Source organism: Megascapheus bottae, chromosome 2 (assembly GCF_031878675.1).
Source record: "Megascapheus bottae isolate mThoBot1 chromosome 2, mThoBot2.hap1, whole genome shotgun sequence".
In the NCBI taxonomy this organism is placed as follows: Eukaryota; Metazoa; Chordata; class Mammalia; order Rodentia; family Geomyidae; genus Megascapheus; species Megascapheus bottae.
In genome coordinates, this window is record NC_143510.1 from 71,396,672 (window position 1) to 71,468,760 (window position 72,089).

A 72,089-nucleotide genomic window follows, 5' to 3' on the forward strand; every position below is an offset into this window, starting at 1 on the left:
CAATAATTATGGGGTTATAAAATTTACCATCTTATATTCAACCTCATAACTGATTCAGGCATAGTTATCATCAGCTCACATTACAACCATCCAGTAAAAAATCTCCTGGAAACATGATGTCTAATAGGCCACAAACATCTCCAGATATTCCACAAGACTAAGAAAGGGAAAGAGTATCATGAGAGTGGCCAGGAAATCTTTCATCGAGTAGTTAAGGTTAGTATCACCAGTATTAGGATAAAGTATATATATATATATATATATATATATATATAAAACCATTGATAGTTTACAATGAAAAGTCATACCACCATCTACTAGTGCATGATTTACCTAAATGTGTAACCTGAAATAACAAGGAAAATGTATTTAGACAAATTATAAAGTATCACATAACAATTTGCTTAGACAGAAGAAATATAAAGGATATAAAATATTAGTTGATGTGGGCAATGCTAGATCAAAGGACCTAAAGAGACAAGTGTGAAGTATTTACATTAATTTTTATTGATAGTTTATCAGATGAAAATGACAGAAAAATAATATAGTGCTTAGATATTTGCAAAATTATCTCTTTCCTACATTCCTTATTACTCCCTTTCTTTCCCTTAATCTCTTTCCCCTCCCTTTCTTTCTTCCCTCCCTCCCTCCCTCCCTCTTTTTCTTCCCTTCCCTACCCTTCCCTTCTCCTTCCTTCCTTCCTTCCTTCCTTCCTTCCTTCCTTCCTTCCTTCCTTCCTTCCTTTCTGCCTGCCTCTCTCTCCATCTCTGTTTTCCAAGGCCCTCTGCCTGCTAAAAATACTTGAGCGATACCCCAACCCTTTTGTTTTTATTTTCTTATTTAGTGAGTAAATCCTTACTAACTTAGCCTTGCTCTTGTAAATCTCCTTCCTCTACCACCAGAGTAGCTGGATTTATAAGGATGAGACACTGTGCTCAGTATGTTTGTTTGTGTTCTATTTTACTGCTATAATTTAGATATAAAACTTCCTCTCATAGGCTCCTGTATTGAGTTCTTGATCATCAATTTTGGGAAATCTTTAGGAAAGTTTCAGAAACTTTAGCAGGTGGGGCCTAGCTGGAGGAAACACAGCAAGTCAGTCTGGCATGTAGTTGGGGGTTGTGTCTTGTCCTAGCTCTGCTCTGTCTCCCTGATTCCTGCCTGCCATGAGAAAAGTAGCCTCTTGCTGTTATGTCATCACTAAGATTTTATGGTTCACAAGAGGTCAATTATCATGGAACCAGGGTCCATGGCCTAAAACCTCTGAACCAGTAAGCCAGTGCTGGTGAATGAATACATTTGTGTAAGAGGGTGATCATTGTATTAATGATAAATATCACGAGTATGGTGATGATACTGTACTTATATGTAGAATATCCTTGTTTTTAGGATACTATGGGTAAGGTACCATGTTGTTTAAGTAAAATATTTAGGGATAAAATATCATTGTACTTGTAATTTACTTTCATGTTTTTCTGAAGTTGACAAATCTATGTTTATATATTTATGACTAAATCTTATCTTTTATTTGTGATGATATTTATATCTCCAGTGCCTCAAACTCAGAATTCTCTCACGTTAGCCTGCTGAGTGCTTGGATCACAAAGATATACCCCCAGGGGCCGGGAGTTTGGCCTAGTGGTAGAGTGCTTGCACAAAGACCCTGGTTCAACTCATTAGTACCATATACATAGAAAAAAGCTGGAAGTGATGCTGAGGCTCAAGTGGTAGAGCTCTAACCTTGAGAAAGTCCAAGGACAGCTCTCTGGCCCTGAGCTCAAGCTCAGGGCTGGCAATATATATATATATATATACACCACCACATGGAGCTAGATTTTACACACCCTTTATGTCAAGTTCAGAAAAATAAGATACTCTATTGTGTGTATATTCATATTTTTCTCTCTCTATTGAAAGATAGATATAGATAGATAGATAGATAGATAGATAGATAGATAGATAGACAAATAGTTAGATAGATAGATGTATAGGTACATATGTATATACAGTCCGTGAAACTGGAAGACTAGAAAATACTTCCCATATTAACTAATATGTATAATACAGCCTATATATGAAGTTTACATGCAGATGTTTTATACATATTCTATTTTTCAACATATGCGAGTTTCTGTTCCAGTAATTTCAGCTTTCGCTATTATAACTATTAGTGTGTGTGTGTGGTATGTGTGTGTGTGTGTGTGTGTGTGTGTGTGTGTGTGCACGCGCGCGCCACTCCTGGAGTTTGAATTGAGGACCTGGGCACTGTCTTTAAGCTTTTATTCTCATGGTTATTTCTCTAACAATTGAGCCACAACTCTATTTTTGTCCTTTTGGTGGTTAATTGGAACTGAGTCTCGTGGACATTTCTGCCTGCACTGGCTTTGACCTGGGATCTTCAGATCGTAGCCTTCTGAGTAGGTAGGGTTATGAGATTATAGGATTATTAGTGGCCCACTGATGTCTGGATTTGGCTATATTTTTAAACTAAGACTTCATAAACATGAACATAAACATACATTCCTATTAGAGTGAAAATGGAGAAAACATTTTATTTGAATGCTTCAATACTTTTATATTATTTTCAATTTTTATTTTTTGATATTGTGATTAGAAAGATGATGCATAGAGGGGTTAGTGTTACATAAATCAGGCAATGAGTACATACTTTCAATTTTCTTTGAGTGGATTTCTCTTTACTTTCATGATTCTTAGCCTCTGTCTACATTTGGCAATGAAGGTCTCATTCATTAGGAGAGGGAATTCTGAAAGCTTTTACCTTGTTGCTCTTGGTAGTGTAACTGTTTCCTTTGCATTAATTAGATTCCCCAAAACTGCCTGACATTCCATCTTACTTTAACAGAGAGAGCATTGAGGAAGTATATAGGAGAGGAAAGACATCTATAAACAAGGAAACACTTAACTGCAACAAAGAATAGGCACAATGTTTGGCTATAATAAATTGAAATTACGTTAATTTGGGTGGGGAAGTTTTGCTGACTCTATAAAGATATTCTGATTTATAGGAGTACCTGGGTCAAATTCCAGTGCAATATTCTCCATATATAGAAATTAAAATTAAAATTAAATGCAAATATTCTTTATGAAAGAGAAAGCTCTAGGTTTCTACTCACTATTAAAATTATTTTTATGTGTGATAAGATTGTTCTGTTTTGCATATGTGTTTACCATAGATTGTCATGATAAAATATCCACTATTATATTATCTGATTTGTAGATAAAATATACTCTAATTGGTATAATTTAATAATATGATTGTTTTCAACATCAACTGAGTGCCCATGTGGTGCTGAAAAACATGATACATAATAAATGAAATGATTCTACTAGTATACAGAGTGGAAAAGAGGAATACTTAGAATTCTACAACTGAGATTCCCTTTTCCTACTACCATACAGATGGAAGGACAACCCTCCCATTCCACCTTTTCCTGTATGGCTCCTGCAAGATCTTCTTTTTTGAAGCTGATGGGAAAGAGCTGTCTGAGAATGGAAGCCAGTTCCTTTACATTGGAGCAAGTAAAAGAAGTGAGATGCGCTGATTACTATGACTTCTATGCCTTCTCTCCAGCAGAACTCTGTTATTTTCAGACATTTTATGGGAATCTGTAATTATGTGTCTTTTAATGACATGTTTAGATAGAAATGCATTTCAAACTTTTCTTGATGGCAGCTTTGCTCTTACAGTTCTCAGAGGCCATCTTCCTCCTCTGCGTGAATGCGGGCTATGGAAAGTCCAAGTATTGCTGTGAGAAGTATGGCTGACTCTTCGGCTGCTCATAGTTCCCTTACCTAAGCATGTCAAATCTGCTTAGAAAAAGAATTTGCAAATGAATAACAAAGATATGCAATACTTACAAAATGGCGGTTCAGGCTGAGAATGTGGCTTAGTGGTAGAGTGCTTGCCTTTCATGTAGGAAGCCCAGGATTCGATTCCTCAGTAGCACATAAACAGAAAAAGCCAGAAGTGGCACTGTGGCTCAGGTGGTAGAGTGCTAGCCTTGAGCAAAAGTGGCTCAATGACAGTGTTCAGGCTCTGAGTTCAAGCCCCAGGACTGGCAAAAAAAAAATAAAGAATAAAAATAGGTCAAAAGCTATGTACACAGAATGAGGCTAAACGAAATGAACTCCGGAATATGGAAACAAACTGTTTATCTTTTTGATTCTTGTTCTTAATTTACTTTTTTCCCCTTTATAGTTTATCTCATGTTGTTACTGCATCTGACTATGGTATCTGGTATATTGTATATATGTTTATTTGTGTATTTGAAATAGGGAAGGGAACGATAAACACAAGATGATTGGGAGGGGATGGGGGAGAGAAAGTGGGAGAAAAACATGAGAAGGGCCATCAATGTTCAAGAAGTAAGGTACCCACTACCTGATAAATGTAACTGTATGTTACCCCAGTAATAAAATACAATTTCAGAAAAATAAGGATGCATCATTGCAGATTCTCTGTAAAAAGAAATATATAAATACATACAGCAGTCCTTTTTAAGGGTACCAAGGTTTGTGGAGTAATACACCTTCTATCTGGTGAATATAATGTAACCCTTCTATTAATTACAATAAAATATATGAAAAAAGAAAAGAAAGAAATTTTCTAATTAATTTTCTTTAATTCGTGGATTATTGTTATGATAATTTCAACATGATCTTCCCCTTATGAAGAGATATTTATGTTATGTAATCATACTTACATGACATTGAAACATTTTTTACATCGAAACTTTTTTCATAAATTTATTGGTCATTTATTTCTAGATTCATGTTTGTATCATTTGTCCAGATTTTTAAACCAGTATATAACGTTTTTACTCTTTTTCTCACCTCAGTTTAAATCATTATTAGGCATTGAGTTGCTCACTGAACAACTTTTTCTGGATATTCTTTAGATCTCTTAATTTCATGATACTTAATATAACTCTGTTCTCCGCTCACATGTGTCTTTTCTCTAATAATTCATAATTTTGTGAATTTTGTACTCATTTAGTCATCAGTTGTATAGGAGGGAAGTCTTGGGACCTTTTGGGAATGTTTTTATCTCTCATTTTGCAAAGATAATTTATGATCATCCTTCATATTTGACTATTAAATCTCTTCCCATTATATAGCTGTAGTCTGACCCTGGGCCATTTATCTTCTACCTAGATCACCTTTCTGGATTAATACATGACTTTTGTTCCTCAAAGAGAGGACCTCTTTTGGCCCCAGTTTTCTTCCTCAAGATGAAGTGCACCTCCTGACTAACAGTACTTGGTGTTTCATAATTTATGTAAATTTTACCTGCCAGCTTTAACTCCAACCTACCTTGAACACTTCTCAGATTAGTTATATATTTTTCTACTTTAATGTACATTTATATGCATTTGTACACTTTATGAATATATGTGCTTTATATACCTTATGCATATGTATTTATCTTTATATATGGGTATGCAAACATACTTTTCATTTGTATGTATGCATAATCTGAATATATGTGCATATACAAAATGTATACATATACAAATGTTTCTCAAAGACATACAAATATGCTACTGATCCAAAGTCTTCATATTTATTTTTCTCTATATCTAAGCACTTCCCTCAGATATTTTGTATGGCATGGATTGCTTGTACATTCTCCAGACACCTTTTCAAACTCCAGTTAATTAAAGAGGCCTTCCGTGATCATTCTTATTAAGTGCAAATTCTCCCATGAAACTTCTATCCTGTTCTCTGTCATATTTTACCTCATGACACTCGGTGAGGCTTCTCCCCACAGAACACATGGCATATATACATATATAGCTACACATATGTATATATACATATATGTGTATATAATTATATCTGTATATAGTTATATGTATAGTTATTGTTTCACAGTTGTTTTCTATCATAAATTTTAAGTTGCTTTGGGACTGAGAGCTTCTTTTTTTTTTTTTTTTGCCAGTCCTGGGCTTGAGCTCAGGGCCTGAACACTGTCCTTGGACTTTCTCAAGGCTAGAGCTCTACCACCTGAGCCTCAGCACCACTTCTGGCTTTTTTCTATGTATGTGGTACCGAGGAATCGAACCCAGGTCTTCATGCATGCTAGGCAAGCACTTTAACCACTAGGCCAAACTCCCGGCCCTGGGAGCTTCTTTTATTATTTCATCTCCTGTTCCAACAGCTCAATATCTTGGAATGAGTGTATGAACTGAACTATATTATTCTGTGCATTGGAATATTTCTCCCACTTCCATGTCTGAATAACTCATTTTTCTTTTTTTATTGTAATTAATAGAAGGATTACATTATATTCACCAGGTAGAAGGTGCATTATTTCACAAACATTGCTACCCTTTCTCATGTTTTGGTCTCAGGTTTCCCTCCCCCTACCCCCACCTCTCATCTTGTTTTCCCCCCTTTCCCTATCCTATTTCAAATAATCAAATAAACCTATATACAATAACCAAATAAACATATATACAATGAATAACTCATTTTTCTAGTCAGACAAAAATCTACTTTTTAAATAAGATATTATTTTTTTCTGGTTTTGTTTTGTTTGAAATATGGTTTCACTATGTAGGCCAGATGGCTCTAGAACTCACAGTTCTCACTGAAACTCTCAAATGAGAGAATTGCAAATATGGACCACAACCCCTGGCTTAAGATGCAGTTATTTTATTAAATTTAAATGCCTCCATCTATAAAGCTAATATTGTACCTTTCAAATAACTATTTCAGTGTGGCCTCCTTAAAGTCTTTTGTGTGGTATGATTTATCAGTAACTCGACTATAGAATAATAGAGGAGATGGATTTTAAGGTACTAAACTATATTCAACTAATTGAGTGGAGTATTTAACAGGCTACAAGTAAAAGTACTAAGCAAAAAGTGAAATCATTTTTTCCTTACTGAGAATATCTAAAGCATTTTTTCTTGTGTGTAGGTTTACTTACAGTTTAAGGATATGCTATATGTTCACAGAGATGCACATAGGTGTTGGGCATCTGGACTCACTATAATTTGACCAATGTGAGGTCATAGCATCTCTGTACAGAATTGACCTTCCTCAAAAGATTCCCAGTGCAAATGAAACAATTATACACTGTCCTTTTTAGTTCTAAGTGAAAACTTTTAGAATTTAAACAAATTAATTGGGAACCTTTCTCCTAAATAGTCAAATTGTTCAGGAAAGTACCTTTCTGAAACACTTTAAATAACATAATTGTGGGACAATTACATTGAACACACTAAACAATTTTCTACGGAGCAGAAACCGTTCTTATGGGAGGTGAAGGAATCACTGAGCTACATAACACACTGGAATAACAATGAAGAAACCTAGTAACATAAACGTCCTTTCTTTTTTGCCAAGTGAACAACTCAACTTTACCACTGCTAATGTTACTGAAAATTGTACTTTATTATGTCTTTGTCTCTATAGTCATAAAAACAGACTCTGAATGAATGGAGTCATACATAAATGACTTCCTCTATTCTTTGGCTGGAAAGTTAGACCTCATTTTGATGGGTCTCTTCCCAGATTCCATTTTTTTGAGTTTTGTTGTTTGTTTTTAGCTTCGTCTATGATTCCTGATATTTTAGATTCATACATAGCTTATAAAATGAGGCATCCACCAGGCATGGTGGCTCACACCTGTAATTCTAGCTACTGAGGAGGCCGAGATCTGAGGATCAAGGTTCAAAAGCGAGCCCAGGGCAATAAAGACTGTGAGACTCTTATCTCCAATTAACACTAGAAAAGCTGAAGTGGGCTCAGGAACAGTGCCCAGGCCGAGTTCAAGCCCCACGACCGACCAAAAAAAAAATGAGGTATCCATTTTAGTCCATGAGCTTGTTTAGTATGACAATGATCCTCTGTGTTTCTCATTGTTTCTATTGGTGAGACTTGACACGAATTCTCTGCCTTTAAAGTAGGTTATGCTTTTCTCACTTGTCTGAGTTTGAAGACTTGCCTTCCTAGATATCGTATCATAAAATATTTAATTGTGAAGATAGCCACGTTTTCACATCTACATCCCAGTGACAGGTGGGATTTGAATTCCACTGTTTGCTAAAACTTGCACATTTGTGGCTCTCTCTCCTGTCAGATTGAAGAGAAGAAATGTTGTCAGAATTGATTCTTGTTTGGTCTTTCTTTTGCCATTCTTTCTGACAAGTAGATGGAGTGACTGAAACTAGGTCACTTAATTTTGAAAGTTTCTAACCCAATCTACAAAATCAGTTTAAATATTTCAGTTTAAAATAATTATATAGGGTCAGGAGTTTGGCCTAGTGGTAGCGTGCTTGCCTAGCATGCACGAAGAACTGGGTTCGATTCCTTGGCACCACATACCTAGATAAAAGCTGGAAGTGGTCCTGTGGCTCAAGGATAGAGCTCTAGCCTTGAGAAAAGTCCAAGGACAGTGCTCAGGCCCTGAGTTCAAGCCCCCAAACTGGCAAATAAAATAAAATAATTCATAGAGTTAAAATGTAATTATATTATAGCTTTAATCAGATTTGTGCTCTTATCATTGATTTTTTTTGTGGGTCATGGGTCTTGAAGTTTGCTTGAGCTCTTCAGTTCAAGGCTACCACCCTACTCCTGGGCCTTGGCATTGTCCCAGAACTCTTTACCTCAAGGCTACCACCCTAACCTCGAGCCAAGCCCCACTTCCCATTTTCCAGAGGTTAACTGGAGATAAGAGTCTCAGGTTATTTTGTGCCTGGACTGGCTTTGAACCTTGATCCTTAGATCTCAGCCCCCTGAGTAGCTAGGCTTACAGGAATGAGCCACTGTGCCCAGCTTGTGCTATTATCGTTGAATGAAATGAACTTTTGACCAAAAAGAAATTGTAATTGCAATAGAATTGTAATTACTATAAAACTATCAATAATAATAATTTAGGTGATCTATGAGCATTTACCTGCTATGCAATTACAAGTATTATATGTATGTATTTATACATTTATTTAGTTTGAAGTTGAATTTAACAACTACAATAAAATATTGTTTATATATATTTTATGAAAACTCAGATCTGTAGAGTATATAACATTTTCATGCTCATACATGTAATTAATAGTAAAACAAATCTGAAATTTCAGCTATAATTACACACTTGACTTTGTGATATTTAGTAATAAAATGTAACTTTTGCCAAATTTCAGCTATATCTGAAATAACCACATCATAGTTGCTTATTGAAAACAGACATGAAAACATTAGATAGCCCTGCCAAAAATGAGGAACTGATATGATTGAAGCCATGAACTCACTGAAATTGTAAAATGACACTGAAGTCTTTTAGAAATATAAAAAAAATTAAGCCTTTAAAAACATATGTATGAATCTTCTAACTGCATTAGAATCACATATATGCCATTAGAGATTGCATTTGATAATCAGAACAATTTCAGTGTGTTGATGAGCTGTGTGGAATTCGATTAGAGTACTTTGTAAATATTTGTTGAATACACTTATAGCTAGTAGGTAGTTATCTTTCTGTCCTGATAATGATTTTGACTCAACACCTAGGATATATCCTGTTGAAATATCCCTTAGTATCAGCATAGTAAGTACTGATTTAGTTGTATTATGTCTAAAAGAACAATAATTTTAGTCAAATCTTAAATAAATGAATAAAATCTTTTACTAGTTGAGTGTAGTTTCAATATTAAATAACACAGGTCTACAATATATAAATAGTCAAAGCAAAAGATGGGTACCAAGACATTTGAAAGGGTATCAATGTATGTGAATTAATGGACCTTCTATCTGGCAAATATCATGTAACCCTTTTATTAATTACAATAAAAATATAAAAAAAGATTATTTTAGGATTTCAAGGGATGTGAAGGAAAGGAAGAAGGAGGAAGGAAGGAAGGAAGGAAGGAAGGAAGGAAGGAAGGAAGGAAGGAAGGAAGGAGAGAAATGGAAGGAAGCAAGGAAGGAAGGAAGGAAGGAAGGAAGGAAGGAAGGAAGGAAGGAAGGAAGGAAGGAGAGAAAGGAAAAAGTGGAAAAAGAACTGCACAGGGAGAGGAGTTTATCTCACAGGTCTATTAGTGATTAGGAACAGGTTTTGGAAGTCCAGAGATCTCAAATATGGGTCAATATCCAAGGCACTTCTAGAGGCTTGGATCTCCCATAATAATCTCTGCTTTCCCCCAAGTAGGCCCTTGTTTCCACCAGTCCTCAACTCACCACAGACAAGCTCCCTTCTGTGTTGGCTTCTCCACTCCCTGGTATGTCACTCCTAACCTTACCCCCCTGATCTCTGGGCCAGTTCTCTTTCCTCTTAGGGTGACTTAGGGCTTTTCTTTTCAGGCATGTTCAGTACCTTACCTATAGCTTTTTGCAGCCACCTCTTGGTGGTACATGTTCAGGATGTTTAGTATTATTCTTCACCCTCTTTGTGACAGTCACTTCCTCAAATTGTGACAATGGAAGTCTCTAGATATGGCTGAATATGGGGAATTCAGGGGAGACAGCTACATTGGTTTCAAGCATTGATTGAAACACTTAGCAACTTTGCCCTATGTCTCCTCCATTTCACAGGTAAACTTACCTGCTGAGATAAAGAACCCCTTCCCATGGCAGCTTACCCAGGCAGTGTCTTAAATGCATTAGAGGTAAATATTATCCTGGCTATAAGCCTTAAGGGATATGAAATAAACTAAATTAGAGACAAGATTTGCTTTCATTCTGTTACTATGTCTAGGAATTTATTTTTTTTAACTTAGAGGAATCTTGTGGAAATAGTATCCAAGATAGTGACGAATTTATTGTTTATTTAAGGTTAAATAGTTCCTTCATTTTTATGGCTACTTACAATTGCCTACATCCAAGTAAAATAAAATCAACTCATTTTAATTTAACATATAATGTTAAAGGGATTTAATTTTTGCAGAAAGAAATTCTACCCTTATTTTCTGCTTCTATCAGTATATGTGGAGGAGAGAGAGAGAGAGAGAGAGAGAGAGAGAGAGAGAGAGAGAGAGAGAGAGAGAGAGAGAGAGAGAGAGGGGGGGGGGAGAGAGAGATTCTATTTTCATGACAATTTGTATTCCAGAATGTCAACGTTGTAAGGCTTTTCAGATGGCTAAATGATTTTTAAATGTCAGTTAAATACACAATGCAAATAATGGCCATATACATTACCTTCCTCCCAATTTCCTCATTTATTATTATATTGATGATGGCTATGGTTTCATGAATGCAAACTTATTTCAAATGCATTACATTGAACATTTTAAATATGTGAAGTTGATTTATTTCTCGTTATACCTCAATAAACATAAAGAACTTTGTCTAGCAAGTAAATTAAACTCTAATTACATGTTCTTCATTTAATTACAAAAATAGTTATTCTGGTAAGATGATTGTTTGGTTTGTTTATGATTTAATTAAATTTTGTTGATTTTAATTAAGTGGTTCTCTTGGCATTTGTTGGAGTTTTAATAATGATTATACTAGATAAATACAAACCATTATGATAGCTTCTTAAAAGGATGCATTTTTAGTATACCCATGTATTCAATATTCATTTCTAACTTCTTTCACTCAGTGTGTCATTCTTCATTGGAAAGATTTCTGATTTAATATTTTTCATTTCAAATCTCTGGATGCTATTATTTCATCATTTTGCACTGAACAGGCCTACATGGCAGAACTATGACTTACTTTGCTATCATTCACTACAGCTAGAACAATGAATTCTGTAACTTTCACATTTGTGTATCTTTTCTCTATTCAGAAATAACTCACACATTAAATGAATCCTTTCTCATACTTAATAGTGTGATATCAAGTTAAGTACATTATTGTTTCCTGTCTATGGAACATTAGCTGCTCCAAAACAGTTATAGTTTAGCTGTTTCTGCACAGAGGGTGTGTCAAGTTTTTCAGTTTCCTCTGAGTCAGACTGATTCTTCTGGCTTTGAGGTTTGTTTCCTTCTGTTTCTACATCAGTTTCTGAGTGGGATACATTTCATCCATCTCTACAGCCTAATGACAAGTGCTTCTATTTTATTTCTTTCCCCAGACACAAAATAATCTTTCTGTTTTAATGCTTAAAAACTAGTAATCATCCATTTTAATACCTTAAAAATAGATTATGGCTTACTGAAGAAAATCTCATCTATAATGCTAAAGCTACAATTGCATCATATACTCAATATTTTAATTGGTGCCAATGTAAAATACTCACTCTATAAAGATACTTCTTTATGTACTATGTGAAGTTATTTCTTTTCTCCTTTATTTCCCTTATGGTTAATCTCATGTGGTCACTGTATCTGACTTTGTTACCTGGTATATTGCATATATGTTTATTTGTTTATCTGAAATAGTGAAGGGAAGGGGAAAACAAGATGATTGGGAGGGGGTGGGGGAGAAAAGGGAGTACAAAAACATATGAAGGGGTATCAAGAATTGAGAAGAAATGCACATATTACCTAATGAATATAACCATAACCCCTCTATGCATTACCCAGACAATAAAATTCAATAAAAAATAAAATTAAAATTAAAAGCAATTATAAAATATGAACAAGTTATTGCTAACATTTTGAAAGTACATATGATTGTGTTACTATTACCTAATGTGGTTTTGGTAATCAAATTTGGCTATGTGTCCCAATGCCTGTTTTGTTTGTGGGACCTGGGGAAAGAATTGATTTCTAATGACTGAGAGTAGAGACTAGAGTCAGAATATTTCTGTCTTGTTTAGTGTAAGTAGATTTTTACTCAGGACATGCCTTTCAACAATTATTCTAATCGATTAAGGAGCTTATTGCATTCCATTTCATTTCCACAATTAAGACTTTACTTCATATTTAATACTTTCTTCATTAGCTTCCAATGTCATTCACTTATTTTCCATAAAGCTGTCTGTCAAATTCTTACCTGGAGTTTAAAAATATCTTATGATGCCATCCAATCTTGTTAATTCCTCTGATATACATTCAGTTATAAATGATGTCTAGTGGTTAAATGGGAAAGCCATCACATTTCTCACAGCAGATTCGTATCTGCTATTTTCTGGAAGCTGCCTGTGCTATATGGCACATAACAAGTTCTATTTTAGCTATTTCTTCTCTTTCTACTTTAATTGCCTTTTAAATTAAAGCTTTAGCTTTGGAAGAGTAAGGCGTTTTAGAGATCACATAACTTAATCCTTTGATGAGGGTTTGAAAACCAAAGTGAGCTCATCAGTGCTCAGAGTTGAGATTGAGTATGCATTTAGAAACTTTACATCACATGATATGTGTTTCACCAATACAATGTAGTCTTATAGTTTTGTGCTGTTATAGAATTACACACTGATTTATTCTATTATTTTACAGTTGTCATTATATAAGTCTCATTTCCCACTTCGGCAGAGATTTCTATTAAGTCAGGATCATGCATGAATATCCTCCAAACTTCTTACCAGGTCGAAGTCATAGAACTGATGTATGTGTACTCTTTTTTGCATATAGATATGTATCCATATACACACACATACCTATGTAAGTGTACGTGTACATATCTTCAAGTCTATGTACACACACACTCACATAGCCAAATAATAATGATGTTTAGGTCAACTCTGATCACCTTTATTATGATGGTCCCACAGGATTAAAACTAAAGACTAGTTATAGAATAAATAATATTATCTAGGTCATGTAAGTACATTCTGTGGTGTTTTGTTTCTCAGTGAAAAAATCTCCACTAATAGTCATCAGCTCAGTCATTAGTCATTTCTCAGGATGTAGCCCCATTAGTAACACATTACGCTGTGTGTTGTGTGTTTATGTGTGCAGGTTCACTATGAAGAGCACTCCATTAACAACATTGTAGACTTAGTGGAGGCTCTGTTAGAAAATCCATTGAGGTTTTATTAGTGGTTCATTTTAAGTATATATTACATAACAAAAAATATTGACAACTACTATGTTTCCCTTTTCCATCAACTCTAAATTATCATCATCTCAGGTCATCACTTCCCTATTTTTGCTTTCCACTGAAGTAGGAAAGGCAGCTCTCTGTAGATAACAAATACTTTCACATTTCCTCTACCAAAATCCATGTCTATAGTGGATTCTGATGTCCAGAATCAAATGCAACAAAATCTTTTACATGTGTTTTGGGAGGCTTGCTTTCTTTTTCCTGTAGTCATTCCATAATTCCTCCACGGAACTATGAGAAGTAGTAGCTGTGTTTGCTGGATCAAGTAGGACTTCAGAGAAGAATGGATAGAATTGTTTTATTTCCTTTCAAATAGTGTTACTGGTAAATTTCTAAGACAGGCAATGTGCACACAATGTTGGGGTGGACATCTTAGGAAGCAGCTTCTGTTAAGACAGTAGTGGGTAAGCCACATGACTGAGTCATAAAATACACTAGGAGAAGTGAGAACAAGGGTGCCTTACAGTGAATTGCCCTTTCACAAGACAGCAATCCCTCTGCAATGTCAAGTTAGTAATCTAAACTATACTTTACCATTAAAACTACTCATGCTTAAAATAAGTTGTCTTAGTCATTACTTAAATCATAAAAAAACCACTAAATAAACTATCTGACATCTTTGTAAAATGGGGATTTAATTATAAACTTGGATCTTGGCAATGCTGCTTGAAATGAAACTTAAAACTGTGGCCATAAATGCGCATACTCAATAAAACATAACCTTTTCCCACTTAGTAGTGACACTTCCCTCTCTTAAGGGGTTTCCTTTTCTTAAGCTGTTTGGCATGCTGGGTCCATGCTGTAGGAGTCTTATGTTCTTCTTCAAATGTGAAGACAGTATTTACAGGATGTATAACTTACAACTTATGGTTAACCAGAATTTTAATTTGGGAAAATAAAGTGTTAAGTATCAGCATGACACATGCCTTATAGGTAAGTCTGTTTTATTCCTTTTTCAAGAAAACCAGAATGTCTACTACCTTTAGCAAAAAAATAAATTTTAAAAAGAATCTTGCTTATTTGCGATGAAAAGCTAAAATCCCTTTAGGTTGAAGAACATTATGAACTGGGAAATAGACTGGATTTGGGAAGGGCTCCTGCCTCTGCAGAGATGATCTGAACCCACTGTAGTGTCCAGCAGCCTCCGTGATGCAGGCTCACTTTCTAGGAAATTCCCATCCTAGCAAAACATAAAGGTGATGTCTACACAATGCAGTTTATCTGAGGGTTTCTAATGAAAAGAGTGCTTTCCAAAACATGTATGATTTTGCTGAATAGGTTTATTTTTGCCAGTCCTGAGGCTTGAAGTGAGCCTGAGAATTTCTTTGAGCACTTTTGCTAAAGGCCACTTCAGTAACAGCACCACCTCCAGCTTTTTCTGTGTATGTGGTACAAAAGAATTGAACCCAGGGCTTTGTGCATGCTTCGTACATCACTCTATGACTAGGCCAATAGATTCATTTTTTTTCCCACACAGATTCTCAGTGGAGGTGAATAACTAAATACATTCCTTCCTTATATTCATTCAGGCTTTCATGGGGGTATATTTTTTCTCTTCAACAAGTGTTTCTGAGGTAAGCCTGTGTGCCACCATTCTTACTAGTGGCGAAGCTTGCGTCAAAGGAAAGTGTGGTGGATTTCAATGGACCAATCAAGTAACACATATTGGTTATGCTTATCTTCCATGGGATAGAAATCAATCACATGGCTACACCTAAGTAACAAGGAAGCTGGGAAAGACCGACTGAGTTCTCTTTAAGAAAAGACTCACAATGTTCGCATCAATAGCTAATTGTTCCTGACACATCCATTCAAATTCTCTCAGTCGTCTTTCATACAGAAAGGAGTCTTTCCTTTACAGCTTAGGAAAGCTGTTTTTGTTTGGAAAAGATACCCAACTCAGCAACTCTCTGACTTTCACTTCCATAGAGGATAACTGATTTCTGTCATTGAAATTGGTGTCATTGCTTAACACTTACACAAACACACACCACACACCCTCACATTTATATTCAAGCACATCATTTACAGTAAAGAGTTTGATACTTGTAAGCCTTATTTCTTGTGCTTCTAACCATCCATGTCTATTTTCTTAAGTCTCTTTTCTCTCTAATCCATTGATGATACTATTGCAAGTGTGAAACACCAGCAATGACATTTGGGGCCTCACATGCACCCCAAAATATTTTTACTTTCTTTCTTTGTGGAAAAATCATCTTGAGAAACAAGCAACCATGTCCCTGGGAATGACATTGTAGAAAACTCACCACCCTCAGAAGATCCCACACAAACTCTGTGTCACACTATTCAAAACTCCTGAACGTGGAAGTGAAAATCAACATGGCTTCTCTGGCAGTACTTTATGCCAAGCTGCTTTTGCCAATCCCACTTCCTTTGCTCTTCTCAATTAACTTTTCAAGAAGTTATAGCTGGGCCAGGAGTTTGGCCTAGTGGTTAAAGTGCTTGCCTAGCATGCATGAAGACCCGGGTTCGATTCCTCGGTACCACATACATAGATAAAAGCCAGAAGTGGTGCTGAGGCTCAAGTGGTAGAGCTGTAGCCTTGAGAAAGTCCAAGGACAGTGCTCAGGCCCTGAGCTCAAGCCCAGGACTGGAAAAAAAAAAAGAAGTTATAGCTGAATGTTAAAGTTAACAATATAAAAGAGGGTAGTTCTAGAAGAAGCAGTCATCTTCTGTTCCACTGATGATGACAGTCATGGAGAACTTGGAAAAACTCCTTCTTCCAGTTGTTAGCAGAGGCTCCTGTGGGGATCTTTGCTCCTCTTCTTGCTGCAAATCTCACTATGAATCCCAATTGCAAACCTCACTATGAATCCCAATTGCAAATCTCACTATGAATCCTAAACAGAGTTCTCAGTCTACATCACCTCAGAAGAACCCTTGACTTCTTAAGTGTTTTTCTAGTAGCTGCTTTTCTAGCAGTAACTGTGACCACCTCTTTTAAAGATGGGTCTCCATAAGGATGGCCCATGGCTCCAATTTTCTTGAGAAGAAAGTGCTTCCTAGGGTGCTGAAAACCAGGGAAATCCAAGGAAGAGTGAGATTTAGTGTCCTCTTACAATCCTTGAGTACTGTCTAGGAGTTAGATATCAGTATCCATTTCACCCTCAGGAAGGCAGTGAGATTCATTGAATATACCCTTAGCTCAGCAGGTATTATTTGACTTATGGCCTCCCCTCACCTACATTAGTAAAAGAGTGCTTCTTAAAATACAAGCCTCTGACTTCCACTGAAATCACAGTTGAGTGGGCCTGGAAAATCACATTTCCAGTAAGTACTTTATGGTATAATTTAGGTGCCCCCAAATTAGGGCTCTCCTTCTTTAAGTAGTCTATTTATAGAGAAGTAACAGACAGCCTCTTTTTCCCCCACCTGTCTGGATCAAATTTAAGTAACTACAGAGCTCAGAAAAAGCCTAACTCTTCCTTTCCAATGTATAAAACATTTTTTAAAAATCCAAGCACTTTTATAAATAAAGCTCCAGTTGTGGTTATATGTGAAGGGTTTCTGAACACTACCTTATTCAGGAACGTTTAGCTTATTAATGTGACTCTAAACATGCTTGTCTCAAGGTCTCCCTTCCGCCTGCTTAGGGCAATCAAGTGTCCAAACTCCCATCGCACTCTTTGTCTCTTTCATTGCCTCTAGCACCCACGTAGCATGTATAAGACTCTTTAATTCAGTCAAGAATATACCCCCGTTGAATCTTTTAAGGAAAAATTTCACTCTATTATCTATCAGTCATCATAATAAGATATTTCATTTTCTGGACAATGTACTCCTTTCATGTTGATTTTCCTTTTTTTTTTTTTTTTTATCCTAGGAAAAATAACAATCTATTGCAATCCTATATCACTTGTTACCACTAGATGGCAGCCCTAGGTTAGCTTTGCTTGCAGTTTATTTCAATACAGAATTTCTGCCTTGAAGCAAGAACCTTTTTTGAAGTACAATTTATGTTTTATGATTTACTTGGCTCATTGTAATGAATGTCATGCCTTGCATTATTTCAGAAGTTAAATTTGTGCTGTAGTATTGCATCTAATTATCTGGGAATAACAGTGGACATATTTGGAAGCTTAATATGATGTAGACAAACATTTAAAAAGCACCTGCTTCCATTTAATGACAAAATTGTTACTACTGTAGCCTGCTTCAGCTTCTCCCAATTCAATAGAGCATTGGATCAAATCAACTGAGCAATATTTGCACTCTTTAATATCTGAACACTCCATTACTTTAAAAAAATATTGAGTGTGTTATACTTTTAACATTACTACCCAGCTTTATCCTTCCTTCCTTAGATATTCCAAGGGAAATTCTGCTAACCCCAAATATATCTCCAGTAAAGACAAAGATAGTTGAGTAAAGGTGGCTTGGGGACAGACAAAGCTCAACTTTGCAAATTAGTGAATAATGTTCAGTTTTCTATGGAATCATGTTTAAATTTCTTCTCTGTGCTTCATAAAAGTACCATAAAAATGCAATGAAACCTCATTTTATTTCATGGAAGGTCCTTCATGGAATTAGGCTGCTCTTTTATAAAATATTAGAAACACCAATGTGGAGAAAAACCTGAAGAAAATATGACAATACGAGGCACAAAACCGAAGGAATAGAGCATTTTTCTAAGAGAAAATTAGAGAAAATATTTCAAAAGGACAATTACATTAAAACCTGATTCCATGCTCCAAGACTTTATTTTTATTTCCCTGGGTTAAATAACACCTGCAAGTGTTGCTTTCCTCAAAGAGACCAGTGAAACATTTATTCTTATGCAAGTCTTATGTTTACTACTTTTTAAAATATGAGTGAATTTAAAAGGAATAAAGACACTTGAGGGGTTTTTTTTTGGCTAATGCCAACATCACTGGAGTTTGTACTACGTTTTTACAATATTATGTCATAATTCACTTTAACTATATTTCACAATTTGAAATGACATCTATAGCTAAGTGCGTTTATATTGTTCATCTTAGCTACTTGGGAGGCTGGGATTTGCAGGACAGAAAATCAAGGTCAGACTAGGCAAAAAACTCTGAAAGATTACATCTCAAATATGACAGAATAAAGCAATGACAAAGGCATGGTTCAACTGGTAGAGAGCTGGTAATCCTGCCATAGTGAGCCAAAATGAGTTCAAACCTGAGTTCAAATCCCAGGACCACCATAAAATGGTATATAAAATCAACAACTATTCAAAAGAAGCAGAAATATACAGTCTTATGAAATCATAAAAATAAATTTATTGGCAAACATACCTGTGTTAAAATCATACATATCAATATTTAATTTTTGCTTGACAATGATAATTAACTCTGCCCAAAGTATAATTAACACTTGTGAAAGAGAAAACTCCCATTGACCAGTTAATAATTTTTGGAATGTCTTAAATTTCCACTTTCTTTTAGATATACTAAGTGTCAGTATGGTCGTGGTACTTACCTTTCATAGGGTAATAAACAGTACTAAGTTCTATTTCTAGACATTTTATTCAAAATGTAGGAGTATTTACATGATAATTACTCATAGAGGAAAATTTTAAATGCTTTCTTATTATACCATTTAGATAAGAGATAGGTGTAAAATCCCTGCAGTGAATAAAACTCATTTAGAAAGATAAATAAGCAACTCACCAAAGTAAGAAAAAAGAATACTTTTGGCTGGTTTATATAAAGTAACTTTGTCAATGCTGGAAAAGGAACTGTTATTTGTCATGTGCAAAGAATTCAAGAATTGGACACAGCGGTCTGCTGATGTCTTACGGATCACAGTACAAAATAATTCCTAGTTAAATTCCAAGGACATTTCCTTGAGCTTCAAAACACCCTTTATGAAATCTATTATTAAGTGTCACACTGTACTGACTTGACTTACCAGGAATGAAACCTGAGTTATAATAGTTGAACATTGCTTTGTTACCTGGAACTAATGATTCATTCCATCTGAACAGCTAGCAATTTAAGACCACAAAAAGAAACTAAAGGTGATCATGGCCTTTATATTGGCACACACAGCAGATACCTGTTTTCTTCATTCCTGAAGCAGACCACAAATTGAGATGTGACACAAGTCTTCAGATACTGGAAGTTTTTAACTGGTGAGTTTTAAATATCAAATTTAATTTTATCCTTAATTGAATTTGAAAGAATTTAATCCTGAATAACACAAGGGAAACCTAGTTGAAAATATTGCTTTTGTTTTTGTTTTTTTATTTATTTTTTATTTTATTTTTTTGCCAGTCCTGGGCTTGAGCTCAGGGCCTGAGCACTGTCCTTGGACTTTCTCAAGGCTAGAACTCTACCACTTGAGCCTCAGCACCACTTCTGGCTTTTTTCTATGTATGTGGTACCGAGGAATCCAACCCGGGTCTTCGTGCATGCTAGGCAAGCACTTTAACCACTAGGCCAAACTCCCAGTCCTGTTTTTGTTTTTTTAATAAATAACAGCATTGGTCTCACTTTTTGTTTTATTCTTTGTTCTAGTATAACTTCAATAAAACCTAGGAATTCAGAGAAAACATGCATGATAACAGCAAAACTAATAAAAAATGTTCCTTCAGTTCACATGCAAGTAATCCATCAGTGCTGTGTGAATTCCAAAGCTCAAGTCTTTAAAAACCATACAGCTTCTCTTCCTGCATCGAAACATCTTCTGCTAGAGTACTGACTCATCATGACGTTCAACAACCCACAGGCAGGTGAAATGGTTCATAGTTGTTTGTCCAACATCTGCATCTGCATCTGTATCTGAGCTTTCTTCCATTCATCGCCACAAAGCCTTCTTCCCCAAGCTTATTCCAACCCAGCTTTCAGCTGTGACCACATAGGAAGGAAGAAACTCCAGACTAGTTGTGGCCAAATTCTCTCACATAAAACCACGGGATGATAATACAATCGAGCTTTGGTATAATTTTCCAAAAGATAGAAATCGGAGTGCAACATTTGCTCATAGAGAGATAACCCAATTTGTTGTGTTTGAATCATTCTTTTTATCCAGAAGATCATAAATCATCTAAAAGTTATTCTCATTTGTGTTCATATGCCAATGTGCCTTTAGACTTACAGGATGTAAGTCTAAAGTGTATCACTTAACTTTGCAGTGGCACACAACAAAGAAGTAGCAGGTATTTTTTCCCTGGTATTCTGCAATCTCATTAATTCAACTGGTGTGCATGTCATAAAGTTATTTCCAGCTTGGAGAATGAGAATGGCATGGAAGAATTAAGGGACACAGGATTTAGGATAATTGAGTAGATCTAATATTTTTAGATTACGTAATAGTACTTTCTGGAAAGCACAATGTTAATTCACACATTAAACAAATGTGATGTCTCTTCAGATTTTAAGTATTCATCAGTTTTCCCTTATCTTTTACATTGATTTCTGTGCTCTACACATGTACATAGTTATTAGAAATAAATTTAAAACTATGAGTGAATAATTTGAATATTGAACAAATCACTGTGTGTGTGTGTGTGTGTGTGTTCCAGTGCTGGTATTTGAACTTAGGACCTGAGCAATGTCCCTAAGCACAGAGTTATTGCTCAGAATTAGTGCTCTACCACTTGAGACACCACATCATTTCCAGATTTTGGGTGGTTGGTTGGAGAAAAGAGTTTCATAGATTTTCCTGCCCAAGGTGGCTTCAAGCTACAATCATCACATCTCAGACTCTTAAATAGCTAGGATTATAGATGGAAGCCACCAGCTTCCAGCTGTAATCACTTTATAAAACAGATAAAATATTGTTAACGAATAGAAAATAGAATTTGACTTTCTAACTAGATCCCTGAATGAATATAGGTATTTAAAATGGGTATGACTTACTTCATTAAGCATATTTTATCCTCAAATCTTTCCATTTCTTTACAAATGGTACAATATTATTCTTTATAGTAAATGAGTAAAATTTATTGTGTGTATACCACATTTTTTGATCCATTTTAATTGCATCACTAGATGGCGCATTTTGCTAAATAGTTATCTGTCTCCACCCAAAGATCTTCCAGAGGGAAAAACAAATTTCCCTCATATATTCCTTTAAACATAAGCAAAATCGAACAAAAATGAAAAACTGAACTTCACTACATCACTAAAATGTGCCAGAAAAATTTCTAAAATATTATTAACCAATCTGAAAGTGGGACTAAAGATTATATTTAAACACAGGAATTTTAGAAAATATCACCCTTTGAATGAAAAATGTAAAGATAGCCTTAGAAATGTATTTTTTCAACAGAACATTGCTCTCTCCTCTCTCTCTCTCTCTCTCTCTCTCTCTCTCTCTCTCTCTCTCTCTCTCTCTCTCTCTCTCTCTCTCTCTCTCTCTCTCTCTCTCTCTCTTCTCTCTCTCTCTCTGTAAGATTTGACCTCAAGCCACTGAACTTGCTAAGTAGATGTTCTATACTTCAGACATACTTTCAACACTTTCAGCACTTGTTATTTAAACACACACACACACACATCACACACATATACATATATATGTATATTACATATATATAGCTGGGCACTGGTGGCTCATATCTGAAACCCTAGGTACTCAGGAGGCTGAGATCAGAGGATCACAGTTCAAAACCAGCCGAGGAAAGAAAAGTTCATGAGACTTTTATCTCCAACTTACTACCACAAAACCAGAAATGATGCTTTACAGTGAAGAGCTCAGGGATAGCGCCCAGGCCTAGAGTTCAAACTCCAAGATCAATAAAACATACATGCATATTTTTAGTTGCAAAAAGGACTTGCTATTCACTAAAATAGTTCCTAAATACAAATGTATCTCTCAACATTCTCACCCACCTGTCCCAGTTCATCCTTTCCTTTAATTTTAGGTGATGTATTAATATTTTTTGCCATTTAACAAAGCAGTTTTTTGTTCAATGCCACTTAATCTGCATTATCACGTCAATATCTTCACCCCTCTTCTACCCATTTCCTGGTCCATATTTTGTTGGACCTTGACTTAAACTTTTTAAAGAATTACAGTATTTGTCCTCTCAGTAGAATCTATTACATTTCATTTTATTTATTGCTTATCACCCAGTATGTTTACTTGTAGATTTATAGACACAAATGAGGAAAATCATGCAACCTGTGTTTCTCTGGGTCTGGCTTACTTCAGTTCATAATTGTTTTCAAGTCTTGTCATTTCTTTATGAATGGCAAGATGTAATTCTTTCTGATGGGTGAATAGATACACACATGTTTATACAGTAGAGCATAAACAAGTCATACATCAACATTGCAGTTCTATATACCATAGAAAAGATATGAAATCTACCCAGATGCCCTGCAATGGACGAACGTATCAAAAGACTGTGTTAGGGCCGGGAGTTTGGCTTAGTGGTAGAATGTTGCCTAGCATTCACAAAGACCCAGGTTCGATTCCTCAGTACCTCATGCATAGAAAAAAGCTAGGATGGTTATATGGCTCAAATGGTAGAGCCCCAGCCTTGAGAAAGCCTAAGGACAGTGCTCAGGCCCTGAGTTCACGCCCCAGGACTGGCAAAAAAGACAGTGTTAGTATGTACACAATGAAATTCTATATATTATATATCATTTTTTAGATAATTTTTTTCTTTTGTTTATTTCAAGGGCTGATTTGGATCACAGTTTGTCTTCTTACACCTCCTATAGCTAGAATTACAGCCATTAACTCACTCTCTTCCCAGGCCCAGAACATGGGTTTCTAATAAAAGTGAAAACAAGATATTGTGAATATTGAGATGCATGCTTTTTATTATATTAGTATATGAACATTTTCTAAATATTGATGAGTTAAAATGATATATTGTTAAAAAAAATTCTCATCCCTTCTTAGGGGAGCCATTTGCTTGAAAGATTTTATTACAGCCTTTCAGCTTGAGAATTTATTTTTATTTGTCAAAATGTGTCTCTAGAAGACATCAGATATATGGGTCTTAATTTTTGATAGAACTAGTCAATGCATGTTGTTTAATTAGAAAATTAAGTCCATTAATATTGAGAATTAGGAACTCAGAAGGAAATATTTGATAACTTCTGCCATTTTATCCACCTTCTGTGTGGCTGTGCTTCATCTTTTCTTGCTATATTTATCTGGTTCTCTGGTAAGGGGCCTTTTTTCTTTCAATATTGTGTTCTTGTTGGTTTTCTACATATAATACTTACCTTCTGTAGCATTGATTTGGTAGAGATATATTGTTTCATTTTTTCTTTGTTATGCAAAGTTTTATTTCCTCTTTGGTTATGAAGGAGAGCTTTGCTGGATATAATACTTTTGGTTGACAATTGTCTTTAAGATATAGCATACATCATCTTAGGCTTGTCTTGCTTTCGATGATCTTGGCTGAAAAACCTGTGGTTATTCTAACTTGATTTCTCTTCTCTCAGACAGCTTGAAGGATTCTTTCTTTGATCTCTGTTGCTCTTGTACAGATGACTGTGTGTTGGCTGGAGACTCTTTTGGGTTTAGTATGTTTGGAATTCTAAAAGCTTCTTGTATATGAATGAGCTTATCATTTTGGATGTTTGGAAGTTCTCTGCTAGAATTTTGTTAAATATAGGCTATTTCTTATCGCTTTCGTTGCCTTCTCATCTCCTTCCTTCCTCAATATCTATCAGTCTTAAATTAGGTCTTCTAGACTGAGCGCTGAAGTCCTTGCAAATAAATACTGTTCACTGTAGCCTGAACACTACGAGTATGGATTAGTCTGATGAAGCACAGGCATCTAGCTAAAGATGGGTAAATTAGTAGTAAAATGCCTCTTTGTGGAGATGATATTTAAACTGAGACTCTAAGGAGAATTCACCTATTCAGAAATACCCTTGCGTTTGTAGGAAACATTCTCCATATCTGCTCTGAATGCAGTAATGAGCTGAGCCAGGCCTTCACCATGTGTACTAGGAGACACTGTGCTCTGCACTGGACTTAGGCCTTAGGCAGGGGACTTCATATAATGTGTTTCCAAATTCCTCCATGATAATGGAAAGTCTAAAGAATAGGGACCAGGAACTGAGAGGAAGAACAAATAACATGTGAATACAATAAACACTCTTGTGAAAAAGCATGGTGAATCTCCATTTTTTTTTAAAGTGATAAGCAAAAAAAGAAGAAGAAAAAGAAGGATTTCAAGAGAGTAAAACAGAGTAGATACTAGTAGCCAATGGAAGGCAAAGGAGAACACAAAGGAATGTAAACATGGTTCAAAGTACTTCAAAGACATGCATGAAAACAGAACAATGAAACACGTTGAAATTGTTTACAAAGGAGAGAGAAACTGTTGAGTGGTTAAAAAGTTTGATTGGGGTACCTGCTAGGCATGTATGAAAAATATCAAAACAAATTCCATGTAATGTATGTTATTAAAATACCTTTAAAAAGAAAGTTAACCAGAAACTTTCCATATTACCTATGTATTTTTTCTCAAAATGGTGCATTGGCTGTCTATTTGGTACTACTTTTAATTTTAAGAATAAATCATTTATCTGAAAGTTCATAACCATGACACCTCCAGATAATTTGATATTGATACATATTGTTACTGGTGCAAAATATAATGAGATTATATTAGATGGAAGAAAATCTACTGTTGCAAAGCCATCATGCTAATAGCTGGCTGACAGCTCAAAGTACTTATTAAAACCTCTCTTCAGCTAAGGTATCAATTTAATAGTGAACAAAGCAGACATCTGAAATATGAAATGCTATTTCCTTGCCTTTTCAACGTGATTTGAAACCATCGAAATTACATTGAATCTCAGAATTAAAACACATTATGCAAATGTGTTTAATGGAGACTGAATGTACAGAGGGAAGTGAACAGGAAACAGATGAATGACAATAACAAAAAAATCATTTATAATGAAAAGCTATTCTAACCCAGAAGCAGTGAACTACAGCTGTATACAAACTGGGAAATGCCATTGTTTAATTCCATCAGAGGAGATGCCAGATCATTTATTCAAATAATTCAAAATGAAAATATTTCCCATGGAAACCCTGCCCAATTCCAGAGACTGTGAATTTCCATTGCAATGAGAGTAGCTAAGAGATTCAAATTCATTGTAAAATGTAAGGGAAGGAACATGGCTATCTTTATGTTCAAATTTTAAAAGAATGAGTTTGCAGAACAAGGAATATTCTAGACATCCACTTGATCGGCAATACCGTTTTGGGCACACACTGGAATTATTTTTTCTTCCTTCCTTCCTTGCCGGGGCCAACCGGCAGCAAACCAGGGTTCGCAGATTGGGATTCCTGAAATAGGGGGCAAGGACTAGGAAAAAATAGAAGAGAGACAAACAGATGGGGTTCAGGAGGGCTACAGCCCAAATCAGGAACCACAGCTTAAGAAGCCTGTAGCCCAAGACCGTAGCCCCGTTTATTTCCAGTTCTCAATCTTAAATACACTTCTTTAAACTAGGGAACTGCCAGGGGCTACATTCGTACAAACAGTATCAAGTCTGAAATAGGTTGAATGAGAAGCTATCAAGTCCCAAACAGGTTAAATGAGAAGCTATTGACACAGCCCAAAATCATGATAAGAGCTTACTTCCTTGTGTACTCAATTGTGCGGGTCCAAGGTCACTGACCCCACAGTCAGTCCCCAACACTTCCTTCCTTCCTTCCTTCCTTCCTTCCTTCCTTCCTTCCTTCCTTCCTTCCTTCCTCCTTCCTTCCTTCCTTCCTTCCTTCCTTCCTTCCTTCCTTCCTTTTTTTTTGCTCTTGCTTTCTCTTTCTTCTCTCTCCCTCCCTCTTTCCCTTTCTTTCTCTTTCTGCTGGCACTATTGCTTGAAACCAATGTCCCTTCCTGTTCCTACTTAGATTTTTTTCATTGAAGGCTGGTGTTCTACTACTTAATCGACATTCTGCTATTAACTATTGCTCATTAACAGGAGATACAAATGTTTTGGATTTGTCTGTCAAGGCTGGATTTTAACAGGATTCTTCAGATCTCAAACTGAGTAGCCTGAAAAATAGGCATGAGACACTGATATCTGGCTAAAACAGACACTCTGTGTCCTGTCTTTTATGGTCATTTTATTGAGTTTGATAAACTATTAGTATGGGTTCCATCATTTTTAAGTTACCACTAAAGGAAAAGTGTGGTGTGTTATGATTTATGAAATGTTCAGGGGAAACATCCCTGTAAAAAAAAAATGAGGGTAAGATGAGAGTCACGTATGTTTAAATACCTCTCACACCAGGATTTCCTATGGAATGTTTCACAGAGGTAGTATTTGTCGTGCTATGTTTAAATAGCTAGATCAAATAAGCAACAATTGTGTAGAAAAGAAAATGTCTCCTGCCAAAAGTCCGGAGTATGATATACACATTGAACTCCAGTGTGAAATATCACAGGGCATTTAATATTTGAACTGCTTTTAGAATCTCCAATAGGTGAAGGATGTGACCCTAATACTTCAAATGTTTGAAAAATCCAAACCCTCTTTCATTTTACAGGGCATGCTATTATATTAGAGTTCATTTGATAATATAATACATGCAGAATTATAAACAATTATGTCTGAATTGGAAAGCATGTAAAGAACACATCCTCTCTTTGTTGGTAGTGTGACAATGCATCTTTTTGTTGTTGTTTGTTGTGGGGCCTCAACACTTTGCCTGGCCACTGTCCCTGAGCTCTTCAACTCAAGCCTAGATATGTACCACTCGAGCCACAGTGCCACTTTCAATTTTCTGGTGGTTAATTGGAGATGAAATCTCACAGGCACTTCTCTGTCTGGGCTGGTTTTTAATGGCAATCCTCAGATCTCAGCCTCCTAAATAGCTGGGATTATAGGCATGAACCACTAGTGCCCAGCAATAGTGCATCTTTTTATTCAAATAAATGCTTACTAATATGGATTGGGCAATAGAAAAGCTCAGTTTCTTGGGACATGCGTTGACTGAATGGCAATAATCTACTACTTGCCTTTTTAATATAGAAATGCTACCTTTAATGTGGCAGAATATTGAAGAATGCTGGACAGGTTATTAGTTGTCCACGTGTCCCACTGTAATTATTAACTAGAACAATCAATAAGCTTCAAAAATTGTAAGCTCCCAAAGAATCAGCAACAACAGTTTATAAGTTGAAAAAAAAGCACAGAACAAGAAAATTCACAAAAGAAGGAGTGCAAATGGTTACTTCAAGAAATACTCAGTATCCCTGGCCAAAAAGGTAGTACAAATAAAAATATTTAGATTCAATCAGACTCCAGTCAGAATGGCTGGTATCAAGAAAAACAACAAATGCTGGCAAGAATACAGTGGAAAAACAATCCTTGTGGTAGAAATGCAAGTTAGTATGTATACTATTGAAAACCCTATGATGTTTTCTTAAAACTCTAGAACTAGAACTACAATATGGACTAGGGATACTAATCTTAGGCTTATGTCTGATGGGGCAGAGTCAGGATACAATAGGAACATCTACATCAGAGACACCCATGGCTACAGAAGCATGATTCACTATAGGTAAGCTATGGAAACAGACCAGATATTCTACAACTAATGACTCAAACAAGAAAATGTAGTACATATACATAATGGAGCATTACTCATCCATGCTGGAAAATAAAATTATGTTCTTGTTTTCAGGGAAATGGATAAAACTGGGATCATTATGTTGAAGGCTTCCTGTCTTCTTTAAAATGTGGAATCTAGTCATATATATATATATATATATATATATATATATATATATATATATATATATACATAGCTGGGTGCTGGTGGCTCATGTCCAGAAACATAGCTACTTAGGAGGCTGATATCAGAGGATTAGGATTTCAAGCTAGCCTGGGCAGAAAAGTCTCCTTGAAACTTTTATATCTAATTAACTACTCAGAAGACCAGAAACGTACCTGTGCCTCAAATTATAAAGCACTATCTTGAGCAAAAAGAGGATCAGAGACTGCGCCCAGACCCTGAATTAAAGCCTCACAACTTACAAACAAACACAAATATATACTCATAGACACACATACACATATACACATAACTAAATATTGGGCTGTTTGGAAGAAAAGGGGAAAGCAAATGGTGAAAGGCAAATAATTAAAATACATTGTGTTTGTGAATTAAGATAGTATAAGAACAATCAGTGAAAGCTGTTGAATAATAAGGGATGAAGGAAGCATGGGAAGAATGCTCAGTAGACAGTACTAATCTACTAATGTATAATGAGGCATATGTGAAATACGATGATGGTGGCTCTGAATGATTAATATATACCAAAGAAGATGAATAACAGGAATGTGTAACAGTTCCTGCTGGGGGCAAGCAGGTACTAGAAGAAGTGGGGGGGAAATGGAGAGGGGAAATATGGATGAAGTATTTTATATATGGGCATGAAAATAAAACTATTTCCTTTAAAATTGTTTTTGGAAGTGGATAGATAGGAGGACGAGGTAGAGTGATAGAGGGATGAAACAGATCAAGAAGCATTGTATGCATGCATGGAAACACAACGAAATACTTTCTGTACATAAAGATGTAACAATAAAAAATGATACCAAAGTGGGAATCATGTAAGTTTCGCATCTCTCAACTCAGGTATCTATCAGGTATATTATCTGGGGAAACATGACTTAAAGTGTCTCTGTCTTTTTTACCTCATACAGATTGTGACAATTGTAATGTACCTCCGCTTAGTTTAGTACTGAAATTGCGCACACATATGCGTGTGCACGTATGTGTGTGTGTGTGTGTGTGTGTCTGCGTGCATTGTATTTGAAAATATTTACCACTATATGTGTTGTATAGTGCTATATTTTCTTCTTTTTATATTCTATAAAGAACAAAGAAAAATTCTGCCTACCAGTGTCTTCTTTATAGATCTTCATTTCTTGGAGTGGGATGGGATTCCGAAGGGAATATATGGCAGGATGTTGTTAGAAATCTCATTTAGCAATGCACTCCAGTCTAGCTTTTATCTGATAAAACACCTCCAAATTTGATCTCTGATTCCTCTCTGGCTCTTTGTTATTTCTAAACTCTAGAGTATAAGAAAGAATTCTATTAACCCTTTAATCTACTAACCCCCAGAATTTTTTGATCCTTTCCTTTGAAAGTACATAGGAGTATCAAACCAAAACATCTAACTACTGCTGTGCATCGCTTGGCATTCCCCTTCAGATCCTAGCAGTCCTAGCCTTAAGAGAGCATTTTAAAATAATACACAACCCAGGTTCTACTCCAGGAGTAAGCATAAAATAAAGTTCTGTAGAAGGCCCATAAATCTGAAAACATCTATAAAGAAACTACCATCTTACAAGCTTTACTACAGTGATACAGTTGCTTTTGCTTAGCTCAAAGATTCTATTCGCGCTCTGTCCAGAATATATGCAGAATTAAATATCCTATAGTGAGTTTTAAGTGTTTGTTGATGTTTTTAATATCTCCTCTGAAGTCAGATCTTTTCTGAGAAAATTTAAATGAAAAGGGAAAGGATGGGGCATAACTAACAGACTACTAGGTAGTAGAGGGAACCAGGGAGTCAACAGTCTAGGCAGAAAAAAACACAGGTTTCTCTTGTTTCCTTCTCTCCAAATTTCCATGGAATTAGAAGGGGATTTAGAAGAATTTAGAAGAATTCTAAATCCCTAAGTAACAGATGCATTCCTTCCTGGGATCCTAGGAGAATCTTAGTTTCTTTGGGTCATTTTTTTTCCTTAACACCATTGGTTCAAAACTGAATATACTGCATATCAAACCCACAAAGAATCATGATTGAGATTCTAGCTTTTCATAATCTGTACAATAGTCTCAAATAATTTCTCTTCTTTTAGCCTATTCTTCTCCTTGTCGTTTTCTTCTCCTTTTTCCTTTGTGGAACAGTTACAAGTTAATGTTAAATTTTCTGGAAAGCTTGAGCTATCGTTACAAAATCTAATCACAAGTTAAGTAATAGTTACTGTTAAAAAGACAATAAAAATAGCCTCACACTACTGGCTCATCCCTGCAATTCTAGCTACTCATGAGGCTGAGATATGAGGATCATGGTTTAAAGTCAGTTGGGGCAAGAAGACCTTGAGATTATCTCCAATTAACCCAGAAAATCAGAAGCAATGCTGTGGCTCAATGTAGAAAAGCACTAGCTTTGAGTAAAAGAGCTTGGGGATAGTGCTCAGGCTCTGGGTACAAGCCCATGACCAACAATCAATGGACCAATCAATCAATTAATAATGCCAGCCAATAAAAACAGAAATCTAAATTTCTACAAAGCATTGAATCTTGACTGGGATTTCTTAATTCTATGCCTTACTTTTTGGAAATTCTTCTGATTTATTCTTTCTATGGGAACACTAGTAAAGAGGAAATGGTATATGAATTGGATATTTTCTGTTGTGTAATATCCCCAAGATTTAGGAAAGTGAATGATGTACATATGCAACAAAAACTAGCAGCCAAAGATAGTATAAGTTGGAAACCTATCAGTACCTTGTCTCCTAAGGCAGTACAACCAAATTTGAAAGGTGGATATTTAACAAGATAAAGGTATCATCTCATCTTAGCAAAAAGCCCGTAAAAACATGTTAGGGATTACCAGAGTGACTAAGAAGCTGGAGTGGAATGAGTAATTCACTTCTTATGAGGGAAAAGTGGGCCATTATTATCAATCACCTCCCTTTCCAAGTCCCTGTTCGGCTATCTATGTTCTTTTCTCTCTCCCTACAGTGGGACATGATTTGGGGAATTGGAGAACATATTTCTTTGGTAATAGAATAGCCTACACTATTTTATCCTGGGCCAAATTCTTGTTAAAACTCAGGGCAAAGCTTTTTTTTTTAAGACATTCAGTCTGACCAGTGTAAATATGACCTGATTCTGTGAGATAGTATTTGAGAATGACAGAATGAAGGATGACTGCTAGACACTGTGTACCACACAGTTTTGAGCAAAAAAAAAAAGACACTGAAAATAAAATACAACACTGGTTTACTTTTTTCTCATTAGGACACAAAAAATTCTGGGTTCCATATTTGAAAAAATTAAATATACTTGAAGAGTACAACATTTTGATGGTGTATTCTATGACAAAATTATATACTTATCCAGATTAGTGAAATAAGAGGTTTGCTTAGTAAAATTTTAATTCATCAGAAATTCCTCATCTTATTTTTAGCATCAGGAAATTCTTCTCCATGTAATATTATCTGTAAGTAAATTAAGGATTTTTATGATATTATAAGTTTATGTAGAGTCTTGTTCTAAAGATGATATTCAGAAAGTTACAGTTGCCTAAATCAGGTAAATAGTACATTTCTTTTGGAACAGTGTCACCTCTTCCTTTTCCCCAAATTTTTCCCTCTTGACACCCCTTCTTCATAAATTGTATAGTTCATTTTCAACATCTGCTTAGTGTCAGTGCTCCATTTGTTCTACCTTTGTCCCATTTCTGTGCTCCTCCTTGCCCTCCTCAACTGACATACAAGACAAAAGATGCAGAAAGTATAAGCATTGACAAATGAAAAAAAAGCAAATAACAAACCTCCCAAATAATAAAAATTCTCTTGTTTCCATTTCTTGGAGTTCATTTCAATAAATATCATTTGATATTATCTTACATACATAGCTATTAAGTCATTATGATCCTCTCCTAAGAGCTTTCTCCTTTTGTCTCATTGCACGAGTGTCTAGAGTATTGTACACTTTTGTTATGTCCAAGTGCATTCTTGTCATTTACCATCCAGTGAATTTATTTGTATATTTGTAAACTTGTTTTAGTTACTACAAACCATACAACCTTTGTTTTGTTGGGTCTGGATTGCTTTACTTAATTTTCCCCAGTCTTTCCATTTCCTTATGAAAGGATCAGTATCAATATTTCTGATGAAAGCATAACATTCCATTGTCTATATATACCATATATATATCATTTATACATTGAGTGACATCTGGGTTGATTCCATAGCTTGGCCATGATAAACAATGTTGCAGTGAACATAGTTGTGCTGTAGCTTTAGTGTGGTCTTGTGTGTGGTCTACTGCATAAATGTCCAAGAGAGGAACTGCTCATAGGGAAGCTCTATGTTTATCATTTGAAGAACTTCCATACTGCTTTTCAGAGTGGTTGAACAAGTTTACATTTCAAATAACCGTCTAGTAATGTTCCCTTTTGTACACATCCCTGACAATATCTGCTATTGTTAGTTTTCTTGATAATGACCATTCTAACTGGGGTGAGATTCCATCTATTTTTATTGATTAGCATTTCTTTTATGGCCAGAGATAAACATTTTTTCATGTGTTCATTAGCCATTCTTACTTCTTCTGAGATCTCTGAAAGTCTTTGCCCCATTTATTAATTGGTTTGTGATTTAGTTGAGGGTTTACCTTTCTGAGTTCTCAGTGTATGTTAGATATGTGGCTCTAATCTGGAATAAAAAAAAAGACATCAAATGGCAAAAACAATCTTCATCAGTAAGAAGAGTGTTGGAAGAATATCAATACCAAATTTTAACCTCTATTATAAATCACTGTAATAAAAAAGCTTGGTACTTGCACAAGAATAAACCTGAGGATGACTGGAACAGATGACCCAAAAATGAATACATAGACTTATATTCTCCTAGTATTTGGTAAGGGAAGCAAAAAAACAGTTTGGAAGAAAGACAACCTGTTCAACAAATGGTGCTGGCAAAACTGGCTATACACATGCATAAAATGGAAGCTAGATCTTTCAATATTACAATACACTGCAATCAGTTCTAAAGAGATAAAAAATCTCAAGAATATTTTTAAACAAAAACTCTTCTTATCTCCTTTGTGTGTTCACATGAACAATCACAATGACTACTGAGCAAGTTGGTGCTTAAGTTGGTGAAATAAGGGTTTGCATTTCTACAAAAAAATTGAAAATAACCTTCAAAAACAACTTGGATGTCTTTATTACATTTTATGATGAGCTGAACATGAAATGTGGTTAAGGCTCTAGTTCTAAATGGACATGAAAAAATAATTACATTAGAAAGCCATGGGATAAAATTAATACAGATAATACTTTATATCAGGAGATTTGTGTTATTAAATGTCAATGTAGTTAAAAACTACAAGCGGCCGGGAGTTTGGCATAGTGGTAGAGTGCTTGCCTAGCAGGCACAAAGACCCAGGTTCGATTCCTCGGTACCACATGAATAGAAAAAAGATGGAAGTGGTGCTGAGGCTCAAGTTCTAGCCTTGAGAAAGTCCAAGGAGAGGGCTCAAGCCCTGAGCTCAAGCCCAGGACTGGAAAAAAAAAACAAAACTACAAGCTTGATTAGGGTTAATGTTTAGGTTTAAATAGTAAGAGTATTTGGCAACAGTGTGAAGGTATACAAAACTGAGATTTTGAAAAACTCAGTACACCAAAAAATACATAAGCATGAAAAACAATAAATTGCATAAATATATACATCCATATAATTATTTTGAAGGAATAGTTATTTTCTTGGATAACTTGGAATTTTACTCAGGGCTTCTACTTTTTAGGCAGGCACTCTACTGGTTGAGGCACACTTCCAGTTTTTTTGTTCTGGTTATTTCTCAATAGATTCTTCCCATTGCATGAGTCAATGAGGACCATGATCTTCCTATAGTTTACTTTCAATCATAGCATGTATGGCATCTGGGCCCAACCACATCCATTTGTGCCCTCCCATATCTTTTCTGTTGAGATGACAGTCTCATGAGCATTTCTGCCTGGGCTACTCTTAAATTATCAACCCCCACATCTCAGTTTCCTGAGTGCAATTATTAGAGGCATGAACTACCATGATCAGTAGAAAAATGATATTAAGGATAGTTGCTGAATTAGAAGGGAAATATACCCTTTGGGGCAAGTATAAAACACCCAGTCACAACTGGATAGGACTAAAATGAGGTCCTGTAAGCAGATGACATTTTACAGAAAAATATGTAATATGTGAAATAATTGTCTAACATTGGAAAGGCTATGAGATCATTTAAGTATTTTACTAAGACTAGGTTTTACTAACTTATAGTTTTCACTGTTTATGTATTAATAGGTTCACCTCATTAGGCAATCTGGTGTGCATAACATGTGCTATGACTAATTCTGTTATTGCCTTCAAAATTAAACATAAACACCAGTAGATACCATCTAAATCGACTTAATCATAATTTAATTACTATACATGTAGACACACCCATGACAAAATTCAGACTCATATGGTGGAATAATAGATTATACACACATACAATATACCACACAAGACTAGATAGCAACTCATTAATCAGAAGTTTCAGGAAGTATTTTTTTCTGAAGAATGATTGTTTTGCTGTGAAAAATTCACTAACTCTACAGATTCTTATTTTCCTGGGTTGATAATCAGTTTAGAAGCAACTACTGGCTTTCAGAATCTAGATGGAAACTTACAACAATATACTCTGACTCCCACATCCACAATGATCGCAATTTTAGCTATTCCCTTCCATTATATACACATAAAGAGAAACAAAGTTTTAGGTAGCAATATTTTTATATTAGGAAAATGTCTGATGGGAAGTGAGAACCTACTGCAGGAGAAAATTTGGTTGTATCTTTTCAAGACCCTCTGTCAATCATTTTCAATACAGTGAGGCACCTTTCTAGTTAGCATGATTCAGTTGTGGTATTGAAGTCTCTCTTTTTCTGGGACACAGGTATAAGTATATTCAGTCTATGTCATTCAACTCTAGTTTTATTGCTAGGCTAGTATAAAAAAAGTAACTTTAGACTGAGCTAAGCCTTTACATTTAGTTCCATATATGTTTATAAAACAAATGCCTTTTCTTTAAAGCATTACTAGGTGTGAAAATCAGACCTATGCTTTTATGTCCAGATGAAGGGTTAGAGTATCCTTCATACTGAGGTCATCAATAAGAGAACTTGTACAGTTTTAAACTAGAGAGAACCCAATCAGATGTCAGAACCTACTGTTAGTCTCTTTAAATATTTCTACGATTTCTCATTTCTTCCTTTTTTTTTCTTTTTGTGGGTCATGGGGCTTGAACTCTGGCCCTCACCTCAAGGCTACAGTTCTAGCCTTGAGCCAAACCCCACTTCCCATTTTCTACAGGTTAATTTGAGATAAGAGTCTCAGGTCCTTTTGTTCCCTGGGCTGGCTTTGAACCTTAATCCTCAGATCTCAGCCTCCTTGAGTAGCTAGGATTACAGGCATGAGACACTGCTCCTGGCTCTTTCAAGTTTTTTGATCAAAGGTAACCACCAAATTCTACCTGATTTATCACCTATTCCCCTTCCAATTCTCTCATAGAAATCACTTCTCTACATGCCATATGCTTTGCATATTTTAAATTGTGCATGCTTCATTTTTCTCCTTGTCTATTGTTGTCTATTAATTATATAAAGAACATTCATAGTGATATTTCTACACTTGCCTATGCTATCACCAAATTCAGTTCCACTATTACTCTTTCTTACCCTATTTTCCCCTTTCTATTTACATAAGTATGTCTGTCTGTCTGTCTGTCTGTCTGTCTGTCTATCTGTATCCTTCTGTCTGTGGGTACCAGGACTTGACTTTGGGCATTTCCTTTTCACCAGCTGGCTTGTTCACAGGTAGTGATCTTTCATTTGAGCCACACTTTTAAAAGACCTCATTAATGATGGTAAGTTCTGCTAAAACTGATTGTTCAATATAGTGCCTGCTTTTTCTCATGTAAAAGTACCCATTTGAACCGTGCACATTGGCTACTCCTGTAATCTGGAATACTCAGGAGAATGAGATCTGAGGATCATGATCCAAAGCCAGCACGGGCACTATAAAGTCCATGAGACATTTATCTTCAATTAATCACCAGAAAACCAGAGTGGTACTGTGGCTCCAGGGGTAGGGCAACAGCCTTTGAGCTGAAGAGCTCAGTGATAATGCCCAGGCCAAGAGTTCAAGTCCCAAGACCAACCAAAAAAAAGAAGTACCCATTTCAGACATACAACAGCTAGACATTCTATTTTCTCAAATAAACTTAATTTTATAAATTTTAAAAATAGTTTAAAAGAAATATGCTTTCCCTGAGAATTCTCTCACAAATAAACCATTTCTGAAGTGAGAATCAGATATCCACAGTGAGTTGTAAGAACTTTTATTGGTTTAATTGACTGCAATATTAAACCCCATTTATAAATAGAAATCTGTTCTAACATTTAAGGTTTCTCAACAAAATGCAGTTAAGTTTTACATTCAGATTCAAAACACAGAGTACAGTTTATTAGCTACTGAATCAAGAGCACTTTATTGTATGATTTCCAAACAATTGTCTTGTAACTCTGTTTATTCCCCACTGAACTAGAGTATGAAACTTGACTCAGCTTAGAGGTGCTCACTAATGATCACTTGAATCATCTCCCTTGTCATCTTTATACTTGTAATTAAAACCACGCAGTGTACTGCCAATTTTTCACTAATGATGCATAAAATCTAATGAGTGTATGAGTTTCCTGACTATTACATGAATAGCCTTCAGTCTGATGTTTCATTTTGCACTACAAATTCAGATCCCATAATTGAATAGGAATATCTATATATTATATATTAATTTTACAAATTTTCAACCAACTATTAGAATAAAACTGCACTACTGATTGAAGTAAAGATTGAAATTTGGCTAGTCAATTTTTTTCATATATTTTTATTGTAATTAATAGAAGGGTTACATGATATTTGCCAGATAGATGGTGCATTAATTCTCATACATTGATACCCTTTCACACTTCTTGGTCCCCATTTCCCTCCCCAAACCCCCACCCCTCATCTTTTTCCCCCTTCCCTATCTAATTTCAAATAACCAAATATGCATTTATCCAATATATCAGATAACCAAGTGAAATACTGTAACACTATGAGATAACCAAGGGACAGCAAAAGAGCTGAGAGATAACATAGTACATTAAGGACAACAATCATTCATTATATGGCTTTTGTTTCTATATCCTGGAGGTCCTTTCATTTAGCATCATACTGTATGGCCTTATGTATCTAGGTTTTGCTCTATTGCAAATATATGCTAGGAGAGCCCAAGGTTTCTACTGATTATGACAAATGAGGGAAACCATTTAGACTATGTTCCTTTGAGTCTGGCTTACTTCACTTAATATGATTTTTTCTAAGTCTTTCCATTTCCTTACAAATGGGGGATGTCGTTCTTTCTGACAGCAGCATAGAATTCCATTGTGCATAGATACCACATCTTGTTGATCCACTCATCAACTGAGGGACATCTGGGTTGGTTCCATATCTTTGCTGAGTTTAATAGTGTTGCAATGAACATCATTGTGCTAGTGGATGTAGTATGCCCTTGTTTCTGGACAATTGGATAAATGCCAAGTAGTGGAATTGCTGGGTCATAGGGGAGCTCTATGTTTAATCTTTTGAGGAACTGCCATACTGCTTTCCACAGTGGTTGAATGAGTTTGCACTCCCACCAACAGTGTAGTAGTGATCCTTCCTGGCCACATCCCCTTCAGCATCTGTTGTTATTAGTTTTTTTGATCCTGGCCATTCTAACTGGAGTGAGGTGGAATCTTAAAGTTATTTGCATTTCTTTTATGGGGATGAGGATTATACTGGCTTCGTAGAATGAGTTTGGCAAAGATCCTTCGTTTTCAATTTCGTTGAAGAGCTTGAGGAGTATCGGTGTGAGCTCTGCTTTGAAGACCTTATAGAATTCAGCTGTGAATCCATCTGGCCCTGGGATTTTCTTAGGTGGAAGGTCTGTATTGCCATTTCTACTTCATTGCTTGAAATAGGCCTGTTTAGTTGGGTTGGGTTCTTCTTGGTTCAGTGTGGGTATGTTAATATTGGTTAGAAATTCATCCATTTCTTCTAGATTCTCAAATTTCTTGGCATAAAGGTTTGAAAAGTATTCCCTCATGATGCTCTGGATCTTGGTAATTTCTGTCGTGATATTACCATTCTCATCTGTGATTTCGTTTATTTTGGTATGCTCCCTTCTTTTTTTTTATAAGATTTGCTAAGGGTCTGTCAATTTTGTTAATTTTTTCAAAGAACCAACTTCTTGTTTTGTTGATTCTTTCTGTAGTTTGTTTGGACTCCAATTCATTTAATTCGGCTTTGATTTTTAATAATTTGCTTCCTTCTAGTGGGATTAGGGTTGGTTTGTTGGTCTTCTTCCAGGCGCTTAAGGTGACATATTAAATTGTTGGTTTGCAATTTTTCCAATTTGTTATTGTAGGCACTCAGAGCCACAAAGTTTCCTCTGAGTACTGCCTTTGCTGTGTCCCAATTTTATTAAATTTCATAAATTGTTGGATTTCTGTTCTGATCTCGATGACCCATTGGTGATTCAACAATGTGTTGATCAATCTCCATGAGTTACAGGGTTTTCATTGGTGGAGATTGGTGTTCAGTTCCAATTTGATGCCTTTGTGGTCTGAGAGAGTGAAGGGAATAATTTCAGTGTTTCTGAATCTGCCCAGGTTTGTTTTATGCCCTAAAAAGTGGCCTATTCTGGAAAATTTTCCATGTGCTGCTGAAAAAAATGTATATTGTGTTGTTGCTGGGTGAAATAATCTGCAGATATCTGTTAGATCTAGTTGGTCTATACAGCTGTTCAATTCTAAGGTTTCTCTGTTGAGTTTTTGCCTGGTTGATCTGTTCATAGTGAGAGTGGTGTGTTAAAGTCATCAACAATCACTGTGTTTCAATCTATGTAGGATTTCGGTGAATGTAAAGTTTGCTTGATGAAGTTCGGTGCTTTGTGATTAGGTGTGTAGATATTTAGGATGGTTATATCCTCCTGGAGGAAAGATCCCTTTAGTAGGATGTAGCAACTTTCTTTGTCTTTTCTCACTAATTTTAGTTTGAACTCTATTTTATCTGATATGAGGATGGTAACTCCAGCCTGCTTATTGGGGCCATTAGCTTGATAAAGTTTATTCCAACCTCTCACTTTCAAAAAGTGTTTGTTTTGGCGGGCAAGATGTGTCAATTGAAGACAGCAGAACAATGGATCTTGCTTTTTGATCCAACTAGATATTCTATGTCGTTTAATTGGAGAGTTAAGTCTATTGATATTGGGAGTCAGGATTGAGAAATATTTATTAGTTCCTACCATTTTTAAAAGCTTTTATTAGGGCCTGTGTCTTGACAGTTCTTGTGGTCCTTAGATGGTATGCTGTTTAGGTGCCATTTCTTTCCCTATATTGCATTTATCTTGGTTTTCAATGTGTAGAACATCTTTGAGAATTTTCTGTAATGCTGGTTTGGTTGCTACGTAATGTCAGAACTTTTACTTGGAATGGAATGTTTGTATTGTTCCCTCAGTTATGAATGAGAGCTTAGCTGGGTACAGTATTCTTGGGTGGGTGTTATTTGAGTTAAAGGCATGACATATATCCTTCCAATCTCTTCTTGCTTGCATGGTCTCTGCTGAGAAATCTGGGGTTATTCTGATTGGTAGGTGATTGTTCTCTTCTCCCTGGCTGCCTTTAGGATTCTTTCTTTGGTCTCTATTTATCTAGTTCGGATTATAATGTGGCGGTGGGATGTCCTTTTCTGGTCAGGTCTGTTTGGGGTTCTAAAAGCTTCTTGTATCTGGATGGGCCTGCCCTTCTGGATATTTGGGAAGTTCTCTGAAATGATTCCCTGAATACCTAAAAATACAAATGAAAAGTGGTAGAAGAGAAAAAAATACAAAGAATAACAACAACAAAAAAAGGGTATTTTTCAGTTTTTTTTTGGGGGGGGCCAGGATAGGAAACTTGTGTCTCCACTAAATTTGGGATCCAAACACTTCACAAAGTCTTTTCTCTGTAATTTGGCTTTGCGGTTTTTTGGATCAGATTGCTGGATTGGGAAAACGAAGCTGAAAGATCTGTGGGCGGCTTTGTTTACCAGGTCTGTGCCGGAGCAGGGGACAGACTTCAGCAGCGCTGGGGCTGGATTTCCAGCTATGGTATCTCTCGGAAATCCTTTGCCCATTAGAAAGATGGCGTTTCCAGCATCACATCTCAGGTTCCAATTGCTTTGGCCAGGTCTTTGCCAGCAGTCAAGATGGCGCTTCTCTCAGCTGGAGGGGGAGGGGCTCCCTCCCAATGCTGTTCTGCTAACAGAAGTGGAAACTTCTCCTCAGAGGTTCTCACAAATTGCTGGATTCTCCGGTTCCATGAAGCTGGCAGGTCCCTGCATGGCCGGGTGTCGGTTTTGGGCCCACGCAGGCTCTGTGTGGCTCTATCTGCAGCCGGTGGGTCTGCGCTGCAGAGAAGCCCTGTCTGCTCTGATTGAGAAGAGAAGCTTTGTCTCTTTGGCTGCTCTGCAGCTGGTGCCGCTCCAAGCTGTCTTCTTGCATTGGTTTTTTTTTTTTTTTTTTTTTTTTTTTTTTTTTTTTTTTTTTGCCTTTCTCCTCTCTGACTGAGATCTCTGTGCAGCTAAAGCTTATTTAGGATTGATTTGAGGTATGAACTTTCCCCTATGCTGCCAGAACTGGTATCTTGGCGGAAGCACAGAAAGACTCACACTGAACAGCCGCCATCTTCTGCCAATCTCCGGGCTAGTCGATTTTTATTAAGACTTTAGCACAATTTTTTAGTCTCACAAGTAATACAGGGAAATAAAATTGTTTAAATTAATATATACTAGCCAGGCGTGGTACCTCATGCCTATAATCCTAGCTACTCAGGATGCCGAGATCTGAGAATCATAGTTCAAATCCACCCTGGGCACTAAAGCCTGTGAGATTCTTATCTCCAACAAACCCACTAGAAAACCAGAAGTGGTGCTGAGGCTCCAGGGGTAGGGAAGAAGCCTTGAGCTGAAGAGCTCAGGGACAATGCCCAGGCCGAGTCCAAGCCCTATGACCAACATAAAAAAATAGTATATACTAATTAACTGAATAAAATAGAGTACTTAAAATATATGTAGGCTCTTCCAAATTAATTTTCTAATTTGTACTTCATTTAAAATCACTTTTTATACTTTAAAATTATCATCCTTGTTGATTTATAGTTTGTTTTCTTCACTGGACTTTACCGTCCATGAGCAGAGGATATTTCTTTCTGTTTTTTAGTGTCATATTTTCATTGTTTTGATTATTTTTCACTGTAGTAAGTTGTAAAATCTGGACATGTGAGTTCAAATCATAAAATTTTCCTAAATAGCCTTATTTGTAGTCTACCCTAGAATGCTTAGCTGTAAACTTGAGTTTCACTGATCCTACTACATCTCTTCCAAGTGTTGTGGCATCCTTTTACTAACATTACTGGACACAAAGATATTACTGAGAAAACATGAGCAAATGGGACATTTTTTCATCAAGTTCTGAATTTCCTGAATATCATCTGTCTGTATGTTCTAATCATTTCCTAAATCAAAAAGACATTTAAAATTAAATATTGGAGGTGATTTGTCTTTCTATTTAGGATAAATCCCTGGAGGATATGCATTAGAGAGAAAATAAAATAAAAGTGAAACTACTGACAATGCAGACAATTTCAAGTAGCAATGAAAAAGCTACTATCAACTTTTCAAATTAGGAAGCCATCAATTGCTCTTGGAAAGAAAGAAATCTTGAGGAAAGTAAGATGTATAAGTGATATGTGAGAAAAATTGGAAGTTGGACATTCAGAAAGGTATTGAAGGTGTTAGACAACTGAGTTTAGTTGGAACTGTTACCCAATTTGGGTTCCAAATAAAGACCTAAAGGTTGTTGACCTCAAAATGTGTTGTATTCATAAACTCCTGTGTCAAATGGTAACATCTTCATATAACTCAATGATGATTTAATAACTAATATTAACTCAACTCCTAAAAATAAAAAGAATCCAGGGATCATAAGAGGAGACTTAAGCAAAAGTATGATTTTACAGGAAAGAAAAGTGAAAAGGAAAGTGTAAAGTAACATGAATAAGCAGAGTCGAAAGGCTCAAGGTGTATTTCCCTGAGGGCCTCAGGATCTCTAGTTTGCATATAACTTTTTAATACTGCTCAGCAATTTTACTTTTATTGAGATTATTGGATTAATACATAAGAAGAACTATATATCCTTTGTAATTTTTGGCCTTTGCATGTGTACACAATTTATAGCTTTACTAACAGTATAAGAGTTTAATCATTTTATTGCAATCCTCATCAACAAAAGGAAGATATTAGTTCAATCCATTTAAATATTACCTCAAATTTGGATTAATGCACAACTTTTATTTCTAAGAAGAATAAGCAGTGCTCTTGGTTTACTGTTTGTATGCTTAAAACATGGAGATAAAGTTGGTATGTGAAGATAAAATATATACACACATATTTGTTATCGCTGCTATTTTGTTGTTTTTTTAAGTTCTTTTTTCATATATTTTTATTGTAATTAATAGGGTTACATGATATTTGCCAGATAGAAGGTGCATTAATTCCCATACATTGATACCCTTTCACATGTCTTGGTCCCCATTTCCCTCCCCCCCACCCCTACCCTCATCTTGTTTCCCCCGTTCCCTATCCAATTTCAAATAACCAAATAAAAATATATCCAATATATCAGATAACAAAGTGAGATACTGTGACAATATGAGATAACCAAGACGCAGCAAAAGAGATGAGAGATAACATAGTACCTTAAGGACAACAATCATTCATTAAATGGCTTATGTTTCTATATCCTAGAAATCCTTTCATTTAGCATCCTACTATATGGCCTTTTGTATCAAGGTTTTGCTGTATTGCAAATCTCTCCTAGGAGAGCCAAAGGTTTCTACTGATTATGACAAATGAGGGAAACCATTGAGCCTAAGTTCCTTTGAGTCTGGCTTACTTCACTTAATATGATCTTTTCTAAGTCTTTCCATTTCCTAACAAATGGGGCAATGTCATTCGCTGCTATTTTATTTTGTTTTGCATTTGTCCTGGGGTTTGAACTCATGCCCTGAGTCTTTTGCTCAAAGCTAGGGCTCAAAGACTTAAGACAAAAATACACTCCTGGCTTTTTGGTTCTTAAATGGAGATATGAGTCTAATAGACTTTCCTGCCCAGGCTGACTTTAAACTGCAGTTCTCAGATCTTAGCCTATTCAAGAGCTAGGAGTATAGGAGGGAGCCATTAGTACTTGGCATACAACGTGAATTTGATAAAACATCTTCTTTTAGGTATAAATTGGGTGAGAGACTAATTCCAACTTGAATGTGACCCACTCAGTAGTAAAGGGAGATAGTAGCAAATGCTATTAATGCTATTTCACATTTATATGAAGAGAAATATTTATCCCCTATGTCAAATTCTGTAGACTTAGTACACAATAATGAGTATATTAAAACATATTATTCATTGAATTATTGCTAAATCAAAGAATTACTTACCAGCATTAATTTTGTGACTTTAATTATTGCATGTCATATTAAAATGGAAATAAAAATAAATGTAAGTGTGTGTTAGGTGTGTGTTAAGTGCTAAATTTAATATACTTTGCTTTGAGACATTATGCTTAGGCTTAGTACTAGCAGTCAACATTAATATTAAAACATGTTCACATATTGGTGTTATCACTTTTTAAATCTGTTTTTCAGTTACAGAAGTTATGTTAATCTGTCATTAGTTAGCAAACAAAAAATGGATAATGACATCTTTAAATTTGTACTTGTATCTTAAAAATAAGTGATGATAAATGCATGATTTTTACTTTAATGTCAAATGGTGAATCCCTCTGGGAGAAAAAAATAGCATGCAGCAAGTATTAAATTATGTATATGAGATAGAAAGTGCTGCTTTTGGGATTAATTTTAATTTTGCATAGTATATGACTGTATGTAATGCTCTATCTGTAGTAGTTAATATTTTTACAAAAAGTTCAACTGAGAAAGTTTAGATCTCACAAGTATTACAGGTAACACGATCAGACATTCAGATAATAATTATAATTGAAAGAATCATCTTTAGTTTTTCTTTGTGGCTGAGTAGGAGATTGACAGTTGGTTGTAAAAATTGTTCAATCAAAACCCATGTATATGTGAGAGAAGAAAATGCTTAAAACATGAAAATCTATGTTTACTGGAGAGAGAAACTGGGGAGATTTGAATGATGATAGATTTACCAAGAAATGAATCTTAGCATCCCTGACAGAAATGCAATAATGTGTTTTCTATTGCTGTCCAAATTAAAGCACACGACATCACTTGGGTATGATATTCTTGTGCAAAATACTAATTAAACTCTTAGAGTTTATTTCTAACTATTTTCAGTTTATAGGAAGAAAAATTGATAAAGACTTAGAAGAATTCTTGCTATAAAGGCAAGATTTTATAATATAAAATATGGATCACTAAATGTTCGATTATTTTTTCTTATTTTAATGTTTCTTATCCCTTGTTTTATATTAAGAAATCACTGTTCATTAAGTAACAACTTTGATTTTTACAACTCAATCACACCCGTCAAATTACATGCATTATGTAATTTAAAATGCACCACAACTTTGGGAAATACATGGATTTGTTCTCATTTAATCCTAAAACACTTGGAAAATGGCAATGTACTAGCTCCTAAAGCACATTGAAGTTATTAAATGTAGCAACTTTCCTGAAGAAATATTTTTTGATTATTAGGTTTCTAAAAGGACATGTATAAACTGTCAAATGGTAATACATACTTTGTTCATTTTATTTTGTTTAAAAATTTTTAATAAGCACACATCAGTATTACAATGGGGATTTCACTGTGATATCTCTACACGCGTATGAAATCTACCCCATCACTTTATCCATTGTGTCACTCTCTGTTAACCTCTCTCTTCCTTTCCTGAAGCAATTCCAACAGATTTTATTGCTTTATTTTTCACATGCATAGAAAGTATGTCAAACATGCTATTCATCTTCTCCATTTATTCCCTCCCTCTCCTGGTGATACCTGCCTGCCACAATACGCATTTAAGTATCCTGTTACTCATCATTTTATACTGTACAGTAATTACAACCAAATTTTCCCATTATGGTATTTTAGATATACATAAATTACATTTTTAGCAAACAGCAATAAGTTTTATAGAGAAAAATGAGACTGGGGTAGCTGGGGTAAGTCAGGTATGAGTAATGGACTATGGTTTCCTGTAATTATGAAGAGCATCCATTTTTAGAGATGTGGGGTATGTGCAATAAATAGAAAATGAGCCATGAAGGTAAAAGCAGTTACACTGAAAATTTTACAAGAAGGAATAGGAGATATATTAGATCTCCTAGGCACAGGTCGAAACTTTCTTAATAAGGACCTGGAAACACAACAATCAGAGAAAGTCAAGATAAGTGGGACTGCATTAAACTGCAGAGCTTCTGTATGGCAAAAGACATAGCTAGCAAATTAACTAGAGAGCCTACAGAGTGGGAGAAGGTCTTCACTAAACATACAACGGACAAAGGCCTCATATCTAAAATATATCAACAACTCAAAAAATTGAATCACTAACCTCCAAAGAAACAATCATCCCATTAGAAGAAGGGCCAAAGACTTAGTCTTCTCTTAGCAAGAAATAAGAATGGCCTATATACACAAGAAGAAATGCTCGACATCTCTGGCCATAAAAGAATAAATCAAAATAACTCTAAGATTCTACCTCACTCCAGTTAGAATGGCTAGGGTCAAGAAAATGAATAACAACAGATGCTGGAGGGGATATGGCCAGGAGGGGTCACTACTACACTGTTGGTGGGAGGGCAAACTCATTCAACCACTATGGAAAGCAGTATGGCAGTTCCTCAAAAGACTAAACATAGAACTCCCCTATGACCCAGCAATTTCACTACTTGGCATTTACCCAATTTTCCAGAAACAAGGACATACTAAATCCACTAGCACAACGATGTTCATTGCAGCACTATTTACCATAGCAAAGATATGGAACCAACTCAGATGCCCCTCAGTTGATGAGTGGGTCAACAAGATGTGGTATTTATACACAATGGAATTCTATGCTGTTGTCAGAAAGAACAACATTGCCCCATTTGTAAGGAAATGGAAAGACAGAAAAAACCATATTAAGTGAAGTAAGCCAGACTCAAAGGAACATAGGCTCAATGGTTTCCCTCATTTGTCATAATCAGTAGAAACCTTGGGCTCTCCTAGCAGAGATTTACAATAGAACAAAACCTAGATACATAAGGCATATAGAATAACACTAAATGAAAGGATCTCCAGGGTATAGAAACAAAAGCCATATAATGAGTTATTGTTGTCCTTAATGTACTGTTATGTTATCTCTCATCTCTTTTGCTGTCCCTTGGTTATCTCATATTGTTACAGTATTTCTCCTGGTTATCTGATATAATATATATATATATATATATATATATATATATGTGTGTGTGTATTTGGTTATTTGAAATTGGGTAGGGAATGGGGGAAAGCGAGATGAGGGGCAGGGGTAGGGGGAAGGAAATGTCAACTAAGACATGAGAAAGGGTATCAATATATGTGAAGTAATGCACCTTCTGTCTGGTGAATGTAATGTAACTCTTCTATTAATTACAATAAAATATATGAAAAAAAAGAAAATGAGCCATGAGACACTTAAAAACAAACAAATGAACAAACAACAGGACTAACAAGGTTGCACAAACCTGTAATAGCAAATACACAGGAACTAAACATAGAGGATCACATCCAAAGCCTAAGTCACAACTTCCTATCACCCCCAAACAAGACCAAGAAGGTAATACAAGCCTGCAATATCAGCTCCTGGGAAATGGGGGTAAAAGGATTGCTAATGAAGACAAGTTAAGCCCCTCCCTAACAAAAAGTGACAACACACCTTATGATTTGCTTAGAAAAACTAAAAGCTAAAGCATTAACAATATGGCTCGTGGTATAGCATGTGCTTAGCCACGACAGAGACCTGATTTCAATTCTTTGTAACAGCAACTGCCTCCTACTTCACACAAAAAGTAGATCTTCCAAGGCATTAGAGGAAAACAGGGAAGAACAAATGCAAAATATCTTGCAAACATGAGTATATCATGCTGGGGGGGGGGTCAAACAGGTTCAGAGAAAGAGACAAAGAGAAAGACAGAGACATATACAGGGTGAAACAATGGAGGGTTTTAGTGATGATTTTGCATACTTTAAATATGAGTGAGATGGAAATCAAGGGAATAATTATAAAAAATGGTATAATATTCTTCATGTTCTGTGCTGTAGAAAAAGAAAACACATTTATTCCTTATTAGCCTCTGGGGAGCGGCTTAACACAGTAACATTTGCCATGAAATAGGCTCCTGTGGTTTGCAACAGTAATTAGTGGTAGAGGTGATAGGAAAAAATAATTGTCTGATTCTGCATATATATATATATATGTATATATATATATATATATATATATCTTTTGCCAGTCCTAGGCTTGGGCTCAGGGCCTGAGCACTCTCCTTGGGCTTTCTCAAGGCTAGGGTCTACCACATGAGCCATAGCACCACTTCTGGCTTTTTTCTATATATGTGGTATCAAGGAATCAAATTTGGGTCTTTGTGTATGCTAGGCCATCACTCTACCACTAGGCCAAACTCCTGAATTCTGCATATAATTTTATGGTATGACCTAAAGTAATTTGCTGATTGGCTGGATATGTAAAAAGAAGCACTAAAAAGGAATAAGTCAGTTTCTAATGTTTTGAGAGATGTCCAGATTTGGCTTTAGATTTAGGTAGCTAGGTTTTGAATTTAGTTACCTGGAAAGGTGAAATTAGCTGATACTTATTTGGATAAAATTGAGGTTAGATTTTCTCAGAGAAGAATTGGGATTTTGGCTATGAACATGGTATGTTAATTTATCTTTTAAACATCCAGAGTGGATAGTTAGAAATTATTAGTCTATATTTCAGAAAGGTTAGTTGATAGCTGTTATTAGACTACACACACATTGTTTTGTAGAAACAATAAAATCTGTTTTTAATATGTTTCATTAGAAAGAAATGGTATCAGCAAGCAGAATTTATATACATTGCCAAGAACTTCATTTCTGCTATTCATAACACACATTTCTGCACCCCAGAAATTTTTGTCTTTGTGTCAGGGAAAAAAAAATCCAAATTGATTTTTAGTTCTAGATAATGGTATAATATTGGAAAAAATGTCAAATAAATGTCACTGTCAAAACTGGGCTGAGATTCTTCCAATAGTTCAGAAAATAGGACCTTGAATTATTACCTTTTATATCTGGAGCAATTGACCTGTAGAAGAAAAATGAACATAAGATTAAATTCATTTCAAAGAAGAAGTGTAGGTGAATATTTCATACACACTATATTTTTCATATAAGAAACGCATGTTAGAAACCAGGTTTTTTTCCCATAAGATATTCAAAAAGCATGAAAAAAATGCATGACTAACTGAAGACTTTAATCATGTCCACTTTTACAAAAGTACTTAACTAATATCTATAAGATAATCATTAGGTACAAATAAACCTTTTGAGCATTAGTGATTGTATAGATTCCCTTCTTGAATACTTGTTTGTTAAACATAATATTTGAAATATGATGTAAAAATCAAAGTTTATAAATTCTTAAAAAATAAAAAAAATATCAGATGGTTTATAAAAAGCAAAAGCATTAAAACCAAAATCCAAATAAACTAAAAAATATAGAAACATAAAATTTAAAAAAATTAGTCTAGAGGGTTTATATGCACTTCAAAATACAACCAAAATGAATATAGGGGAAGTTTTGCTTCACACTAAACAAACTTACTGCTCCATTTTTTTCAACTCCTTTTTTTTAAACTATGTGTGAACATCTGGGAACAATATAAATCAGAGATCGTTAACCAGTGTTTATGCTTTGGCTGTTTCCCATGATGAGTAATCTATTGTTACTTTTATGGACACCCTTGTGCAATGACAAAATGTGATTAAAATATAGCAACGTTCCAAGAATATGTCACTAGTAACAAAGTCCCTCATATCATCAGCACATTTTCACAGAGCTGGCCACACCTCACAGAGGGTGTGTTCTAGAATGTGTTCAAATACTCTGTGATAAGAGTATTTTTAGAGAACACACATTTTACATCAATATATTCCAAGTGGTATGCCAGCAGCTCACTAAATGGAATGTCTCTGGATGTAAGTCTATAATGATTGATCACCAGTACTGCTTCTCTAGTTTTAAATTTTGAAATTAATCATCAAGTCCAAGAGAAGTATAAAGAGAGCTAATATTAACATCATTAATACATAGTTTTTCCTAATATATTTTACCTGGAACCTCACACAAAGCCTATATGGTTGTCACTTTATCTTCAAAGTAATGTACTAAGGATTCATTATATGTATTACCCTGTGTGTCTTCATAACTCTGTGAGATAGTTATTTCAAACTCATTTTATCCAAAAAGAAAGTGACACTTGAAGGTGTTAAAATTTTCCAAAGAGGTATAACTCATTTTTGAAAAAGTAAGGACTTTTTTCTAAATCTATTTGACTCCAAATCCTGAGTAATACTTCAACTTGGCTCTTTGCAAAAAAGAAAAATTGATTTAAAGGGAAGATTCCATTCTGATATTAACTAGTTCCATTTTTTATTTTAGATGCTATTTTTGCCTTTCAATTCTTATTTTCATGTGATATAGATCAGAGAATCTTCTTTAATTTTCCCTTCTTGCACCACTTCTTACTTTCTGTTAAGTCCAACAGCTCTCATGACACGTCTGCTTTAGTTATTGCTTCATTCAATGGAGTAAATTGATGTGTTTACATATCTCTGATTTTACTACTACTACTATTACTATTAGTATTGTGTTGGTGTGGTGATTGTTATTACAGGACTAGAAATTTGAACTTCAGGCCTCAGTTTAGCTAGGTGGTACAATAAAACTGGATTAGTGACATATGCAGGAACATTTCAAGTTTGAGATCATACAGGACCCGAATGTCCTTTTCATTGCTCATACCAGTAAAGTGATAGATGGGTTGCTTAATATGTGCCAGTAAGGCTCTGGGTTTGAGCTTCACTACTAAAATAAAGATATTTATATCTTAGTAACTCATGCACATGCACATGTCACACACACACACATACACACACACACTCTGAAATGGATTGTAAGTGAATAATTATACAAAAGAGGAAATAAGTACTAGGAAATAAAGTGCACTAAATCTCTAATAATGTAAGAACTGAGATTTGAAACATATCTGATCACAAAACCTGAGGATTCAATAATAATTCTTCATTGCAAGGAAAATCTGCACTGAATTTTAATTTCTGAAGACAATGCTTCAATGAATATCTATTATAATAATAGTAACAGACAGTTATTTAATGGTAATAGACTTAGCCATAGGCAATGTGAAGACATGTTCTTTGGATGAATTGCAAGAAAACCTAAACCTATCCTTTTATGAAAAACCATGCTCTACAGATCTTTCTGTGAAAGTATCTATTTTGGCCACTAATATGCATAAAACAATCAAAGCTGTTCCTTTTACCATTGTCAGATTTGTAAGTTCTGTGCTTTTAAAGATATTTTGAAATTTAAATTTAATGTTAAGTCCAATTGAATTGTACCAGTCACTAAGTTTGACACAGGAATGTTCAGTAGCTAGCCTACTGAGGGATGCACATTTTGTCTTTACTTCTAGCCAAGGCTTGAAGAAATCAGCACAAATATTTTAAATGTAAACTATCATGCTCACAAGAAATTCTGGTGCAAGACAGAATTTGCCATAAAAATGGTGGATTTCAATACTTAATATGATCTTTTCTAAGTCTTTCCATTTCCTAACAAATGGGACAATATCATTCTTTCTGACAGCAGCATAGAATTCCATTGTGTACAAATACCACAGCTTGTTGATCCACTCATCAACTGAGGAACATCTAGGTTGGTTCCATGTCTTTGCTATGGTAAATAATGCTGCAATGAACATTGTTGTGCTAGTGGATTTAGTATGCCCTACATTCTGGATGGTTGGGTAAATGCCAAGTAGTGGAATTGCTGGGTCATAGGGGAGCTCTATGTTTAGTCTTTTGAGGAACTGCCATGCTGCTTTCCATAGTGGTTGAACAAGTTTGCACTCCCACCAACAGTGTAGTAGTGATCCCTCCTGGCCACATCCCCTCCAGCATCTGTTGTTATTCATTTTCCTGATCCTGGCCATTCTAACTGGAGTGAGGTGGAGTCTTAGAGTTGTTTTGATTTGCATTTCTTTTATGACCAGAGATGTTGAGCATTTCTTCATGTGTCTATAGGCCATTTTTGTTTCTTCTTCAGAGAAGACTCTATTTAAGTCTTTGGCCCATCTTTTAATGGGATGGTTGTTACTTTGGGGATTAGTTTTGGATTGATTCAATTTTTTGAGCTGTTGATATATTTTAGATATGAGGCCTTTGTCTGTTGTATGGTTGGTGAAGATCTTCTCCCACTCTGTAGGCTTCCTAGTTAGTTTCCTAGCTATGTCCTTTGCCACACAAAAGCTCTGCAGTTTAATGCAGTCCCACTTATCCAGCCTTTGTCTGATTTGTTGTGATTCTTGGTCCTTATTAAGAAAGTTTTGACCTGTGCCAAGGAGGTCTAGTGTATCTCCTATTCCTTCTTTTTTTTTGTTTATTTTTTATTGTAATTAATAAAAGGGTTACATGATATTTGCCAGATAGAAGGTGTATTAATTCACATACATTGGTACCCTTTCACATGTCTTGGTACCCATTACCCTCCCCCCCACTTTGTTTTCCCCCCTTCCCTATCAAATTTCAAATAACCAAATACAAGTAAATTCACTATATTAGATAACAAAGTGAGATACTATAAAAATATGAGATACCCAAGGGACAGCAAAGGAGATGAGAGATAACATAGTACATTAAGGACAATAATCATTTGTTATATGGCTTTTGTTTCAATACCCTAGAGGTCCTTTCAATTAGCTTCATACAATATGGCCTTATGTATCAAGGTTTTGCTCTGTTGCAGATCTCTGCTTGTAGACCCCAAGGTTTCTACTGATTATGACAAATGAGGGGAACCATTGAGCCTAAGTTCCTTTGAGTCTTGCTTACTTCACTTAATATGATCTTTTCTAAGTCTTTCCATTTCCTAACAAATGGGTCAATGTCGTTTTTTCTGACAGCAGCATAGAATTCCATTGTGCACAAATACCACAACTTGTTGATCCACTTATCAACTGAGGGACATCTAGGTTGGTTCCATATCTTTGCTATGGTGAATAATGCTGCAATGAACATTGTTGTGCTAGTGGATTTAGTATGCCCTACATTCTGGATGGTTGGGTAAATGCCAAGTAGTGGAATTGCTGGGTCATAGGAGAGCTCTATGTTTAGTCTTTTGAGGAACTGCCATGCTGCTTTCCATAGTGGTTGAACAAGTTTGCACTCCCACCAACAGTGTAGTAGTGATCCCTCCTGGCCACATCCCCTCCAGCATCTGTTATTATTCATTTTCCTGATCCTGGCCATTCTAACTGGAGTGAGGTGGAGTCTTAGAGTTGTTTTGATTTGCATTTCTTTCATGACAAGAGATGTTGAGCATTTCTTCATGTCTCTATAGGCCATTTTTATTTCTTCTTCAGAGAAGACTCTCTTTAAGTCTTTGGCCCATCTTTTAATGGGATGGTTGTTACTTTGGAGATTAGTTTTGGAGTGTTTCAATTTTTTGAGCGGTTGATATATTTTAGATATGAGGCCTTTGTCTGTTGTTTGGTTGGTGAAGATCTTCTCCCACTCTGTAGACTTCCTAATGAATTTACTAGCTATGTCCTTTGCCATACAAAAGCTCTGCAGTTTAACGCAGTCCCACTTATCTAGCCTTTCTCTGATTTGTTGTGATTCTTGGTCCTTATTAAGAAAGTTTCGATCTGTGCCAAGGAGGCATAGTGTATCTCCTATTCCTTCTTGTAAAGTTTTCAGAGTGTCGGCTTTTACCTCCAAGTCTTTGATCCATTTGGAGTTAATTTTAGTACAGGGTGACAAAGAAGGATCCAACTTTAATTTTCTCCAGGTACTTAACCAGTTCTGCCAGCACCACTTGTTGAAGAGGCTATCTTTCTTCCATTCTATTTTTTTGGCTCCCTTATCAAAGATTAGGTGGCCATAGGTCTGTGGTTTAATATCTTGGTCTTCAGTTCTATTCCATTGGTCTTCAGGCCTGCTCTTGTGCCAGTAGCAAGCTGTTTTGATAATTATAGCCCTGTAATAGAGTCTAAAGTTGGTATTGAAATTCCTCCTGCGCGGTTCTTTCTGCTAAGAAGTGTTTTTGCTATACGGGGTCTTTTATTATTCCATATGAAATTTTGGATTGCCTCTTCTATTTCTTTAAAGAATGACATTGGGATATTGATGGGTATTGTGTTGAATTTGTAGATAGTCCTTGGGAAGATTGTCATTTTCACGATATTGATTCTTCCAATCCAGGAGCATGGGAGGTTTTTCCATTTCCTCAGTTCTGCTTTAATTTCCTTTTTCAAGTTTTAAAGTTTTCATCAAAATATTTAACCTCTGTAAGATTGCGATTCTCACGGAAAAATAATCTAGTAATAAAATGTAGGGTTCACCTTGCAGAATTTCTGTGTGATAAATAACAGAGAGAAGGTATATGAAATTTTGTGTGTAAAAAGGATTAATTCATCCTCTTTGTAATCTCTTTATTGCATAGAAAGATTATTTTGTCTCAAATGAATAAAATATCTTTCCAAAGGATAATCTTAAATATTTTCTTTGAATATAAAATGTTGTAGAATTCAAATGATAAAAATTATTTCTAGCCTGATTCCAATGGCACATGTCTGTCATTCTGTATACTCAGGAAGTTGAGATCTGAGGTTCTTTATTCAAAGCCAGCCTAAGGAAGGAAAGTCCTTGAGATTTTATCTCCAATTGACCACCAAAAAGCCACAAGTAAATTTATGATTCTGTTTGTGGTGGAGTGCTAGCTTTGAGTGAAAAATGCCCAGAGATAACACCCAGGCCGTAAGTTTATGCTCCAGGAACATCACACATGTACACACACACACACACACACACACACACACACACACACACACACACACACATACACACTTTCCTAAATTAGGAAAAAATGTTAAACTATTTTTGTCATTGGTTTCTTCTATGAAATTTGATTATCAGGATCTATTCAACTATTAAAGGAATTTTGTAAAATACTTTTTTGTGTAAAGTAATTTTATGTATAATTTAACACCCACTTACCTCTCAGAAAAGAATCAAAGACATTTAGGATCATCATTTAACTGCTCAATATAAAATATGACTAACTGGTTTAATATTGTGTTTGAGGTTGTCCTTTAAATGACTCTGGAAAATACCTGAGTTGTACATTTACCCCAAAGTGTGCTATGCAAACAATGGGAGACTGACAGTGGCTATAATAAAATAACTTGACCTCACTCTTGATAAGGAAAAGGAAGTGTTATTTCTTTTTCTTTTCTCTTGTCATTAGGAGTACAATTATTTTTCAAAAATTATTTCTCAACAAGGCACAAAACTTTTATTGCCTGGCCTTCTGAAAGATAATTTGATAGTGGGACATGGACCCTATGACATTGTCAGGTGCTATGTACCAATTTTCTCACTAGAGAGTTAAGACCAGAGGTCATATGGCCAGTGTTCTCCCTTTCCAGAAAAAGGTATGTGTCCTGGAAGCTTTTCCTAGGAGAGATCCTGAATGAGAAAAGGCCCAGGTTCCCAGAATACCTGATCTCCTATCAAACTGAAACCTGATGATTATCTTTTGGCTCCATGTCAGATTCTCCTCAAAGGTTCTGCCTGTTGAGAATAAACTTTCAGAAAGAGGAATGTTCTGTTCTGTTATGAACTGCAACCCTAGACTTCATCATTATTCGACATTCACAGTAGCTATTAGAATTTCACGTTTTATACTCATTGCTTTGTGTCCTGGCCAATGGGCCATATCCTTTCAGAATGTGAACTAACTTAAAAAGACTTATTAGATGGAAATGGGATCTACTGGCCCCATTGGCATGCCTGGCTTCACATTTGGGAAATTTAGAGACTCAGAATGCCATGTTGTAAAAACCATTGAATGTGTACTTCTTCCATCTTTTATTTCTTTGTTGTTGTTTGTCTCTTAGTGTTTATTTCAGATACATATATTAAATGCACTCTTTTCATATATTTTTATTGTAATTAATAGAAGGGTTACATGATATTTGCCAGGTAGAGGGTGCATTAATTCCCATATATTGATACCCTTTCACATGTCTTGGTGCCCATTTCCCTCCCCCACCACCCCTACCCCTAATCTTGTTTTCCCCCGTTCCCTATCCAATTTCAAATAACCAAATACAAATATATCCGATATGTCAGTTAAAAAAGTGAGATACTGTAACAATATGAGATAACCAAGAGACAGCAAATGAGATGAGAGATAACATAGTACCTTAAGAACAACAATCATTCATTATATGGCTTATGTTTCTATATCCTAGAAATCCTTTCATTTAGAGTCCTAATATATAGCCTTTTGTATCAAGGTTTTGCTCTATTGTAAATCTCTGCTAGGAGAGCCCAAGGTTTCCACTGATTATGACAAACGAGGGAAACCATTGAGCCTAAGTTCCTTTGAGTCTGGCTTACTTCACTTAATATGATCTTTTCTAAGTCTTTCCATTTCCTAACAAATGGGACAGTGTCATTCTTTCTGACAGCAGCATAGAATTCCATTGTGTACAAATACCACAGCTTGTTGATCCACTCATCAACTGAGGGACATCTAGATTGGTTCCATGTCTTTGCTATGGTAAATAGTGCTGCAATGAACATTGTTGTGCTGGTGGATTTAGTATGTCTTTGTTTCTGGATGATTGGGTAAATGCCAAGTAGTGGAATTGCTGGGTCATAGGGGAGCTCTATGTTTAGTCTTTTGAGGAACTGCCATGCTGCTTTCCATAGTGGTTGAATGAGTTTGCACTCCCACCAACAGTGTAGTAGTGATCCCTCCTGGCCACATCCCCTCCAGCATCTGTTGTTATTCATTTTCTTGATCCTGGCCATTCTAACTGGAATGAGGTGGAATCTTAGAGTTGTTTTGATTTGCATTTCTTTTATGACAAGAGATGTTGAGCATTTCTTTATGTGTCTATAGGCCATTTTTGTTTCTTCTTCAGAGAAGACTCTCTTTAAGTCTTTGGCCCATCTTTTAATGGGATGGTTGTTACTTTGGGGATTAGTTTTGGATTGATTCAATTTTTTTGAGCTGTTGATATATTTTAGATATGAGGCCTTTGTCTGTTGTTTGGTTGGTGAAGATCTTCTCCCACTCTGTAGGCTTCCTAATTAGTTTCCTAGCTATGTCCTTTGCCATACAAAAGCTCTGCAGTTTAATGCAGTCCCACTTATATTGTTCTTCCAGAAATGCTCTTTAAAAAAGAGTAGAGTTGATAACTACAAGAAGAGCAGAAATTCTAATATAAAATAGATTATTAGAAATGTTTTTCTCTTTGGTTAAATTTTCCCTAGCAATACAAGAATGAATAATTCATATGTTCAGTAATTTAGATGTGATGGTGTACATTGAATTTAGGACTTTAGATTTTTGCCATGTTTTGGGTGAATAAATAATCATTTTTTTCATGTGTATATGATCCATCATGTATAGGTCATTTAATGTGGAGACACATATACATAAGTAACAGTTAATCATAAGCTCTGTAGGGCAGAAGGAAAAATTATACATCCCCTCTGTGCACATTCTTTTGATTTACAAAATAGACACAATAGAACCTATTTAAGAAGTCCTTTGCATCCAATTAGTACTCTTCCAGCTTATTTTAAGGACCTCAAAAATATCTGCTAATACTATTACAAACATGTATAGAAGGCATTGAGTGAAACAAAGAATGATATGAAGTACCTGTTTTTATTTATTTATTTAGGATTTAGGGCCTTGAACTTGGTACTCTCACATATGAACCATGCCTTCATCCCTACCTGACTTTTGATGTTTATTTTGGAGGCAAAATTTCACAAGCTTTTCTATCTGAGTTGGTCTCAAACCTCAATCTTGGGTCCAGGATTAAAGACTATAAGGTCTCCTTTGATAAAAGATTCTTGGAAGACAAATTGAGATTAAAATTGATGCATAATTGTCAATAAGAGAGAAGCACTGGATACAGAAGGCAGTCCATCTTTAATCTTTGCTTGGATAGAAACAGGTGATATCAAACTGTGGTTAGCACACCGTAGGGAAGGTAGAACAATGTTTTGATATTAAACTCTAAAGGTTAAGATTAAACTGAAGCCTCTTTTTGATGCTACCATAAAAAATGATATTTGACCTATCCTTAATTGGCTTTGTTTGAAGTTTCCTTAAGCAAAATACTTTGTGTTTCTAAGGTCCTCCTATGTTGGCTCCTTTATTTCTCATGTCATACCAGATGAAAGATCAACTGAGCTGTTGTACAACATTCACTTCTACTCTGTAGGAAATTATTTAAAACTTGATCCCCTCTGCCTCAGTGTATATGGGAAAGAGATGAACAATTTGCTGTCCTCTATGAACCAAAGGCAAACCTCCACTCTTCCCATAGCATTTAGACCCCTGACAGCATTACCCAGTAGTGGATAAAGCTGAGGCCTATGTTCATGCTTGTGGGCTCCTGTACATCTCCTCAGACCTAACTCTAAAAGTCACCTGGTATAACCTTGGTAGTATGACTCCCAGGTTTTCCTCACATGGCATGTGTTGAGACATTAAAGTATGACTTGTGGTGATGTCCACTGGTCTGACAGTCTATTGGAGAGATGCTTGCTGCTCTGATTCTGAGATAAATCCTTTTGTCTTTCCCCCTAACTTCCTCCCTCGGACCTGACAGCTCTGCTGACATCCAATAGGATCAAGTCTTTTGCTTTCCATATTAAATGATGATTCTGCAAATACACCACCTGTGTAGCAAGAAGATATTGAATAGTGGGATCTATGATTTAAAACTGAGTAACCTGCATACTTTAAAATGATTATTATTATAATAATATCATATCTAAAATATATCAGCAGCTCAAAAAATTAAATCACTCCAAAACCAATCTCCAAAGAAAAAATCATCCCATTAAGAGATGGGCCATACAGCCTCTTCAACAAATGGTGATGGCAGAACTGGTTAAGCACCTGCAGAAAAATAAAGTTGGATCCTTCACTTGGATTAATTCAAATGTACTAAAGACCTCGACGTAAAAGCCAATACACTGAAAACTTTACAAGAAGGAACGGGAGATACATTAGGTCTCCTAGGCACAGGTCGAAACTTTCTTAATAAGGACCTGGAAATGCAACAAATCAGAGAAAGTCTAGATAAGTGGACTGCATTAAACTGCAGAGCTTCTGTATGGCAAAAGACATAGCTAGCAAATTAACTAGAAAGCCACAGAGTGGGAGAAGATCTTCACTACCACACAATGGACAAAGGCCTCATATCTAAAATATATCAACAACTCAAAAAATTGAATCACTAACCTCCAAAGAAACAATCATCCCATTAGAAGAAGGGCCAAAGACTTAGTCTTCTCTTAGCAAGAAATAAGAATGGCCTATATACACAAGAAGAAATGCTCGACATCTCTGTCATAAAAGAAATGCAAATCAAAACAACTCAAAGATTCCATCTCACTCCAGTTAGAATGACCAGGATCAAGAAATCTAATAACAACAGATGCTGGAGGGAATGTGGACAGGAGGGGTCACTACTATGCTGTTGGTGGGAGGGCAAACTCATTCAACCACTATTGAAAGCAGTGCAGCACTTATTCAAAAGACTAAACATAGAGCTCCCTTATGACCCAGCAATTTCACTACTTGGCATTTACCCAATTGTCCAGAAACAAGGACATACTAAATCCACCAACACAACGATGTTCATTGCAGCACTATTTACCATAGCAAAGATATGGAACCAACCCAGATGCCCCTCAGTTGATGAGTGGATCAACAAGATGTGGTATTTATACACAATGGAATTCTATGTTGTTTTCCGAAAGAACAACATCGCCCCATTTGTAAGGAAATGGAAAGACTTAGAGAAAATCATATTAAGTGAAGTAAGCCAGACTCAAAGGAACATAGGCTCAATGGTTTCCCTCATTTGTCATAATCAGTAGAAACCTTGGGCTCTTCTAGCAGAGATTTACAATAGAGCAAAACCTAGGTACATAAGTCTAGATAGTAGGACGCTAAATGAAAGGATCTCTAGGATATAGAAACATAAGCCATATAATGAATGATTGTTGTTCTTAAGATACTATGATATCTGTAATCTCTTTTGCTGTGTCTTGGTTATCTCATATTGTTACAGTATTTCACCTTGTTATCTGATATATTTGATATATGCTTAATTGCATAGGGAAGGAGGGAAATCAAGATGAGCAGGGGGAGGGGGAAGGGAAATTTGGACCATGATATGAGAAAGGGTATCAATATTTGTGAAGTAATGCATCTTCTATGTGGTGAATGTAATGTAACCGTTCTATTAATTACAATAAAAAATACATGAAAAAAAAGATGGGCCGAAGACTTAAAGAGAGTCTTCTCTGAAGAAGAAATAAGAATGTTCTATAAACACACGAAGAAATGCTCCACATCTCTGACCATAAAAGAAATGCAAGTCAAAACAACTTTGAGATTCCACATTTCTCCAGTTAGAAAGGCCATGGTTACAGTATTTTACCTTGATATATTGTATATATGTTTATTTGTTTATTTGAAAAAGAATAGGGAAGGGAGGAAAACAAGATGAGAGGTGGGGGTGGGGGAGGGAAACGGGGACCAAGTCATGAGAAAGGGTATCAATGTTTGTTAAATAATGCATCTCCTATCTGGTGAATATAATGTAACACTTCTATTAATTACAATTAAAAATATATGGAAAAAAGGAATCTAGTAACAACAGATGCTGGCGGGGATGTGGCCAGGAAGGATTACTGCTACACTGTTTGTGGGAATGTAAACTTGCGCAACCACTATGGAAAGTAGTATGATGGTTCCTCAAAAGACTAAATATAGAGCTCCCATATGACCCAGCAATTCCACTACCTGGCATTTACCCAATTGTCCAGAAACAAGGACATACTAAATCCACTAGCACAATGATGTTCATTGCAGCACTATTTACCATAGCAAAGATATATAACCAACCCAGATGTCCTTCATTTGATGAATGGATCAACAAGATGTGTTATTTATACACAATGGAATTCTATGCTGTTGTCAGAAAGAACGACATCCCACGTTTGTTAGGAAGTGGAAAGACTTAGAAAAAATCTTATTAAGTGAAATAAGCCAGACTCAAAGGAACATAGGCTCAATGGTTTCCCTCATTTGTCATAATCAATAGAAACCTTGGGCTCTCCTGGCAGAGATTTACAACAGAACAAAATCTAGATACATAAGACCATATAGTATGGTGTTAAATGAAAGACTTCCAGGGTATTGAAACAGAAGCCATATAATGAGTGATTGTTGTTCTCAACGGGTTATGTTATCTCTCATCTCTTTTGCTGTCCCTTGGTTATCTCATATTGTTACAGTATTTTACCTTGTTGTCTGATATATTGTATATGTGTTTATCTGGTTATTTTATAGGAAAAGGAAGGGTGGAAAACAAGATGAGGGGTGGGGTTGGGGGGAGGGAAATTGAGACCAAACATGAGAAAGGATATCAATGTTTGTGACGTAATGCATCTTCTCTCTGGTGAATATAATGTAACCCTTGTATTCATTACAGTAAAAATTATATGAAAAAATTATTATGATCATATTTTATGTTGGTAATGGGACTTGAACCCTGAGCCTGAGTGTTGTCCCTGAGCTTCTCAGCTCATGGTTACCACCTGACCCTTAGAACAACACAACCCATCATTCCACCATCACTTCTACACATACTATTAAACTAAGGGTATTATACAAGAACTATCAATGGAATGTCTTAAACTTCATTATCTTCTTACTATTTTGAATATATAAGAATATTGTATTATTTTAAAAACACAATGGATAATGCATATAAAAAATACATAAATATTTTATATATCATATTTCCTAATTTCCCTATTGGGATGGTTTTGCTAAGGCTCATTTGAATGTGAAAAGTAAAAATACTAAAGCTTGTCTTTCACATAATTATGAATACATTTAATTGAAATAATTTTAGCATTTAAAACATCAACAAAATAATGTAAAAATTTAATTCAACTGAAAAGACACTCAGTATATAATATAGACTACCAAAGCTTTAAGTAAAGGTAGCAGAAACTATCAAGTAATCATGAAGTGCTTCTGTCAGGTTTCATGATTTACCCTCAATTTACCAGACATTTCTATCCTTGTTATCAAACAATTCAAAATTTGCTCTAAATAAAATGAGTCTATAGGTCTCATATCCCTATAATCATAATTGATAATAAATTTAGTAAAAGTATGAGCATTTATATTTCAATTAGTTCATTAAAAATTCTGAGATAAAGATTATGTATGGAAAGCTGAGGTGTAAATAATAAAGCAAAGGGTTTATTTCTTTATGGACAGTGTCACCCAACTCCCTGTTTTAATGCCTAAAATCCTGTTCTTGTTTTTGTTTAACAATTATTCTCAATACTTTGGAATTACATTTTTGTCAAACTCAGTAATCAAATATGATTTACTATATATTCATAATATGTGAATATAACTTTCATATTTGATACATATTATATATATATTTGCAAAGTGTACAATAATAACACCATAACAATTTTAAATTAACATTCTCAAGTTAAACACATTAGGCTGGATCATGCAGCTTTGTTCAAAATTGTTTGATGTTTACCTTTTTCTCTCATGCTAACCCCTATCCATAAACACCCTATACATGTGCATTAACATAATGCTTGCAACTGAAATTCTCATTCAAAAAGAAGAAATAAATATAGGCCAGTAGGGTTTCTGAAAAGAAACAGGAACATATCATTGTTTCTTATGTAATGCCCAGAAATATTCTTTAGGACTGACTTTCCCCAGCTCTTATCTGGATATCCTAAGATATTATCTCTTCTAAGGCACTAATGCATTCTTATTCCACTCCTGTTTTAGTTATGTAGTTTTCCAAGTTCATCCTACCACAGAGGTTTGGAAGTCATTTTATATTTCCTGACCTATTTATTCCCAGATGACACATATATCCATTGTAGATGATGTGGGCTCCTGTATGTATTGATTTGTAATCTATTGCATTGGAAAGAAAGCTGCACCTCCAACTTTGTTTAATGGAGAGAATATGTGAGGTCATCTGTTTTTTGGGTTTTTTTTTGCTTCCAGAGCTGAGGACTGAACTCACCGCTTTGCACTTGTCAGGCAAGGACTCTTCTCCCAAGCTAAATCCCCCAATCATCCCATCTTTAATGTGCTTTGAAAGCCTTTTTCCTCTTCAGATCCAAACAAAATCTTTACCATTATCTTCCTGACTTCATCTTTACTTTATGATCCTTTCTTCTTTGGTAAGGTTTTATTTTAAAGTAGAGGAACTCTTCTGTTTCCTTTCAGTTCTATTTGAGAATCTTATAATCAACTCTTTAGTCTACCACTCACAGACTTAACTGTTAAGTATTCATCTTGCAGTTTCTTTTTCCCCTACCTAAGGAAGCATGCTTCTCTTATTTTTAGCATCTACTTCTTGATTTTTCGTTCTCAAACGATTTTACAGTGACTTCAATACTTTAATGTAAAAGTTTTCTATTTCTTATGCTATAAAGAGAGACAAAATTCCTTATTCTTGGAGTTTAGGTAGGTTCAGCCACTCATTCTAAATGACACAGGTAGCCAGACCTCAGCATGGAAATAGTTAGCTACGTCTCAGCAATCAAAACCCTGTGGTTGCAAGGCATCTTCCTCATTCTTGAAAGTCCCCTTTCTTACCTTTGAAATTCCTTCCACACATTTGAGTCAGTGTTAGTTCACTCATGTGAGTTAATTATGTCTGTTCTTGGATTTTTAGCTTCATGCAACGGTAAAGATTATTTACACCTCAGCTTTCCATACATAATCTTTATCTCAGAATTTTTAATGAACTAATTGAAATATAAATGCTCATACTTTTACTAAATTTATTATCAATTATGATTATAGGGATATGAGACCTATAGACTCATTTTATTTAGAGCAAATTTTGAATTGTTTGATAACAATGATAGAAATGTCTGGTAGATTGAGGGTAAATCATGAAACCTGACAGAAGCACTTCATGATTACTTGATAGTTTCTGCTACCTTTACTTAAAGCTTTGGTAGTCTATATTATATACTGAGTGTCTTTTCAGTTGAATTAAATTTTTACATTATTTTGTTGATGTTTTAAATGCTAAAATTATTTCAATTAAATGTATTCATAATTATGTGAAAGACAAGCTTTAGTATTTTTACTTTTCACATTCAAATGAGCCTTAGCAAAACCATCCCAATAGGGAAATTAGGAAATATGATATATAAAATATTTATGTATTTTTATATGCATTATCCATTGTGTTTTTAAAATAATACAATATTCTTATATATTCAAAATAGTAAGAAGATAATGAAGTTTAAGACATTCCATTGATAGTTCTTGTATAATACCCTTAGTTTAATAGTATGTGTAGAAGTGATGGTGGAATGATGGGTTGTGTTGTTCTAAGGATAAACTAGCTGCAAATAATAATAATAATAATAATGTATAAAATACAGAAATAGGACAAGGTATGGAGGCCCATGCATCTACTTGCAGCTACTTCAGAGATGGAGACAATTTCAATTGAGGCAATTTCAAGTAAAAATATTAGTGAGAACCTTCATCTCACCAAAAACTGGATTATGATTGAACGTGTCTGTGATCCTAGCTATGCAGGAAATATATATTAGTTTAATTAAGTTGATGCTATATTGCTTTCTCTTTCTCACTTTTTCTTATTTCTTTTTGTTCTTTCTCTCTACTTCTCGTTTTCGTCTTGGCCCTATTCTCAATTGCTAGTCCACAGTGTAGTAAAATGCTGAAGGAGCATATTTATTTTATTTTAAATGTTTGGCACACTAGAAGGTCTTATCTGCTTGTGATTTGCAACTCATGTGGATCTTACAAGGAGAAATGTTTCTGTTGTTCTTGTAGAGGCAATGTACAGAGGAGATATAGTTACATAAGATAGGTAGTGAGTACATTTCTTTCTGAACCATGTCACCCCTTCTCTAGCTATCTCCCAGATTTTCCCACCAGTCCCAACCCACAAAATGTGTAGTTTATTTTTCTATATAGTGCCTAGTGAATGCTAGTTTTTGTTCTCCATTGTCTTACCTTTATTGTGCTTCCTTACCTTCCAAAAGACAAACTAACAAGACAAAAGGAAAAAGAAAAAATACAGCAGCAAAAATAATAACAGTGTATTTTTTTTCCACTTCATAGATAAATATTCTTTTTGGTTCTTTTATCTGTATATGTATTTTTTTGCAATTTAAATGCTCATATCCTAGAGAAATTGTGATCATTTAAACTGAATTTCAATATTTAGTTTTAAAAGATAATGTAGCCTTTCTTATTAAAAGATTTTATTAGCACTTATTTTTTACATCATATGTCAAATGTCAAGTTTAACAAACAAGAATTCAAGAATGAAATCTCTATATGCAATCACTGGCACATAAATTTAAGAAAAAACTTAAAATTAAGCTAAGATTTTTGTATATATTTGATCTATATATCAATATATCTATAGACTATATATCCCTTCATAGATTTATATGTCTATATAGTTATATTTATATCTCCAAGTTCATGTCAATGACCTTGAGTACCTAAGTGTTAAATCATCGCTCTTGTACTATTTGGATCTAATATCCACATATCAAGGAGACTATGCGCCTTTTTACCCTTAGGTCTTGGCTTATCTTACTCAACATGATTTGCTCTAGTTTCATCCACTTCCCAGCAAATGCCATTATTTTATCTCGCTGGTGGCTATGTAGAATTCCATTGTATGCATGTACCACATTTTTTTTTAATCCATTCATCTGTAGTCGGGTACCTGGATTGTTTCCATTGCTTGGTTGATAATATAGCCTTTTAAAAAGATGCCTGCTGTATGTCTATAGAAAGGAGCTTTCAGATTCATGTGAAAACTATACTTGGTATTACACATCATCAGAACAAAATATTATGTTTGCTCAACTAATAATTTTCTGCTTTTTAAATTCTAAAATAAAGCACAGGAATAAAGATATGACAAGAAATTGATGATGATATGTTTAATGAAAGAAAATGATATCTTGCTGAAGTGGAAAATCAAATATACACCAACTTTGTGATGATTGTGGGTTTATGCTTTTGTTTTGGAACAGCAGTTATGACAGAAAAAATTCTTAGCATCCAAAATAAATAGTGTAAGAAAAAATTTTGAGCTTATGTTTTTAGCTTTTCGGTTTTCAGGTGGAAGAAAAGCACTTTTAATGAGGAGATTTTTCAATCATATAAGATATTAGTATAAGCTATCTGAAAGTATTTTTATCTCTAAATATAAGTGTTCTGTGTTCATTAAGGCTAAAGTCATTTTGATGTTTTCTATGTGGTATTAATTGGCAATCAGTCTTTCTGAGAACAAGTAAGTTTTGGATTAATCTTCAGTAGATAAAATTGTCCCCAGGAGAACTACAGTAAGAAAATGAAATTATGACAAAATTTCCTGTTAAATTTTAAATTGAGTGAATTATCAAAGAAATGACAAGATTTCCTTGGTTTGACATGTGGTATTCTGTGTGACATGAATACATGAAAAAGTAAAAAGATGAAATTATGTGATATTTTCCTGGATCACCTGGCAAGGTGCTCTAATTTGGTTGAAGTCTGCACTTTAGTCTTAAAACTGGATGATTATGACATAGTAAGATTTGAAATTGAGGCATCAGTGTTGTTCCTAAAAGGTAGAATTGTGATGATGCAATCAAACACTAGAATTTCTGATTAGTTCGAAGTAACCTTAACTTACAAATACAGTACCATATAGCCTTTCTGTCTATATTTCCAAGGATAATCGTGGTAATAAGAATGTTATTTGTCCCTCATAAGGTAAAGTTAATCTTCCAAAATACTTTTTATATGCATATACAAGTTAGAAAAGGGAATCAGTAAACAGCTCCACTCACTCGTATTTCTACCCTTAGTACAAACTCAATTATCCCAATAGTTCTTATATATTAGAACATTTAACTTCCCCATACTGCCCTCTCCTTTTCATTCCTTTGATTTGAAGCTAGGAGGTCACAGACCAGGTCAGACATTTGCTTGTATAAAACCAAGATAAAAGACTATTTCCCAGTTCCACTTCTCAATGATTCCCTTAGTTACATAAATTCAGAATCCATTAATTTTTTCCTTCTAAGCCATAAGAGACTAAATCTTAGAAAATGAAATAGTCACAACATAGCACATACTTTGGTAAGTTAATTTTGGGTTTTGTGGTCCAGGAAACTTGTGTATGTTTTCTAAAATGGAAACATTGCATATTTTAAAATCAGAGGCAATCTATGAAGAGAAAACAACCTTCAAAAATTCTGACCCAGAGGCATGAGGTGTGGCTCAGTTATTAGAATACCAGACAAGGAGCAAAAATAGCAGATGGCAAGTTCAATTCCGTCTCAGAAAAAGCGAGCAATCAAAACACCTGTGTTCCATAAGAAGAAATTATTCTGTGATCACTACTATGTTATTCAAATTTCCATACAAAAGAAGTAATTGGAAAATTCCATTTTATATAAATTAACAGGAAAAAAATTAATATAAACTTGAAGTCCATGTAGTAAATTACTATGATGTAAGGAAAAGTCCATCAAATTAGCAGATAAAAGCTTTTTTTTGCTAACATTGCTAAAGGATCTCTGAAAAAAAAGAAAAGATTACCAGCATAGAAGAAATTATTACTATGTAAAATCAAAAGAGAAAATGACTAAGTAAGGTAAAATCACATAACTTGTGAAGATACTGAACTATTTAAGGAAGACTGGAACCAACAGAAAGACTGATGTTCTTAGTGTACCATGTTAGTTCTCTTTTCTTTTTTTGCCTTTTTGTTAATCTCATATTGTTACTGTATCTGACTTTGTTACCTGGTATATTGTATGTACACTTATTTTTTTAGGAAAGGAAAGGGGGAAACAAGATGATTGGGAGAAGGTGAGGGGAAGGAAATGGGGATGAAAACATGAGAAGGTATCAATGCGTCAGAAGTAATGCACTTACGATCTGACGAATGCAACTGTAACCCCTCTATACATTACCCTGACAATAAAACAAATAAGTAAAGAAATAAAGAAGGACCGACAAAATAGAATGTAGAATATAACCCCAGGGATTGCACTGGACGTGAAAAAAAATTAGGAGTTGTGTTTGAATGAATAAGTTTTAGGAACCAATTCATTGTGACCATTAGAAATTTTTTTCATTGTTGTTCAGTGGAAAAGGATAATAAGCTGTGCTCCAATGGATTCTGTTTCGTCAGACTTAAAATTAGTCCTTCGGCACCAAAATTGAAGATAGATATCTAAGTAGAAACTTCTGCTGTACTGGGCGTTTAACTCTACTTTGGTGATTGTGACCTCTGAATGCAAGGATATAATTTATTAATTGTTGCTGGAGTAGATATTGGTAATGGGGCTATCTTTAATGCTTTTAATTCTTCTAGTATGCCCTGTGTTATGATACATACTGATCACCATTTTAAAGACAACTGCACTTTGGGTAAATATTGATATCTAACTTATATGTACAATAAAATATGTATGAGAGATAACACTGAAACAATGTGCAATTAGTATATCATTTGCCATATTATGTCTAATCTTTCAAAAATAAACATCCTTTCAGAATTGGGTTACCAAAATCTGTATTTCTAATTTCCAAAGCAAATTTATCCTGATTTGTTTTCCTCAATGAAATTTTTACTACAGAAAGAGACTATTTTATTTGTAAATCTCTGGAACTTATTCCCAGCTTTACCTTTAATATTGGTTATCCTGAAGTTCTGTAAACTTAGCTTGGCTATATGTTTCTGCCTGGTCTAAATATGTTACTCATTTCCTAAAATAATAGTGCTGTATTTAATAATCCAGAATGGTTTCCCACATCAGCTCATTCCTCTTCATCTCCTCTTTCACATAATACGTTCTTTATCCTAAATGTGTTTATCCCATCCTCGTTGTGCATTATCAACATAGCCCAGACTATCAGGAAATCTTGGTCTACACATCTTCAGTCTTCACTTTCTTATAATGACCATAGCTAAGATAATTGTTTGAAAGGAGAAAGTTTTCCATTTTTCTACAGGAAAATTGTGTAAATGTGCTACTGGGAAACTTGACAAGAAAAGTGATCAGTCAAAGAGTGTTATTGGAAAAAGGAAAAAAGTGCTTTTACAGGAACCACAGAAGATGGAGCTACTTCTCTGGTACCTATCCTGGGCGTTATGTGCAGGTTTCAGACATTGAAATAATCGATAACAATTCAGAGAGCGCACCAGCAACTTAGGAAATAGTGTCTACTCACCCAGACCATGGATCTGCAAACTTTAGCATAGCTTACAAGTAGAACTTGGAGTATGACAATAAATGTTTTATGTTTCTGAATTTTGCTGGATTTGGTGGTCTATAATTGATGTCATATACATGGTGCTAATTACATGTACTATTACTTTTAAATTGTGAGAACCTAAAATAGACTTCCAAAGAAACTGAGTTGCCAGAACCTGAGCAAACCTATTTAAAACTCTTATATTTATTGTGCTGGCATGTCAAATGGTAATTCCTATGTACAACTAATTAAAATAATAAAAATAATTGGAAGAAAAACAACTCTAACCATAAATGTTACCACTAGTCAAATGTCTACCCATATTATCTGCTTATATATTTATTTATGTATATATTTATTTATTTCATATCATACTGAAGATAAAATTCAGGGCTTCATACATACCTCTACCATTGAACTACATCTCTAGACACTTAAAAGCCCACTTATGAAGTTTTGGAGCTCAAAGTTGTGATATGAAGGTAAGAAACCTCTTCGTAAATGTATCATGTTATTTATCTTTTATCCTTTCTTATTTATTCTTCAATTTGTTGCAATATTATATACCTATTCAGCAACAGAAGCCACAAAAATACAAATTCCTGATTTCTTTTTCTTTCTTCCACAATTGTTATTTGAGTTCCTGTCCCAAGTGCTTACATCTTCGCAGGGGAAATGTTGATTCCTATATCAACCTAAATGTGGATAGATGGAAAAAAATCTATTTATCGATTTAATTTAGGAAGTTTGGGTACTTACTGTGTTAACTAAGATAAAGTAACTTTCATAAAGTAAGACTTTGTCCTCTCTGAACAACATGCCATCCATTTACCACTAAGAAAAGAGAATAGAGATTAGGAAGGGATGAAAATAGCAGTCATTAAAGGTAAACCATCTCCAGCAAGCAATGTATATAGTGCTGCTAAGTAATCAGCATCATTTTAGCTTCCAGAATGGTACATTGCATTATATGATACCCTCTGATAAGAGCAATTAAAAGTCTTAAACATATAAATTATTATTATACAAAGGATGTTGAGCAGTCAACCATCCACAGATGGGTTTAAATTCTAGCTGGGATTTTAGAATGTTCATGGGCTTTGTTATTAATATTGACAGAACATTCCTTGAGTATGGACTGATGGCAAGATATGTTTGACTACATACTGATGTGGGATTAGCATCCTTGTCAGTGGACTAAGTCAGGGGTCTACATAGGAAATTTGTTGATCTCCTTTCCTGAACATCTTTGATAAATGCTTTTTGATCTGGAACAGTGAAAATCTGCCCTGCCATGAACAAAACTAATGTTCCATTGATCATTAGTTCTATTGATCATTCTGTGCTATCCATTCCTAGCACAGAAAATTAAACAGAAGATAATGCAAATAAAAAGGCATTACATCAAAGTTCAATCTTCCATTCTCTGTAAAAATAGTTGAATGTGATCACTTTACAAATAAAATAGAATATATAATACCTGTAGCTAACTGGCTTGCTATTATCCCTCTTGTTTAATTATGTTCTAAGCAAGATTTTAAAAAGAAGTACTTAAGACTTTGTAGTAAAAACAATTACTAAAATGTTGAGAATGTCTTCCCTGGGATAGTGTGGAATAGAGATGATGATTGTCCAAAATGAACTACTCTATTTGGGAGTTCTTTTCATATATTGAGAGTAAAATTCCAGACCTTTCCAATACAGTTTTCCCTCCCTTGCATTTAATTTTATCCAGTGCCCCTTCTCTGCTCTGTCTTAACATCACATTTTACATGCTGCAGAATCTTTTAAAGTTCTCTTACAGAATCCTTTGTCCCGCAACAAGTGCTATCTCCTTGCTTGTGCCTTGAGTCTTATCTTTCATCCTTGCCTTTCCTTTTGGACACATTGATTCAGTGGTTGCTTCCTCATCTTGAAAGCATATTTAATTGCTTAGAAAATATAGAGCATGCTGACTTCACTTCTGATGAAATAACCTATACTAGAGTCCTTGCGCTGCAATTTCCTCAGTGAGGCACAAATCTGTGCCCACACCTACTGTCTCACTGTTGGCCACTAGTCCTTGCCACTGTGGAACAAGACTTTTAAAATTCACTTCTTGACTTGCAGTAGCTCATTGAATGCTTTCTAAGTATGAACACTGCCTTTCCAAAGGAAAAGCTAAGCTTTGTAAGATTTGCTAAACATCAGGATTTCACTTCTTTAATGTAGAAAATTCAAATCTGAAGTCCCAAACTAGAACCCTGGGTGTTACATTTCTCACCCTCTATTTTGTGGCCTCCAGGTAGAGCCGGCCTGCCATAAGGTGAAGTGAATACAATTGATTCTAGTAGATGATGAGGAGTTAACACTTCATTTGCTTGCTACAAATCATTGTTAGAGACTAATTTAGAAAGTGTTCTATAATCCAACATGACTATTTTTCTTCTTCCCATTGTGAATCTCCTTGTAGTCTGTTGCTCCCCTCCTCTCCGGGGCAGCAACACGGGAACAGGGAGGGACACACAGGGCCAGCCTGTAGTCCCCCGGGAGCCGAGCGAGATGGTAAGTGTCGAAGACCCAGCCCTCCCCCAATCACCGGGGAAGAAAAAAACCATGCTGAGTCAGAA